This window comes from Electrophorus electricus, chromosome 2 (assembly GCF_041902795.1).
Source record: "Electrophorus electricus isolate QZ-2024a chromosome 2, ASM4190279v1, whole genome shotgun sequence".
In the NCBI taxonomy this organism is placed as follows: domain Eukaryota; kingdom Metazoa; phylum Chordata; class Actinopteri; order Gymnotiformes; family Gymnotidae; genus Electrophorus; species Electrophorus electricus.
The window spans coordinates 31,056,614-31,128,702 of NC_137498.1; the positions used below are offsets into that span (position 1 = coordinate 31,056,614).

At 40.0% G+C, this 72,089-nt stretch overlaps 1 protein-coding gene across 1 annotated transcript; it reads left to right on the forward strand.

Annotated features, from left to right (window-relative positions):
* The first annotated feature begins 9,313 nt into the window (after positions 1-9,313).
* shisa9b (shisa family member 9b) lies at positions 9,314-34,237 on the forward strand. Its single transcript, XM_027009005.3, has 4 exons — positions 9,314-10,186; positions 11,223-11,344; positions 26,743-26,889; positions 29,779-34,237. Exons 1-4 carry the CDS (start codon positions 9,558-9,560, stop codon positions 30,168-30,170), a joined length of 1,290 nt encoding a protein of 429 aa, XP_026864806.1. The 5' UTR covers positions 9,314-9,557; the 3' UTR covers positions 30,171-34,237.
* The last annotated feature ends 37,852 nt before the right edge of the window (positions 34,238-72,089 follow it).

The following is a 72,089-nucleotide window of genomic DNA, read 5'->3' on the forward strand; positions in this document are numbered from 1 at the left end:
GAGAAAGGGGTGCACAGTTCACAGCTCTGTCTAGCCAGTTAGGTGATATGAAACCTATGAAAAAAAAAGGTGCATAATACATGCAGCTGAAAAGAGGGAGATACAAATGCTGTCACCGACTATGGAGAGGATATTTTGTTCCTAAGCTCCATTAACGTAAGTGACGACTATACACCTTCTCTGGTGAGGCTGGAAATAGGAAATGCAGAAACTGAATCTGAAAATGACCCTGGAGCTGATGTAACAGTCCTGCCATCCACCATGTACACTAGAAGTCAGTGGAGCAAACTAGAAAATGTCATACAAATTCTGCAAGGACCAGGACAGACACCGTAGCATGTCAGAGGGGAATTCAAAGCAACTTCTAAGCAAAGATGACAAACACTCAACACATGATGCATGTTGTGATGGGGCAGCAGACAACGCTAAATCATCACTCTGCCACGCAATCCCTGGGCTTAGTTGCTAGGCTAACATAGTGTGTCTGGAGTGTCAAAAAACAATTTTCCCCAACTTCTTATTGGACAGTGAAAACTGGAAAGTGAAACAGATTGTGCTTAAATAGATAAGAAACAAAGCAAATTAACAAAGCAATACCCTGGTAACACCATAATCCCTCCCCCTTGGGGAACAGGATCCCACAAAAGACACTGTAGCACCTCTTAAAAGACAGGATAACCTAAGACTGCGATCCTCACATGGCTGTTCTTTCAAGACATTGCACACATGTCTTGTTGTGTCCATGCCATATGGCACTGTGTGAATTTGTTGAATAACTCTGTGAAAAGAGACAAGCTTACAGACCACAACTGGAGGGTGCTAAGGTGTTTCCTATGATGCAATCACATTCTGGCTTTTGGCAAATCCCTCTCTCCAAGATGTCTGGCCCACATCCCACACTCATACCTCCCTAATCAGAAGCTTTTGCTGCAACTGATTGTGTTTTGTCTTGGATAGAATGTAAGCTCACAGCAGCACTAATCAGACTCCAGGACTCAAGATAGACACTGAAACCTCAAACTGACAAGAGTTCTAGAAAAGCAAAACAAAGTTTTTGAATCTGACAGTGGGAGGCTATGGAGACTGCAGTGACCGAGACAAAGTAAGAGATGTAAGATTTACAAAGTGCATAAGTGAGGTTGCACATTTTTTAGGTGTGTTCAGTCACCTAGGGAAATCCCTGCCTCACTTAGCAGAGCAGACCAGACTCTTCAGAGATTTACCAGGATAGGGAAAATATTCATGTGAGGAAGTGCTTAGAAGAAACATGGCAAGAAGTAAAATAAAAGCTAAGTACCACACCAGGACGTGCACCGTAGAAAGTCCTAGCTGAAGCAGCTGTGTTGGCTCATGCATCTTCATTTAGGTTGGGCACATCTCTTCTATAAACAAAGGAAAACCAGTGGGTGAGACCTGTTGCCTGTGCTTTCAACCATGAGCAGCACAGAACCAAAATGTGCCCCAAGGAATCTCACCACTTGAACATGTGAAGGATGTGTCAGAATACACATAAAAACAATTTGCAAGCCAATGGTTTTGCTCCTAAGAAACCTAGCTGCAAACAGAAACATAGCTGCAATCCCCCGTGAACATAGTGTCTTGGGGGACTGGCACAGGATCTGACACAGGGGTCTGCATTCTGGAAGAGGAATCCAATCTGGACGTGCATGAAGTGATGTCTAGAATACTTGTAGCAGAAAAAAGACCAAAAATACCATTGAAATATTGAAATATAGCGAAAAAGATGAAGTCCTGTTGAAGCTAAAGAAATTCCTTACTGAAGAATGGCCAGATACACTCAGAATTAATGTTCCTGTGTTTTTCTGTTGAGTTCATAGAATAAAATGGGTAACTGATAAAACACAAGAGATTACCAATGCTAATGCTTCTGAATTTTAAATTTACACACTGCAGCAGAGGACATTTGATATTTACCATTACAGGATATGCAACGTATCTCCTATAAAGCACAACAAACTTATACACACGCACGCATGCACACACACACAAATTATAGCTAAAATATTTAACAAACAGAAAGGATATTTTCACTCATGCTGCATTTGGAGCAGAAAAATTACAAAAAGCTTGCAGTTGTCTGTCTATATGGAGCTTATCAGATTTTGTTCTTAACAAGTCATTAACTGCTAATCAACTGAAAGGTTGTTTTTGAAGAGAAAAAATGGCAACCCAACACTTCTTTACTGAATTCTGTCTACTGTTATCTTTCAGAGCTTCTTAGTGGGAAAAAGATTATGATTGGCCAGTGGTTTGTGGGGGAGCTGATAATTGATTCTCATTGATGCAGCAATGTTATAGATGCTACAAAACTGATAGGGTTCCAATCACTGAAGTGTCTATCCACACTATTGGAGAGTACTGCCTCAGTGTATGCCTCGGAGTATGAGGGACAACTTCTACATTGACTGTAGGAATTGAACAAAGCAGTCAATATGTGTGTCCAGGTCAATTAAACAGTTTAAAGCAAGGATGAACATTGCATAGACCAATCCCTTACTGTACTGAGCAATCCCTAGCTGAACTGTTCAAGGTCAATATAGGTAATACCACTGTTCCAGTCACTCTCATTGCTGAACCCAGGTTGGACAAACAGAAACTCTGAAAAGAGCAATAGACTGGTTGTGAAAAAAAAAAAAAATTTAACAGGAGACACAGAGCTCATGATCTAACATGTCTGAATCTAGGATAATATGGCCAGGTGAAATAAAAAGGAACTTTCATCTCAGGAACAGATCAGCCCAGGACATATATCACACCCCACAAGACTGTCCTGAGGAGAAACAGTTCATCTTGTGACAATGTCAGTTGTACTTGAAGAACAAACCGGCTTTTGTGATGGTTTGCCTGACAGCAGTGCATATCAATGATGATGCCATCTCACACCAGGCCCCATCTTGTCTGCCAGCGGCTGAAGCAGAGAGAAGACATTCGGAAACAGAACTGCATCCTCAAAAATATAAGCAAAAAAATGTTTCTTTTTTTTTATCTCAGAAAAGGAGATGTGGCATTATGTGATTACACCATTATATGCAAACACAGTGGCATTTGCAGCCTAGGGAATTATGGGAGCTCCATGCTTACAGAAGTTGAATGTTATAGCTGCTATTCAACAAAGCCAGAGGCATTTGTATGCAAGCCTGTCACACTCGTCTTTGTGTCTGGAGCTCATCTAACACAACACATTCAACACCTGAGGGGCAGCCTGTTAGGACACTATTAAACTCCTGTCAATCAAATTCTGTGATAATCATTTCCACACAATGATATTCACCATATGATTACTACAATTGTTTGTACCTCTGAATTCAGGAATATGATCATCAATCTCCTATACTGCCCCACAGACTCTTCATCATCCAAGACAGGAATGCTATAAATATAACTAATTTCTTGCTTCTAAGAAACACCTATTTGGGAAGCCTGAACTTGTCATTTGACAAGGCTTTTTGTGATGTTTGCTCATGGCTACAGCAGCCTAGGCATATAGAGGAAAATATCACATTAAATACAAACCTTTACACAGAATAACAATGCAAGAGGATATTTGGAGAAAGGTTTTCACTGAAGCTCAGGCAGAATACATGAGGGCCATGAGACTGCACCTACACAATGGGGTTGATTGAATAATTTCAAAAGAGCATGTGGAGACTGGGTTGAAGGACATACTGCTAACTATCTAACAAAAGCTATACATATTTCGATACAAAGATTTCACCTGGACATTCCTTGTCTCAATGTCTGTGGACTTGCTGTATCTAAGTTAAATAAACACTTAATGTAGGCCTATCTTATAATTGCCATGTTGCTGGAGAGCAATAGGGTTTACCTAGACTCAATTTCCATGTGACAATACCTAAAAGAAAAAGACCCATGGCTCTGCATACAGCCCTCACATATGAGGAGGTTTTGCATGTGCAGAATAAGCCAGCTATTTTCTACTCACAAATTGAACAACAAAAAGACACGATAAGGCGGGGTTTGTTGCCTTCCTCCATCACCCATGGTGCAACCAGCCAATCAGCTTCTGCCACTCCTGAATTCCATAGTGAAACTGCAGCTAGGGATCACCGTGCTTATAGAGTGCAAATACATCTTCCATTCAAACTAACAGCAGTAAGCTCCAAGATGTCAGTGAATTTTGGGTCACATGCTAGCCAAGCATTTTCTGTGGCTTAACGGGCCTTCCAAGTGCCTGGAATATTGTTTGTTTTATCTTCAACAGGCAGATGGTAAAGAAATGCTGGATATGGTAATTGAGGAACAAATACAACTTACTGCACTTTCTCCGTCCCCTTCCTCATACTGGCCCTCAGTGTCAGGGTTGTTTTGTGGAACTCAGTGCAAGCCTGCTAGGTCAACGCTCCAGCCTAAAGAGTGGTAAAAAAAACTTTTCACTTTGCCTATGCAGGACATTGTACAACAACTGAAAAATGGATAGACATTTGTAAGACAATCATCCTGCTAAACTCATTTGGTTTGACAGCTCTGTGAATAATAGTGGTGCTCTACAGTATATCATTCTTTACTCTTCATCACAGTAATGGCCTTTGCAACTTATATTGCACAAGGCTGCAACATGCAAATTAACCCTATAACAAATTGCTTTTTTGTTATTGTGTGCAGTAAGCATCTTGACTACTCACATGAGATAAGGTTTTGTATGTCTTTTGATGAATTACACATAATCAAACACACATACAAAAAGTGCAAAAATAATGCATTCAACTTTTTAACAGGTTATATCTTAACAGTTCAGCAGTACGATATAATATATTGTAAAGCACATCACAATGTCAGCATGTGGCAATATATTAAAAGTTTATTTTAATTTAAAAATTTTGTATTTTAATTCACATCATGAAACATTAAATAGCAACCTTAAACATTTGTTATATTACCTAATATATATCATATCTATTATGTGTTTTGTATGATTAAACAATGATGGTATGTTAAATTTAATAAACAAAACAGACCCCAGAAGTTAATTTTAACTGAATTATCCTTAGTAACCTGTTATTGTAATCCAGACCTTTTGTAGCTGTCACTGCTCCAACACACCCAGGTTAAAACCAGGAAGGACTTGACCACCATCTGCGCTGAATCAGCCTATAACATGCAGGATGAGGCCTGTATTAGTAGCTATCTCTTTCTTCACACCACCCCTTTCAACTGAAAATACTCTGCCGTGGGAGGCAGTGAGATATCCTGACATTATCTTATCACTGTGAATCACGGTCGGAGTTCCTCGTCATGGCAGACACAGAGAGAGAGAGACAGAGAGAGAGAGAGAGAGAGAGAGAGAGAGAGCGCATCACCCAGCCAGTGTGAGAGGGCCTGCATCACACTCCACACAGCCAGAGAAGCAGGGAGGTCAGCCCTGGGCATAACAGACCACACACGGTGCTTCACCAAGGACTTGAGGAGCTCCTGCTGCCAGACCACCAACAACCACACTGACATAAATGTTTACATTATGTTACGGGCTTTGTATCTGCTGGCGCATTTTGACTTTGCATCAGTTGCGAGCTGAAAATATTCAACTTGATGGCTGCAGTCAAAATAGACTATGATCACTACAAAAAATGAAACTTAACATTTGTCTTTGGCAATGGCAGAGAAAGAAGCTGGCAAGCTGAGAAATGTTACGGTGACCTCAAAGAAAAATTCAGTAACCTTTGACTAATCACAGAACATGTACAATTTCAGTCACAGTCAGACCCAATCTAACTGCATTCCCCATGTTGTTCAGTAATGGGCCCCAACTCGTTCCCTCTTGTCTCTCTTTTTTCTCCCTCCCTCTTTTGTTTTTTTTTCTCTCTCCGGTATGAAGGAGCTGAGTGTGGTGGAGTGGCTCCCTGAATCACTCTTCCTCGCAATGCTCAATGAGGAGGTTGATTTACACTCTCCCCTGGGATGCACTCCTCATCTGCCTCTTGAATTCTAAGCAGAAACTGAGTTTTTCTGTCTCTTTTCCCTGAACTAATACACTTATATTCTGCTTTTTTCACTGGCATTGTGTTGATGGATGTAAGGGGCAAGACAGGATCAAAAGGTAAAAGTACATTTGGCTTCAGCCTGATTTAGCTGTGACATGCAGCCAATTTCCTTCAGTCACAATGGCTCCATGGACTCACATAGCCACAATTCAAATCTATGAAACCATTCAGATCATGAAACAGCAGAGAGTAATCTCTGCCTTACTTCAGGGCAGTTTTAATGTATCCTCCACCCATACTAAAATACTCTTATCCGCTACTGACAAAACCGGACAGGTAAAAAGCCAGTCACTACCTGCAGACCAGCTTTTCAAGTTCAAGTTCAAGTTCAAGAGGTTTTATTGTCATTTCAGCTATATACAAGTACACAACAAAAACGAGACAATGTTCCTCCAGGACCATGGAACAACAGTGCAACAGACAACATGCTACACAAGTGCGAACAGTCCAATATAGTGCAAAATGTCATTAAATAAACATTAAATAAACACAGGACAGGACAAATACAAAATACAAAATGAGTAGACAGTGCAATTTAGTACAGTACACAGTACTGGGCATATGTAAAGTGAGTTGTGCATAGCAATCAGTGATATGCTACCCTGAACATAGCAGTCACCAGTAGCAGCCAGAACAGTTCAGAGTACAGTGCTGGTTTAGTACAGTACTCTAGCACCAAGTAGGATAATGTTCAAGACTGCAACAGGAGTGCATAGTTTATTTGTGTGACGTTTGACTTCAGCACTAGTCCGATGCAAAACAATGTGTGAGTGTGTGCATAGATATGTATGTATGTATGTATGTACGCATGTATGTGTGTGTGTGTGTGTGTGTGTGTGTGTATGTGTGTGTGTGTGTGTGTGTGTGAGACTGTCTATAAGCATGTATAAAAAAGGGAGGTGTTCAAGCCCAGTAAGCTCAACTTTCCAATCAGATGCTGAGGAACAATGGTGTTGAATGCTGAACTGAAGTCTATGAACAGCATTCTTACGTAGGTGCCCTTTTTATCCAGATGTGTGAGTGCCAGATGAAGTGTGGTAGAGATGGCATCATCTGTAGAGCGGTTGGGACGGTACGCGAACTGCAGGGGGTCCAGAGAAGGGGGAAGCTGGGTCTTGATGTGTCTCATGACACGTCTCTCAAAGCACTTCATGATGATGGATGTAAGTGCGATGGGACAGTAGTCGTTCATATTGCAGCAACAGAGATCTTCAAAAACAGGAAAGCCATCAACTCTTCAAGTTCTGGCAATAACAAGTTCTGCAAATTTGCTGTGGAACTATGGAGATCCAGTCTGATCAGATCCTTTCTGAATGCAGGAAGGAATGCTTTGTGAGATTCACAAAGAAATATGTTCCCTCTTCCTGTAAGTAAGGAATCCTTCTGTTGCAGTCACAGCATCAAAGTGATACTGTTCCTTGAAAATCTTTCGTCTGACAGTAAAACTCTGGAAATCAAGTTCAGTTTACACCATGAAGGTAGAGTCAAGCTGGATTTAAACAGAATCTGAGCTTTCTATGCAGCAACTTCAGAAGTTATTCCGCAGACAGGTGCAGTGATGTTTCTACTGCAGTAGACATCAGAGTTTCACCATTTCGACAAACTGGACCTTGGAGAAAACATGGCAACATCACATTATAACAAAGGTTGAACGTGATGTATTGTTATCATCGTCTGTTGGTTGTGTGTAGTCTGAACAGCACAGTCAGTGCTCTCTTGGCTGGTGTGATGAAGAAGTGGTTGCCAGCTGTGCTTTCTGAGGCTCACACACACACACACACAAACACACACACGCACACACACACAAAGTTTCGGTCCTACAAACAAACTTAACAGGCAGAGGCCCCATGGTTGGAGGCCCCTATTTAGAGCCACATTTAAGGATGAAAAGAGAAAACAGACACGATTCCTGTGACAGCCAACCGTAAAAGAAAAAGTGTACTGCCACGTGGCTCGGACAATCCTCACATGCAAATGAGCAAAATGTCTCAGGTGGCAGAAGTGCCTTCACATGCCTTGCTTGAAATGTGAGTTTTAGAGTCGCTTCTCTAAAAAAAAAGATCTGTGTTTCGGCCCGTCAATGGCTTTTTGCTTGCCTGAGTGCTTTCATCACACTGATAATAAAGCAATAAAGAAAGAAGTCATTACTTCTTCTAGTTGTTACTAGGAGCAGACTCTAGTGAAAGGTGCTGTGGCAATAATGCTACAACCAGTCTGTCTAATGCTCAAGGAGAAATGCTTTCAATGCAGAAAATCTGTCACTTAATCTATGTTTCAGGTTGGTTGAGACCATACTGGTCAATGTTTTGATACACAATTGCCAAAATTACTAAGCATAAATGATTAAAGCATAAGCAACAGGAACTCACAGGTGCACTACATTGAGGTACCTTGGACAAAGATTATACAGAAAGAACTGTTGTTCAATCAACAAATGCAGCATCTTATTTGCCTGAGCTCTGAAGGTTATTAGGTCTCAAGCAGTCTTTCTTTAGATGAAATCATCAAGCAAAATTGAGGTCACTAATTTATGATAGTTAAACAAAGTTTCAAATGCTTTCATAGAAGCCTTCAGAGACAATGCTTATGCTCTGATGTTCTAAAGTGACAAACACAATAGTTTGATGCCATCATTCTTTTATTTCTGCCTGTGCCTGTGTTTTGCGTGTGAGCAGGCCTATATCTTGTCAGCTGCACCAAAATAAGGTTTTTGATGGTGAACAAAGATCACCTAAGACAGGACTATTGTGAAATCAACAACTTATCCAGTGATCAGTTTTTTAAATAAAACTATTCTACAAACGATGAAATTTACTATTCAAGGACACAAGATTACACGATTTAGTACTTTGTTTTACTCTCGTTAAAGCTAACAGAAAACACGATTTAGCTTGGTGCAAAACAACGGTTAATTTGTCTCCAGCAGGGTTTATGACAACGTTATTCTAATTCAGTGGCTAATTTTTACAGTCTGTTCTTACAGTCAGTTTGGCCACCTTTCAGATAAACTGACATTCTTTGCAAAATGGAAAAAAAAAAGATCCCCTAGGCAGTAAGCAACTGTCCAAAACATACTCGTACACAGACTGAAGTAAGAAAAAACGAGATTTTAAATTCCATAACTATTAAAATAATTACATCAAGGCGCAACATGTTCTTTAAAAATAAACACATCAGTTACGCGCTCATACGAACACCCTCTGCCTGTTTCTCGCTTTCTTCTACTTGCACCTACCCACACTTCGGTCTCTCTCCTCCTCTCTCATAATTACGCATTTGGTCCTATTCAGCGTTATATTCGTGAGCTGCGTCTGCTCTGGAACGAACTGCCAGACAGCGCTACGACGCACAACGGAATGGTGAAGAGCAGCGTAGGCTACTGGGAGTATAGGATACCTTTAACAACAACGAGATTTTATTTCTGTTTTGGTTCTTTGGGGCAACGATATCAATCGTCTGAGAACTAAAAATTCGTATGTGAAGACAACAGTCGACTGTTGCGCTCAGATGCGTCTACCAAAATGACAGTAATCGCGGATGGCGGCAGTCTTCTTGTTCGAAATAAGCATCCTAACACTTTATGAGACAAGACCCTCAAGTCTGATTTTCAGTGTCAAATCCACCGTAAAACAGAAGTTGAAAAAAGAGCACAGGATGAAAAGCGCGGGGTTACTACTTGGTTACTTTCTGATGAAAGTTCTTGTGTGTGATGCCGGTGGAGAGCTTGGGAAAAACCTTGACGGTTTAGTTATGGTGTCGGGATCCAACGAGTCCAGAGACGGAGAGAGTGATCTCTCGGAGACTCCTCACACGGAAGACAGATGCCGGGGGTATTACGACGTGATGGGCCAGTGGGATCCACCGTTTGTTTGCCGGACGGGTAGTTATTTGTATTGCTGCGGAACCTGTGGCTTCCGATTCTGCTGCGAGTTTAAAACCTCGCGGCTTGACCAGACCACCTGCAAAAACTACGATACACCACCCTGGTCAATGACAGGTAGACCGCCGCCGAAGAAAAACGACCCCACTCACGATCCAACCAAGGACAAAACGAATTTGATCGTGTATATAATATGTGGAGTAGTTGCTATTATGGCCCTGGTTGGGATATTCACAAAACTTGGGCTTGAAAAGGCACATCGACCTCACAGAGAAAATATGTCCAGGTATGTGACCAGAGAACAACCCACGCTCTTATGTTACGTTATGGCCTTACCTAACGACTGTGAACGCGATACTTATGACAAATAATACGTACAAGCTAATGTGTCCAAGAAAGGACTTTGTTGGGGGCTATATAATATTATAACTGCATATTTAGTTGTTGTACGTGAATGTAAGTCATTTCTTCTATGATATTTTCAAACAAATGTTATAATAAAGTAACATTGCTCTTAATTTCTCTTACTAGTCTCATTATGTGGGTCAGCATCTGACCCTCTAAAGAGGTCATCGCAGGAGATGTAAACAGATAGTGAAGACACAGACATTCTAGTTTATACCACAGAGCCACTTTCCTACACTCTTAGATCACACCTGCCATTTATATCTAAATTAAACAATTATTTGTTATGAAATGAAGACAATGCGTTACTGAGTTCAAGAAACATTTGGAAAGTACTGGGGTAAAAACAATGAATATGAGTTTGTTTAAAAAGCTTTTTGAAACTTTCATCATAAAGTTCATTCCAAAAAGCAGAAATAAGTGCAAAATACTTTATGGTAAGAGTTCTGCAGTGGTAACAACTGGTGTTCAGTAACGGTGAAAACGATCTCAAGGACATGGCAAAAGTGCTCTAACCTCTGCTTCTAGTTCAGCGAGTGTTGATAAGAATGTGTAATAAACTAGTCATTATTCAACTAAAATATACACATGCACATACAAGACGTGTTGCTCTAAGTCAGTGTGATTCTTTAAAAAAAAAAATCACATTATTTAATGCTCCATCTTTTCTAGATTTTATCATTTTATTTGCAGACACTTAGAAGTTTATCACGTCCCCTTGTGAGCATGTGCTATGAGTAACAACCGCTATGTCATGTTTTTATTCTGCAACCCTTGTGTGCTTAGGGGAAAACTTCAACTTCCTGCTCAGTATACATCCATCTCACTCATGAAATAAAACCTCAGAATAGGCTTGAAGGACTTGAAATCAAAGTCATCTGCAGTACAGTGTATCAGAGATGTGTGTGTCTGTGCAGGGCCCTGGCACAGGTGATGCGGCAGACTGCTCCAGCCGAGGCCCTGCAGCGAGAGGAGAGCCTGGTTGTGCCCGGGCAACCCTACGACACAGTGCCCACCAGGACAGCAGCAAACAGCCTGCGTAAGTACCCGCCTCTCACTTTACACTCAGTTGCTCCGGCAGGATGCTCCAGCACTGTGCTCCGATACTGCACTCCAGTACTGTGCTCTAGCATGGGGAGCAGCAAGCGTGGCAGGGCACTGGCCACACTCATCACTTTCAGAAACCAATAGTAGCAGCTGGTGGTTATTGACTGCGGAAAGGCAGCTGCGAGCTCCCGAGGCTGTTGACGAGGGCACAGCTCCTTGGTTGCGTAGCTCGGCCCCTCTATGGTGAGGTGGGGGTGTTACAGAGGGCCATTTTTGGCATGTCCGGTGGGCTGCAGTGGCACTTCTATCCTCAGTGTTCGATTAACACACTGGGGTAGTAATTACCACAGGCTCAGTGGCTGACTAAGACACACAACAATGCTCTCTCACCTGTACTCGCTCTCGATCTTGCATGCATGCTCTCACAGACACACTCAGAAGCACGCTGGCAGACGCATGTGTAAGCTGGACTTTAATCACCATGAAATCATGCAGCCTGTGGTGCTGCTGCATGCACTGGGCACAGCTCCCAGCCTTCCCCATCCACTCTGCCAGCAAAGATCAAACTCTGCCTTTGACTGGGAAGTCACATGTGTAAATATTAAACCTGTGTTCATGACTAAAAGTTTTATTCTGGAAACTTCAGACATGTGTACAAACACACATAACATATGTGTCCCCGTTGCTATGGCACTAGTGGATTTTCCTCAGCTGAGTTTCCCTGTTGCTTATGGGATGTTCAAATCAATCTGCTTGACTAATATGCCTGAACGTAATATGTTAATAATCACCCGCTGTTACCACCACTGCTGCCATCCCTGAGAATCTTGTGAAAAGCTGTATTGGTTGATGTTAGTAGGGAGGTGGAGTGGGTGTAGCAGATGGTGTAAGCTCTTAGTAGTGAATGCCTTAGTAGTGAATGCCTTAGTAGTGAATGCCTTAGTAGTGAATGCCTGTTCATGTGACGCTCTGACTTAATGTGACCTGACTGGAGGTGACTGAATGATGACAGGCAAATGTATGTGGCCTGGCTGATAACATGGAAGTTTCAGTGTGACAGTCTTTGAAACAGATAGCGACGTTTCACTGGATTTTAGGATAGTGGTGACATCTTAATCAGTGTCTGAAATGGGTGTCTAATGCCAGGTCAGCAGATAGGTTTAGGGCATATCATATGTCCTGGATGTCTTAAAGCCTTGAGCTCTTTTGCTCGTGTTTGCTGTTTGACACTGCTGTTCATAAGCTATGACAGTACAGGAGCACTTCTCCCTATGTCCCTCCCTCTCATACTGAACAAAAGGCTTCCTCTCCAAAAGAAAAACAAACTGCACACTAGCAGATAGCTGTTGTGGGCATGTTTAGAGAAAAAGACCTGGGTAATGCACTCCCTTGGCTCTTGGTATGTGTGTGTGCGCTTGATGGCTCTTGTTGTGTGTGTGTGTGTGTGTGTGTGTGTGTGTGTGTGTGTGTGTGTGCGCTTGCTCACTCCTGGTTTATGTGTGTGCATGCTTGAAGGCTTTTGGTGCATGTGTGCCTGCTGGTGTGGTGCGTGCTTGCTGAGATGGAGTGGATGAGTGTAAACGGGTGGGGTGTGTGAGAGCGCTTTCTCTACGGGACGTGTGTATAGGCACAGCGGTGTGCTGGAGGCACGTGGGCTAACGCTCCTTTGCTGAGCTAAACCCACATGGACAGGTGCGGCTGCGACGTGACAAACACCGGCTACTGTCAGCTCCACTTCTCATTGCAAGAGGGAGATGGAGATGGAGATTAGGTGGGGGTGCTGTGCTTCACTGTTTCCCCTCCTTTGAATGAATTTAGGTGTTTACTGTAGAACCACTGACTGGGAGGACTGTGGTAAAATAGGTTACACAAAGGCAACCGGCCAGACAGGCCAAAGAAGTGGGTTATGTGTACTTCTGTAAAACAATGCAGGACCACAAAGTTTAAAAAAGCAAAGCTCTTATATAATGACGCTACAAAGCACCAAAAAAGTTAAAGTGACTTGTTTGGATACCGTCTCTACTCTTTTATGGTGTAACAAGACACTGATTCAGCCACAGTATGGACAATACATTGACCGAAACATAACCTTGGGAAAGCTGATTGTGGGAGTCACAGAAGTGTCTGCTGGGTGCTGTCAGCTGGTCCTGCCCCCTGTCAATCCCATTACCACACACAGGCAGCATGTGCTGGCATGTTGCACTTATTCTGCAGTTTAGACAGGATGCCACACTGCATGCAGGTGTAGCTCTGCAGAGAGGTTGTAATGAATCCACCTGAGAGCCTTCGCTTGTGTGGCTCTGTTCCTTGCCTGCATCAGCTGCTGCCTGACTGCTTCCAATCCACCGGGCACGGACAGCCACTACAGATTGATCAACGCAGAGCAAACTTTCAATCAACTCAATCATCTGATCAGTCAACAGAACAGCTGAGAGAATTGCGGATTCATATTCGGAAAGAATTAGTACTGGGTCAATGGGCCGTGCCATGCCTCATCCTGAATGGTGCTTCTAAGTATTGTGGTTATAATGAACAGTCATGGTCAGTGTTTACAATAAATCTAGACTGTGACATTTTTACTCATCTCATGCAAGGTTTTCCCAACCCTTTAAAAGTCTAGTTCTAGAGTGTGACAGTTTTTCTTTTCTAGTAATGTACTTTCATGTCGCTAGGGTTTATAGTAATAAATGTGTATATTTCCTTTATAGCTCCATGGAAACAATGCTGTACTGACAAAAAAATGCTGTACTGACAAAAAAAAATCATCTGAAAGAGCTCCAAGAAGTTATATCCTTTAAGGCTGGAATCACCGTTAGCACAATGCATTATACTACAAATCCATTTTCCTCTGTGACAAAGTTCTTGAGTTCAATGTCACTGCGGGTACTAGTTTACTGGGCTGCTGTTTCCATGGCAATACTACATTGGTTTGTCTGCCCACCACTTCTGCTTAAAAAGAAGACTGATATGACAAAAACATAGAAATAAGATCAAAAGTGATTTCCAAGTTGAATGAAATGTGCACTTTCATTTTGACATATTTATTTTTTATTTATTTAGTTTTGACAGTTTACCTTTAGTGTTTGTTGTACTTGCTGGAGAAAAGACTAAAAGCGAAGACAACCCCCCCCCCCAAAAAAAAACAAAAAACAAAAACAAAACAAAAAAACAGCAGGAACAGAAAATGGCTTAATTTTTTTTTTTTTATTATTATTTTCCTCAAATTCCCCTCAGTATCAGTAACTTAGATCAAATATTCTCAGTTAGTAGCATAAGGCCCAGAGGCCAGATACAGCCTACCAGTAAATGTCATTCAGCCTTTGAGTTCAGTTGCTTGTTATAACGGAAATTGGCCAGATCAAGAACTGCATAAAAATGTTCGGTGCAGTGGGGATGTAAACACTGTGAGATGAAGTTTCATGAATTCTGGGCCACTCACAAACCATGACATAAGCCCAGTTGCACAGCTTTATCACATATTTTCATAAAAAGGTTATATCACAGTTAATCCAATTTTTAAAAATAGATTCTTAGTAAATCTGTGTTTGGGGGGGGGCCAGCCAGGCATCATTGGGCTTAGCTTATTGATAATTAAAGACATGATGGTTAGTGTTTTGGCCTGTTCCTACCCTCACACTGAACTCCACAGGCTTCAAATAATGGAAAGATACAGCAAAGACTACACTACATGCTATAGTATCCATATGTTTTTAAGAAATCTTAATCATCTCTGTATTAAAAATCTTACTTATCTCCATATGTTACTAATATTGTGTACATGGCCCAGGAATGCATGGAATAAAGAGATGGGGACACTGGCTTCCCTCTTTGACTACAGTTACTGTTCTAAATGTTAATGAGTTTATGTGCAGGAGGAGAGAGGCTTGGCAAGAGGACCAATCCGTTCTCTCTAAACAGAGACCTTTCTTTTCCCTTCTTCTTCCTAGAATAATTATCAGTTAATTTCCTGCCAGCAGATTTGCTGACAGGTAGTTGGCTGTGGGGAAAACAGCTCAGGTGGACGGCAGTGGCGGCAGGCAATGCACTCAGTTAGCGCTGTTTCACAGACACCATGCTGCTACTGCATTAGACACACAGGATAGCACCTTATAATTGGGAAAAGAAGTGAACAAAGCTCTCAAACAACCACAACATATAAATAAGTATTAATTAGCATGATGTCATAAATTGCGAGACTCGTTTCAGACAAGGAGTGCAGAGTGTGGATCTTCGCACTTCTAAATTTGCTGTTCAGATGGCAGCAGAAAAAGCATTCCTGTGTTGTAGTGTGTGACAGTGCTATGGAGTGCCGCAGTCCAGAGGTGGGTGGGGGTGGGTGTTTAACTCTGTCCTTTTCAGACTGTGCCATTGACCAACCACTCCCACTGGTTGACTTTCAAAAGACTATGTTTATAATAAAGGCATGCACATCACCAGTGCAATATTAATATTCTTTGGGCATATCAAAGAGCTGGAGGTAGCTGATTTGAAAGCACCTGGTTGTGTTTTAATTCAAATGAGAAGTTGTTGTTCTTAACACAGCTAGTCATGGTTACACTGGAACTGTAGGTAGTCAGAGGAATCAACAATGTGTTCTGGCCTTGACTAGACTATTTGACTATTCAGGTCCGGTCATCACTGCAGATTCTGGACCAGACCTGGGTCTTGAAGAGTGCAAGATCTATGAGGGTTCCTTTTTTCTAGATTGTATTGTGCTTATTTCTGCAAGAAATGCAGGTAATTTCTGAAAACTAGGTAGGCATATATGTTTTATATTATATTCAAAATTTATAAATATATATATATATATATATATATATATATATATATATATATATAAAAACATAAATAATATAAATTTATAATATAAATTATAAATTTATAAGTTATTTATAAATCATATTGGCCTTTAGGGTTGTTTTCCACACATATATATATGTGTGTGTGTGTGTGTGTGTGTGTGTGTGTGTGTGTGTGTGTGTGTGTGTGTGGAAAACAACCCTAAAGGTCAATATGATTTATAAATATTGTATACATTTAAAGACGTGTGTGTGTGTGTGTGTGTGTGTGTGTGTGTTGAGTGAAGTCAACAGCACGAGTCACCATCAAGTGCCCAGTGCCTGCTGTTGTTCTGCATCTGCCTGAAACCCCTCAGAGGGGATCACACTACCAGAAGGTAATATAACAGATATTGCGGGCAGCTACAAGTCCCACAAACAAATGGGAATCATGAATAGGCCATGAAAGAAAAGCAGCTACAGCCAAATACCTACAAAGAGTGGGGCATATCCTGAGAAGCTGAATGGGAAGAACAAGATCTGGGCTATCAACACGTATGCTCTGCCAGTCATCAGATATCCCGCTGGCATAATAAGATGGTCTAAGGAGGAGACAGAAGAAACAGTCATCAAGACAAGTAAACTCCTCACAATGCATGGAGGGTTTCATCCCAAATACAGCACTCTGAGACTGTACAGTATGCAGAAGGAGCAGGGGCCGAGGACTAATGAGCGTCAGAGCCACTATCCAGGATGAAACAACCAAGATCCAGGAGTACATCAGGAAGTTGGCCTCAAGTGACAAAGTGCTTAGTGAGTACCTCAGACAGCAGAAAGCCGAAGAGGATGGAAATGAAGAGCAGGAAGTAGCAGGAAAAAACCCTGCACGGTATGGACCACCAGCAAATAGTGAAAATGGCTGATATGGAAAAATCCTACCAATGGATGGAAAAGGCTGGATTGGCATGGCAGCACAGGAACAAGCTCTGAATACAAGATCAGTAGAGGCTGGGATCTGTTACATCAGGCAGGACCCCAGATGCAGGCTGTGCAAAGATGCTCCTGAGACAATCCAGCACACAACAGTGGGATGCAAGATGCTAGCACGCAGGGCGTACAACAGGAATGCCATAAACAAGTGGCTGGCATAGTGTACAGAAACATGTCCTGTGTATGGGCTGGAAGTTCCAACGTCTAAGTGGGATATACCCCCAAAAGTGGTATAAAATGACCATGTTAAGATCCTGTAGATCTTCCAGAAACAGACAGACAAGATGGTAATGGCTAACAAACCGGACATAGTACTGGTGGACAAACAGCAGAAGAGGGACATAGTGATAGATGTGGTAATCCCGAGTGATAGCAGTATTAGGAAAAAGGAACATAAGAAGCTTGTGAAATACAAAGGGCTGAAGGAAGAACTAGAAAAGATCAGGAAGGTGAAGGCAACTGTGGTTCCGGGGGTAATCGAAGCACTTGGGGCTGTGTTTCAAACTTGGAGAATAGATCCAACAGATACCAGGAACAACACCCAAGATCTCGGTCCAGAAGAGTGCAGTCCTTAGAACAGCTAAGATACTACACAGGACTCTTAAGCTTCCAGGCCTTTTTTTACATTTTACATTTAAAAACAGTTAGAAGTAGGCTCACTCAATATGGACTAAAATACTATGCTATGATTATGCTGCTGCATATTACGATGATGATGTTGATGTATCATCATATCATATTAAAGCAAACTGGTAAAACCTTTGATATGACAGTTAAAGATTTGCTTTTATTATTCTGATCAAAATGATTCACAGTTTTTGGATCATGTGAATGCTATGAGTTATCATCTCACCCACGGAACACTCTTCTGGGTGCATAAGAATGTTGTGGATATTCACAGTACAATAAACAAAAAAAATTGTGATTTGCTAGTGACCATATTTGCATATTGTAGTCTTCTGAGATTTTAGAATTGGACAGGCCAATATGTTGAAAATGATTAATGATTTAATGATTAATGATCAAATTACAAGATCTCAGAATACTAACTGCAGTAATAGCTTTGTCTTAACACCAAAGAACCCCATTAAAGCAACCAGATTATTTCAAACCAGTGGCAATTTGTAACATTTGACATTATTATTTATTATAACATGGGTATGTTACAGTACCAATGTGTCATTTATGCAGTTTATTTTGGATCTTTAGGGTGTAAGAATACTCTGTCTGCTGACCATGCCAGTGGAACTCCTGTGTGACATTTGACCCTGTCTAGTTGTCACCCTCTGCACAGGTGATGCCTAGACTCCCAGGAACCCTCCCACTCAGCTACAGTGCTTGTGTTGCCATGCTGTCCTTTTCACCTTAGGGGGTGTGAGGGTTGGGGGGTTAACTTGCCCTCCCTCACACAGAGAATGTGTACCCCTCTCGTTCCCCAACACACAGGGGGTGCCAGAACCTGGTGAGCTACGGAACATTGTTGTGTTTTAGGCCTTTCACAGATCTCCTGTTTGTCAACACAAAAAGATTTCAAGGACACCTGCCTTCTCCTCTTCCATGCACAGCATTTTGAGCCATGTATGGGCTGTTCTGCAACACAGCACAACAGAGCTGAGCATGAATTTAACAGGCCTTTGATGCTTGCAGACTGAGGCAGGAAACTCTTACAAGCCTGCAGCAGACATACTGTATAGGTCAGAGTGGATTTTGGAGTATCTTCCACTCAAGAACTGTTATTTAGGTCATAAACATCAGCATAAAAAAAGGATTGTGTGACTAGACACTTCACCATTACTTTACATGACTTTCAGTCAACTGGAATTAGAGATTTTTTACAAGCACTTTTTAGACACAATCAAAGTTCTATCAACTGCAGATCTTTTGGTGGCCATCAAGTCTTAAGATTTAGGCCCCTACTTTCACTATTGAACTAAAACTGTAATTCATTTTTCATATATGACATTTATATTTTCTTGACAGTGCACAGAGCATTTTTTGGTGTTTTGACACATTGCAAAGTGTACAACAGTGGAAGGAATTTGTAAGACCTGGCACAGTATTACTTTTGGGGGTGCGGGTGATGGTTCAGGGTGTATTTGATATATTAGCATGTTGGTCATGCAGCCACAGTTTCTGCAACTGCTTACAATATAAAATGTTACTAATCCAAGTATTTGTTTTTCTTGTCAAATGCAGCCTGTTTGTATGATATGGAGTTGGACATTGTTTTAAATGTTGAAAAAGCTTTAATATAGACTGTATGAAGCTGCCACTCCAGAATAAATAATCCCTCATTTGGTGATGCCACTACTAATTCCATGATACCAACCTGTACTAGTCCTGACAAAGGCTCCCCAACACCATTTTTACATTTTTCCTCCAAATAAACCATATTTAATAAATTTGCCGGTCTAATGCTCAAAAATATTGTTTTATAATTTGAATTTGTAATAAAACTTGTTTATGTATTATTGTTACTGACACAGAATTTTGATTTTTGAATTTAAGGTGTCTCTAATTGTTTCAGTAATATATAGAATATTAAACTGTGATAAGCAGGAAGAGCAGGTTTGCTCCTGTACATATAGACCTTCTTTCCTTTGTTTAAAGAAGAGGCAGTGATTTATTTATCGATCATATTAAAATGTTCTGAGATTTTCTCCTCACCTGGCAGACTTAACAAATAAATTCTAAACTGGTTACCTTCTCGGTGCCTTTAATGAAAAACCTCTATCTGGAGGCAGACATAACTTGAGCCCAAATAAACAAATGGTACTCCCAGCTCCCTGGAACAGGCATTCTTTAAGGTTGTCCCAAAACAGATGAATGCGTAGCCTATGTAAAAACTCAAAACATGCTCCATCCTTGGCTCACATAGCTAAGGTTTAATGGCAATTCAGTGGTTAAGGTACATGACTAGTGATCAGAATGTTGCCAGTTCAAGCCCCACTGTGGTCACGTTGCCACTGGTGGGCCCCTGAGCAAGGCCCTTACACCTCAATTGCTCCTAATTGTAAGTTGCATTGGATAAATGCATCAGCTAAATTCTGTAGATCTAAATATGTAGGCTGTGTGAAGGAGGGCTGATGTAAACCTTGGAATCCGCTTTGTTTCAAGGGTGGCAAGAAACAATGAAAGACACAGGTTTGATGTTTCTATCATGTTGCAAATATTCCATTTTAATAGGATACTTGTTACTAGTTTGATTTTAATTTCTGTCTAAAGCTAATGTGTGTTTTTAGCTGAACAATGCTCAACTGCTGTTCCAAATATTTGCCTATGTCATTCTTAATGCTGCCTTGACTGCTCCATTTCCATATTTAGGCACTGTCCTAAGTACAGCCATTTAAAATAAGAAAAGGAATATGATTGGCTGACAGTATGCTAATTAAACACTACATCCTCATTATATTCCATTCCACCCAACCTGTTTTGTGGATAATGTTTATTAGTACACTGGCATAAAGATGTTGGACATGCCCTCATGACCTTATGGCAAGTAGTTGTGCCAGATGCAAGACATGTCACTCACTGCCTGACTGTAATATTACTTTTTTACTGTAATAAAGGACAAACACTAACAGTGGCAGGCAAATCTTGGCTGTAAATCAACACTGCACAGAATTAGACAGTGTAGCATCTAAGTATTTCTTACAGCCTGGTATCCCATGCTTGCAGCACAGTGTAATCTTTCCTGTCAGTCTTAGTATTTTCCAGAATGTTATTGGGCTGACAGGATATGAATGTCTAATATCAAACTCTTCCTACCCTGCAAAAAGCAGACTGCTTTAATGCATTTTTAGCCTGTTCAGGTCCAGCACAAAGCACAAAACACACAGCCTGATAGAGGCATTGAGTAATAGCTTTGGGTATATTTGAAGGTGGGCTATGGGTATTGCTGTGATTATCTTTGTCTATTAATATTTATAGCATTTCAGACTGAGGCAGTGTATTGAATATTTATAATAACCACATGAGGCTCTATCGTGCTGATGATGTCCTCTTTGGAAGTATTCCATAAGAAAGCATAGGGGAACAGACATCTTAAAGCAACAGTAAGGCATCAGAACATCCAGTTCTGTTTATAGCAAGAGTATGGCAGATTTCCATCACTTCCTTTCACTCTTTAGATGTACTATTTGCTAAATATAGCCTTTCTCTCACTACCAGCCAAATAGCAGAGTTTTTGATGTCGCTGTTTACAAATGCTGGAAATATAAACTCATTTAGAGCTTTTATATCTGGCTTCTGTTGCCAATGACTGCTACTTTTTAAAATGAAGGCACATAAATTCTCAGCATGCGAATGTAGTGTGACCCTAAGACAAGAACATGTGAGAAACACCCTGAGAACTATTGGCGACAAATAACATATTTAAATAATTGAGAATATTGTTTCTGACAAAATGTATCAAATGCCAATGTTCAATTTCCTTCCATAACCTCTGAATGTGCCTATATCTTTGTTAGACCAAACTTCAAAAGATGTTTTTGTGCATTTATGCAGCAGTCCCTCCTTCCAGCTCTCAGGTAGTGGCTACACATAAAGAGTGCAGGGTCAACTCTCTGTGATCACTGCATGTTGGGATTGGCAGTGCCTTGCGGAGATTAGCCAAACTGCCTGTGTCAGTTCCTGTTAATACTAGGATTCTGTGCCTGTCTACATTGAAAACTACTTTTTTGTGTGTTAAGGTTACTAAAATCCCTGGGTGTGGCCATAAGGTGTAAATATTGGATCTATCTCTATATATTATATGCTGATCTTTGACAACTCAGTTATTAAGAGGGTGAATTCGGATACATGTTATTTTTAGTTTTGACTAGACTACTGTTCATGTATGGCAATGGTCCTTCTAATAGGTACTGATCTCCCAAAAATACTGCTTTGCATTTTTCATGAGATCTTGGAGGGCATCTTTATCTTTGGTTTCAGCTCACTTTGACCTGGTATCTGTCGCTTCAGACAACCTTTGTGCCCTTAGATGCAATTGAAGATGAAAAAAAAAAAATGATTCCTTTTTTGAGCCATTCTTGCTGTGACATGTTTTGCTGGTGAAAGTGAAACCTGTTCATTTTGATTGTGCCAGAACAGCTTTTATACCTCTTCAGTTTTTGCTCTCAATACTACTCTAGTGAGAAGTTAAATATGGTGACAGTGAGAATTGCAACAATCCTGATTAGACCTACGTGGTGCTATTTTATTTTTTGTCTATTGTCTAGACGTCTAGTGCCTGGGTCACAAACTAAGAGATGAGCATGACCTCAGTAGGCATGCTCTGTCCTTACATAGAAACCTGTGCTAGGAAAAGAGCCCAGATGTCAGACTTGCAAGAATTAGGCTACACAATGGAGCCATTAAAAATAGCAAAGCTACCAATGAGACATTTCCAATGCATTGTTCCTAGTTAATCAAAACAGATCAGTTCAAGCCTCTCTTGAAAAGTAATTAGTTCAGAACTTATATCTCTTTTGACCAATGGGAAATAGGGGCCTAATTAGCCTAGTTTGTCTATTAATTTCTGTTTTATCGTTGAGATGCTGCATTAAAGGACTGTGAACTCCTATAAACCTAAACTAGCTTTTGCAGTGTACATTCAAAAAGTTGTCCAAGTTTTACTCTCTGCTGTTTTGCTCCTCCTGTGTCTGATCTCAAAGTCTTCTTTATGTGTTTGATGCATGTTTTTTTTTGTTTGTTTTTTTGCTTTCATTAACTACATGCTCAAGGAAGAACAAACAGTAATTTAACACCTCCCCATCAGAAGCCCTGTCCCACTCTTTTGCCAGGTTAAACCTGCTGTAGGTGGCTCTTGGCTATCTGCCCCTCTGCTGTCGCTCAGAAGTTTCAGTGGGTATTATTAATTCATTGACCTTCTGTTGGTCTTCCTCCTTCCCTGTGGAGAGCTCCTGCTCCCCTGCCATTCCCCTGAGCCTCCCTTCAGGTAACACTCCTCTCACTTATGGAAAACTGTGCCTAGTCTCACAGGTATTCTACATCTTCCATCAAAACCAGCCCTAACAGCAAATGTGCCGAAGGGCTAGGAATGTGAAGAAACTGAGGAAACTGCATTAAACAAGAAGCTACAGACATATACAGGTTATGTGTACCAAATTTGAGAACTTAGACCTTGGTCAATTTAGACAATTTAGGAGAAAAATCAGTGCTGACTGAAAGTTATGCTATTAAAACCGAATGCCTTTTGTTAAACAGCACTACAGTAATTATATTATTCAGTGGCATATAATCTCATTCCTTTATATACTGCATGAGGGGCCTAAATGTCTTCTTGCAAGCTAACTCTGTTAACGCATAGGTTCATCTTTGTAAAACCTTTTGTTAATACCTCTATGTTGAAAAATGTTCAGGAAGATGTGTGTTTTAGTATTTTATGTGGACAATCACATAGACTCTCTCTCTCTCTCTCTCTCTCTCTCTTTCTTTCTCACTATCTCATTTAGCTTGATATATTAGCCTTCTTAGTTTTAAAATCTCAACCTTTCTGCTCCCCACGCTACTCTAAGGGTATTGTTTGAGTAGCTGTGCCATAAACTTGCTATGCCATAAACTTGCTATTACATTTCATATTAATACATAGGTTCTAATGGTAGAGTCACAAACTACTCCCTTCCAATACAGGGAATTCCTGAGGGAATAATGTTCAGGATTAAACTTTAGCATGACATCTTAGACACCACCTCAGATGTATTTCCAGAGCTACAACTGAACATGAACTGCTAAATAGCACGTTATGGCTAACTACTTATGGCATCTGCCAGATAACTTGTCTGTTACATATGTTGTAATAGAACTTGACACGCTTTGCTTACTCCATCTTTCAAGGGTCAGCAGTACGCGTTTACACCCTGGGTAATTACACTGTGTCTCATATGGGCCACTGAGTGGGAGGCCTGACATCTAGCTTTGACAGCTGACTGTATTTGTGTTACATGGCCTGTCTACAGACCCATAGAGCCACAGGCCTTAGAGCATGTGTAACTAAAGGTGGCATATTCATTAAGTTGCTGTCTGCAAAAATGGCCTAAAACCCAATCAAAGGGTGTGTCAGGGGAGAATGATGAGAACCAAAGCCTGGGTGACATTTTGACAGTAGCTGACACCCAGCCCCCCATCTCCAACCCTCAGCCGCCACCCCCAGCCCTGACAAATGGCTATTCTGTTCTAGAGCCGATCACAAATTAGAGCAATTTCTGTCAGTATGCCACTTGGTTTTGGAGAAATTATTTTGACCCACATCTGCACAGCTTTGTCAGCCATTTGCCCATGTGACTAACTATGTGTTCATCTGCATATAGATGGCACATCAACAGTCATCACCGAAGTGATGATTTGCAAACAGAACCAGTTTGACCTCAGCCCAAATCCAAATGTGTGCAATCCAGGGAATTCAAGGCATGTACAATAAAACAATGTTATTCTTGCTGTAAAATGAACATTCCGTGCTTGAATGATGGTTGCATGGCAACAGTGTATTGGAGGGCATCCCAAGCACAACTAAAAAACCCCAAAGAAATAGACAGAGAGACAGAGTCTAGTTATGTGAAGTCCAGAGAGTACATTATCCTATCCTTTCTAGAATATAGATCTAGAATTACATCAATAATCTCTTAATCAGAATTTGGCTATATAAAAGGACTTGAACAAACAAATAAGAACCTAACAAAGACGGGACGACATCTGAGAATACATCTCATGGTTAATGTTAGTAACACACAGATCAATGTGAAATCAGAGGACTGTCTTGCTATGCATCAGTTCTAATAACCCAAGGGGTCATAGCATTCATTTATTTGAGTAATGATCATGCCAAAGAGATGATATGTCACTGTCCGCAGATATGAGAAACCATCATCTGGCACTGTGCCTGTGCCTTAAGCAGTTATAGCTGCTCCAACAGATGTATTTTACAGCTGGATTAGAGAACTTCAAAGGACATTTTCCCATAAAATCAGAGTGCCAAAAATAAGGAAGGATTTTCTGCTACCCGCTTTTCATCGCTAGCCTCTTTGCATTCCTTTATGAAAGAACACTGAGCTTCAGAGCAATTGGTGTCTCAGTGATTTCTTTTCCTCAGTTTTGTTTTGCATTCTCTATTCAAGGTCAGTATTTGAAGTAGCTTGTTTCAACATTATGCAGTAGGTCTTTGTGTTTCTCTCTTTCCCTCCTGCCTCTGCTTCAGCAGCAAAGGCCAGTGTTTATTACAGCTTCATTAGCTCAGGAGTAGCATCTTTTGTCATTGCTTCTGATTAAATGATGGCTAATGTTTTGAAGACAACACCCTGAGTTAAATAAGTACAAGTATTTTTGAAGAGAATAATGCAATGGGCACGCAATAATGTGTGTGCTTTATATTAAGAAAAACTGAGTTTAACTGTTCCTAATTCACAATGCTTACTAAATATATCTGCTGGTTTCCCAAATCTTTTACCAAAGTACAGGGGATCAATCCCAGACTCCTGTGGATCATCAGAGATAGTAGACATATTGGGCAGAACATTTGGCTGATCTCCAGTGGCAGTAGGCAGAAGACCAGTCACTTTGCCAAGCCCTAGCCATGCAAACTTAGTGAGTAACAATGCTGCCTCTTCTGTGGGAGACTGGGGTTCAATTCCCATCTTGACAAGTGCTCTGTGCTATAACAAAACGAGTCCTTTTGCAAGACTTAAACACTATACTCGCCTGCCTCTGCAATGTGATTGAAAATTGATAGCTGTTCTGGATAAGAGACTGCCTAATGTCTAAAATGTCAATCCTGAAGAGATTTCAGACTTATGCCAACTGTGACCCTTGAGGACCATGTGCCATGGCAGCTTTGAGTCAAAATACAGTGGCATCAAGAGGAAAAGAAAATCCAATTCTGAATCCTTATCAGTTGAACAATATCTCAGCAAAAGCTTGCAGTTGCATTGGGCATTAATGTGTTTTGACGTTAACGGTTCAAAAGCGTTCGATCGGACGGGAATTAACACAGGAGAACCTGTCTGGAACTCTGGAAACCCATGACTAATGATTGGCTTCCATGGGGTGTTATACAGAGAAGGCACCGAATAGAGATTTCCACAGTTGTGTTGATGGGGCAGTGAAGCAGATCACATACATATTGTGTTAAGCTTAACAGCTCTGCTGAGACACATCCTCACTCAGAGTCTGGACCCTTAGAGAAATGAGAGACCATGACTGAAAATGCTGCTGGAGGACTGGAGGGAGGCATTGAGAATTTATAAAACTTAAGTCACCCAAAATCACTAATGTAGCTTACAATGAGCGAGAATTTGTTGAGGCCTGATGTAACATGATGATAACAAGGTTATGAACAACTACCTACTAGCTATTATGCATTATTAACCACTTATTAACTGTTTGTGTGAACTATTCCTAATTCTTTAATGTCTTGAGGAAATGCACTTTTAGGCTTCATTGCCTCATATTTTCTAAGCGGTCTTCATTTCATACCTTCTGAGCAGTCTTTTTATACCTTGCAAAAGTAAATGGAATATATAACATAGCCTGTGCATGCACAAAGTTTGGCTTTCAGATGGAGGAGTCTGAGTGAGCTGTGTGAAGGCTTTTTACTAATCCCTTTGGCTTTTCTCTCTCTTATCTCCAGAGAGCACCCAGATGACCAGCGTGGGTCCAAGTGCCACACTGATGCAGGCTATGACACAATATCCTGCACTGGGACAGGTCTCCCATGCTTATGAGCAGCCACAACTTGGCAAGGAGAGCAACAAATATGCCTCGTTGAAAGCAGTGGGTAAGGCCTGCCTAAATACCTAGATTAGCCTTGCAATAATTAAGTTTTGTGCATGACTCAAATGTCCATGAAGGGAATTACAATTTTGCTGGAAGGAACACCTTTAACCTTAAAGGAGTACCTTGCTTGTGCATGTAAGGGGAACTAAATGCACAAGATCCCTTACCAGTGGAGAGTCAACAATATTCAACCCTGTCTAGTACGTCTCTTTAGCAGTTATGGGTATGTCTATGCTTGGTTTAAGGCAACAACCTCAAAAGCAACCTATAATGACTCTGGAGTAGTTTTTTGGGGGGGAGTGAGCACAATTTTGTTTCCATGGGCAACCTGTAAGCACTGGAATTTGTTCAGACATTTATAAGCCCAATAGAACAAAACAATATTATTTCACTGTGAATATGTTTTTTTTTTGTTTTTTTTTTGCGTCTGCTGTCTTTTATTGGGTGAGGGCTTGGGATCTTTATTACATGAGTTCTCTGCTAACTGAGTGGCAGAGCCTGAAAATGTGTGGCACTTTCATTATTAATCAAAATCAACATATCTCAATTATAATTCACTTATTTAAGAACAGTCAGACAATTGTGTTGGCTGCCACACTAATGTATGTGCTTTTTTCCTGGACTTAATAAAGTGGTCTGCCAGAGTCACAGTCAAAACAAGCACAAAGTTAACTCTTTTAATATGTTATTTTTCTTGTAGGATTTAAAGTGATGGCAATTTAAATTTTATTCAAGCCTTGTTTTGGCTACTTTTTCCATTACCTCACATGTTCATTTGTTCATTTATTTGTACTATTAGAGATGGGGTGTCCACTTTAATAATTCCTAAAAGGAAGACATTTGGGGGGATGGGGATATGACGCTACAGCACACAACATTAAAGCCATAACCTATCTAGCTACCTAACAGAGCTTACCAATGTGCCTTGCAGGCACTGGTAGTTCAGTAGTTAAGGTACTTGACTTGCAATCTTAAGGTTGCTGGTTCAAGCCCTACCACTCCCAAGTTATCACTGTTGGTCCCCTGAACAAGACACCTAACCCTCAAGTTGTACTCAGTCATAATTATAAGTTGCTTTGGGTAAAAGCATCACCTAAGTGTAAACCTAGAAGTTTGTAATATAAATAAATGCTTTTCTCAAACACCTGGTACCTAGTTCCAGTATTTAAGTCTGGTATAGTGTACAGGAGGTATGAAATTCATCTTTCCTACTCTTTAAAGAGAAAGGACTGAGACCTGAAGTCATTTTAGGTTTTGGTATTTTCTCATCGCTGCAAAGGTCTTACCTGATGAGCAGTTTGAGCGCAGGCTTTCTATAGTTAGCTGGTAGGTGAGGTACAAGGCAATCTGTTAAACCAATGAAATATAAGGTGTTTGCTTTGACATGTGTGTAACCCACTGATACGCTAAAATAATATTGTTCCGTGGAAAGCAACTACCAGTTTACTCCTGAAGGATGATAAATAACCATCCTTCCAGGCATCCTTTGTGACGTCCTTCCAGGCATTCTGTGAAACAGGACAGGGTGCTGAAAAACAGGACTGTCCAGCCTAAAACCAGGATGTCTAACCACCGTAATTATAGAGCTAATCACAGGGACTCCTTGTTTTTAAACCAAATCACTAATGGTAATTTTCTAGTATCTATTATGGATTAAAACAGACCCCTTCCAATGAGCTCAGCCAAAACAAATGAAGACATATCATATTTGATCCCACCAGAACACTTTGGCATGATAACAGCTTTCTAAGTATGAGGAACGGAAGCCAGCAGAAGAAATAACATGTAATGGTGGCCTTCTCGCTGTGCAGTCATCTACAGCTGAAAGGTTTCTGCTGGTAATCCACTGAAGTACCGATCACACAGCCGGCTCTTTGGAGAAACAAAGGCAGGTTTTTCTAAAGCAAGCAGGCTCGGCAGATGAGCTGGAAAGGCTGCACCAGCCGGGAAGCTGAATCGTGTGGGTTGCTACTGCCTGAGATGGGGTGGTCGCCCTCTCTGATGTATGTTAATCTCAAAGTATTGATGTGCATGAAAGGGCCTTGTTCTCCCAGACAAGTCTAGACTCCCTGTTGCCTCACATGCTTTACAGAGCTGCTCTCTCTGTGGCAGCGGTTCATACTAGCAGGGACTCAAGACAGTGTCAATGCTGATAGAAAGGTCACACAAAGGATATTTAATTAAGAAGTCTGAAATGTCATGGAGAACCAGTGAAGACTTCAAGCACATGGAAGGCAGTTCCAATTATGGCTTTACACAGTTTCAAGGTGATGTTCTTTGGTGTGTGAACTGCAAGGAAATGACTTCTCAGACTGAATGGCTGGGGATAAGGTTTAGAAAACTCTGAGAACAAGATAAACTAGAGAATCGGGGAAATGTACAAATGGCTGACACAACTTCACCAATAAATGTCAATGTGAATCCTCCGTCAGAAAAAGACTGCATGCTTCCCAACAATAACAACAACATTCCTGATGTTCATTTTTATAAACTGCACAATAATAATATAAAAAGTGAAATAAACAATAATAGGGTAAACTGAATTATTTAGCATATATTTCATACCTTCAGTCTCAAGGTACCTTGATGTATGGCCTATTACAACCACTTACCATATCAATAACTTCTTTCCTCCTGACCATCCTTTCGTTCTTGTAGCTATGCAAACGAAGTACTTTTTTATCCTCTCTGATAAGAATACCTGTCTTTGGCGGATTGAGTTTGATGTGTGTAGTATTGGCTCCAAGCAAGATCCCACAGGAGGAAAAAAAATGCAGTACCAAAAATCTGCTTTGATTCTGCACTGATTTCTTAATGATGATCACAAAGGGAAAAAACACAAATGGCTTTTATCAAGCACCTGCATTTTTTGTTATGTTTATCTCTCCAGCTGAAAAAGCCAATGAGAACTTCTACACAAACCGGAGGCACGTGGTGGACCTGGCGGCGAAAGGCACGCTCCCTCTGCAGCCGGTGCATCTGGAACCGGAGCCTGCCAACCCCTACAGTCCTGAGAGACCCAAGATGAATGGACACAGGGCCAAGAGCACCAAGGTGCCCTGCTCACTCACACTGCCCTATGGCTCTAGCACCATTGCCAGCCCTGGCATGCTGAAGGCATGGGATGCCACAGAGACACTGGCACGCCGGCACACGTACGGCCCCAAGAGGCACAATGCACTGCTGGAACAGGTCAATGAACTGGCCTCGGTTCGCAGCCAGCCCTACCTGCCCCCACAACCCTATTTCATCACCAACAGCAAGACGGAGGTGACTGTGTGACGGGCCCCGAGCGCAGCCACCTGACCACCCACCCAGTGGGAGCCAGGGAAAGGGATGGGAGAGCGAGAGGGAGCGAAAGGGAGAGGTGCATTGCCAGGGCCCTGTGTTGACAGAGGTGCGTCCAGCCATCTGCAAGGCCCCATGTGCTTAGGGTGTCTGTGTTTTTTCCTTTCATCCAGGAAGAGTTAACATGAAAGAGGATGGAACAGTGTCTCTTGTCACATCATGGTGGAGGGACAACCATAATTGTTTAATCGGTACTCTCTCTGTGTCCATTACTGCAGTCTCTGCATTATAATGCAACAGTGTGACCTATAGTAATGAGCTTATGACACAAGTGAAAATAGAAGACAAGAGTGAGCCTCATAATTCAAGGAGACTCATCAGCAAAGTGAGATGGGATGAGCAGAACTCAGTGATGCTGTATTTTGGGCTACTCTGCTTTGGGCACATGGCCCTAAACTCAAATATGGAAACAGGCTTGAAAACAAAACATGGACATTTCTGGACATCTATGAAGCTGGTTCTTTTACTGCGGAGTCAGTTTTGATATAGGCAGCATGTGGACACCCAAACCTCTCTGTAGCGATAAAACACGATCTAATCTGCCTCTAAAACTGGCATCTAAAAGCTTTGTGCTTTTTAAGGAACACATGATGTTTTCTCAAGAACAAAGATGAATCATATATTTGCTCATCTACTGTTTACTGATGTCACATTTCAGTAGAAAAGGTTGATATGTATGTAGTGCTCTAAAACACACTGGTTATTTTTTCGCTCTTCGTTACTGTAACTCACTAGCTTCCAGTGTGTTTGTTGTCTATTTTTGTATGTGTCAGTGTAAAGAAAATAGATGATAGAAAGCCCAGAATATAAATGGCACATGGTGTATGTTTTTATAATTATTTTTAAATATTAGGAGAATTTGAGTTAGAATTTTAATGAGTAAATCACTGGTGACATTAGAGTCCTAACTCAGTGAAGCCCTAACCTGATTGGTTCTGATGAACACGAGAGTAACTTCATTACTTCTTACAGCTTAGTGTTTCTTCAGTAGATTGCTTTAAGAGCTCCAAAACATCAAACCATATTTCATGAAAACCCATGGCAATAGTTTAGCATTATATACTGTAATGGAAATATGATGTACTGTATTTAAAGTAACTAAATGTCTGAAACATGGGCAATGCACTAAATCCATCCAGGGTTCCATCCAGGTTTCCATCCAGGTTCCATTCAGGGTTCCATCCAGGGTTCCAGGGTTTCTTTGGGTAATTGTTCCAACCCATGCATCATGATGCCTGACTTCATTACTTGAGCCTTTGCAATGAAAAACCATGTCAATTTATAGTTTTTCCACATTTTACAAAATAGAAACAATAATATAAAGCATTATTGCAAATGCCCAATTTTTTACACTTCCATGATAGAAGTAATGTAAGTCTATATAAAGCATATTTTCCATTTTAATGTCATTTTAATGTAAAAGTTAAAAAACTAAAATATCAAAAACTAAAATAACTGAAATGGCTGATATGTTTTTTCATTGCAAGGGCTCAATTGTGCATCTTAATGTTTTATGAAGATGGGCTCAGTGAAACCAGTTGGACTTTGTGTAGGCTTAGAACAATGACCCGTTGAGCCTTGATCTTAGCTGAATCAAGATTCTCTCACCCACATCAGAAAATTGGTCTGTCTATTTTGATTTGTTAACCTCTGAACATCTGAATTTACATTTACATCAGATTTAGGCCATACCAGTATGTTTAGGCCTGAAATAAATGGCTTTTTATCCTCTTTAAGTTTTAGAACCTGCATTCTATATTGTTAAAGTTCTGCATACCTCATACACAGCAAACCTTCCTGATATCACTGTTTTTTGGCTGCTGTGTATGACTCATAATAATATTTAAGCAATTTGGGGCTTACATATTCTTTATGCACTTCCCAGAGATTTATTGTAAAATCTCATCTGATCATAAATAAGGACATTTATTTGGTGTGGAAGTGGAATAATGTTGGAACTAAATATAATGATGTATAATGACATTGTCTGGAGTCATCATATGCATGTTTGCAGTCAAATAGTAAGACTGTCCAAAATGTTATCATAACACTACATGGAATTATCAATGATGAGAACGGTTGTATTTTATCCCCCAGGGAGGTATGCATTATATGGTGCATTAGAGCTGTTTGATGATAAATGCCACATGGCAAAATATTCCATCTCACATTATATAAAGACACAACTGATGCAGTTTGCCATGTGTTGCTGTGTCCCCCTGCCAAATGATGCAAGTCTGCCTGACACTATAAGAACAAGTCGTCATGGCAGCCAGACACAGACTCTGTGCGTCACTGCCACACATCCTGCGACAAAGTAGTATTTAAATCTGAAGTAGTGGTTACTGCTTTGACATTCACTTAGTCCACTTAATGTCTATTAAGACGTCTTACTGCCAGTGCTATAATGACTCAGGCACACCTCATAGTCATCGATGTGTGGAGAGCATTATTTTGAATGAAGCCGTACTGCATCATTTTAGTTTTTTCCCTTTGTAAATCAGACACATCTCACCTATGGATTATTGGATTACAGTTCCATGATTTAAAGGAACATGTAGAAAATTAGACTAAATATCACTTGAATCCTGTAGAGAGTAGAGTGCAGATAAAACCTGTTCACAGTATGAAACAAACCAGGCTGTTACCATTTTCCAGCTGTTAAAAACCATTGTAATCATACCAATTAGCTGAAGGGTATGAGCCTCCTGTTACAGTCCCATGGAGTGAGGTTGCACCTGGGGTTGTCTGTTGTCTGCTGATTGATTATTGTTTAGTTTTGTTGTGCTTGGTGTTTTTGTCATTCATTACCATTCAGTGGCTGTTCTCTGTGCTTGGTGACACCCAAGAGAAGCCAGTGCAAGTAAAACAGTAAAAAGTTTTTAAAAAAGTTTAACTATTAAACATGATACTAATATCATCTTTTTGCAGAGAATGGTACCATGTTTACTTTGCAGTTGAAAAGGAACATGGACTACAACATTATCAATGCAATCATCTCTGACATTATGCACAAGGGCTGATATTTACAGAGAAAACCAGAACTGTGATCTATTTCCAGGGGAACCTGGTGCAGTTCCAGTATCTAAGATGTCTCTAAGATGATGAACTCACACAAAAAAATGGTTATCTGTCTCATGGTAATGATCTTGACAAATTCAATAGGCACGGAGGGGTACAGAAGTCACCATATCCTCCTTAAAATGCTCTAATCATATTGTTCTTTAGCTTATTCAAAAAAAAAAAAGATTGCTCCACAGCCTGTGGTAGTGATATTGGTTTTGTCCAATTATGTTCTGTTTATTTCAGATCTATTGTGTTGTGTTAACAAATTCACATTACAAAATGTAATACCTCAAAAATGAAACGTAGTAAATCCAATGTTTTTTTCATTCTGGATATTTAACCCATGACATTCAGTACTGATAACATATTTCTGTATGGTCTTATAATGTCATACTCTGAAAGCAAAGATGGAATAGCAATAGAATAACTAGATATTCCTAAGTAGCTTAATAGTTGCTGAACAGAGTAAGTTGTTAAGGTTAGTTGTCTGTTTTGTAATTCACATATTCAAAGTGATGCTATCTGAAGGGTACTTCAATAATGCATTGAAAACAAACATATTAGGCAACACAATAAACAGATATACAAAAACCAAGCAGTGGAACTGACTAATATAATTTGATATTGATCTAATGAAGAATTATTTTGTGGTCAACCTCTATTGCAAAATGTATGTCCATTCATTATCCAATAAATCATACTCCTCTGTGGACCTGAAAGTGTCCTTGATTAGATATAATGAAAATGATTAGCAAAACAGGGAACGATGGGGACCCTCATTTCATCCTGCTGTCCATAGATATATATGTTCTATCCTGGATGAGTGCCCTTTGTTAAAATAATACATGGAACATTTCTGTGTGCAAGTTGCAAAATGAGACACTGTTGTATTGTTCATTTCACAACACCTCTTTACAATAAATGTCTCTTCTCAATCTTTTCTGAATTCATTTTTCTATAACTCTTAAAAGAGTTCTGGTTGGGACTTGGTAGCTATGTGATAAATTTTTTAAAGATTCAAATACATAACTTCTGAAAGTTTCTGAAACTATGCTACATCAAATGTCTGTCTTTATCTTATTCAAATTTGCACAAAATTAACATAATGAAACTTTGTCTTTATGTCCAAAGGTTCAAAAAGTAGTATGTACTAGAACTATTGGGATCACAGTTAGATCTGTTAATCAGCTAATAAAACATGTAGTCTTGCTCTCCTTAATGCGAGTTACCTTCTGTGATCATTTTATACTGATGATGATTCATTCATCAAAGTAAAAGGTGCTCTCTAAACAGTTCCTGCCAGTTTAGGATGAAGAGAGCCTGGTGACCTTTAAAACCTTTAAAAAAATGTCCTGGTCTCATTTATCTAGATATATCATTGAAGTTTTGTGAGTTATTGTGAGTAAATGTTTGCCTGAATGAAATGGAACAATGAGCTAGCTACTGAACTTGAATAAAACAAATAGCTATGCACCAACAGATGCACTATTATTTTTCTACTTGACTTCTGTTTACACCAGTATATACACTGTTGAACAAAAAGTGAGGTCTGTTATTAACGATTAAAGGTTCAATTGGGAAATGGAATGCATGCCAAATACATTCCTATTTTTAAAAGAAGAAAAAAGAAATAAGAGCTTTGTCCTGAAGGATTGCTATTTTTTTCACCAGACACTAAAGAATTAACCTAGATACTGAAGTAAAATTGTATATCAACAGCAAGGCTGCCTGTTGCAATTTTTAAAGTTCCATTATTCTGTGACAAGGACACTGCTGCTTCTCCCATGATGCATTATTTCAGCTGCTGAAAGTCTCACCTGCTAGGGCACAGCCTCATTATGGCAGCCGATTAAAGTCCTCCAGTAATTAAGGCCAGAGTGAAGCTGTTTAGAAATATGATAATGTATCAGAGAGCCATTTGCTACATGGCTGTAGACCTTATAGTTAGCAAATATAATCACTTCACTTCTTTCTGACCTTTCAGAGGACAAAATAATACCTTATAAAACACTGCATCAGAATACCATACCAGTGCTAAATGATTTGACTATATACCACAAGAAGAATGACCAATCAGAACAAAATAAAAAGGAATAGAGTAGAAACAAAATCTGTTTGGAGAGGAACACTCCAGTCTTTAACAGTAAGTTTGAACTATGCTGGGGTTTTTCTTAAGCTTCTCATGGCAGCTGGACAAACAAAGGCACTGCTTTAAATTGAGAATTTACATTATGCACACCTGCCAGTTGCAGTAACAATCCCCTAGCCCATGGTTACAGAGAATTTATAGTTTCATGTCAGGAGAACAAGTGTCATCTTTTGTGTTGTACCAGTCTCTGGAGTCTAGTGTATTTAGAACAAACAGAGACAAAGCCTCAGATGAAAGGAAAGCAGAAACAGTGTAACTGCAACTGTGAGTGAATTTTTTTTTGCAGAGCTAAATTACACTTAACCTTTCAAAAGGTATTATAGAGAAATGAAAGATCAGAGGCTAACAAGAAAGAAATTGATAAACAAAGTGATCCATGGTTAGATAATGAGTTGAGTTTCAGAAAGACAAAGTTAATGTCTTAAATAATTTCAGCAATGTCTTAAATAACTACAGCTAAGGTGCCCTACATGGTAATTAGGATATATAGACATAAATGCATTAGAATCTCTGGATGCCACTGGAAACAGGTCACACTCTATTTTAGAAAGACTAGCACAAATACAAAGACAAGCCTGCCCGAGATTTAAGAAGAGTTTATTTAAATGGGACACTGATAACTGATACTCTCTTTTCTAGGTGTACCTATTCAAGAGATTGGATCTAGGAAGTTGCACAGCCATCTATTACTACTATAAATCCTCTTTAAACGCAGACATATATTCACTGTTTTGTGTAAAAAAACAAACAAATAATGATGATTACAAATGTACTTCTTGTATTACCCTTTGCTTTGATTAACTGGCTAGTTTACACATTAGATTATATTAGGTGTCAGTTGTTGAAACACCATGTAGTGCAACTTGAACACATTATCAGTACTGCACCTGGGCTGTAGCATGTTTTACTTCTGAGATCAACATGCCTCCTCATCTGGGTGACACAGGCAAGGTTGATCAGACTCTGGCTTGTGTTAAAGTAGTGTGCTGCTCCTCTTGATCCACAGTGACCTGAAAGCTTTTTTGCAATGTTAATGATGTTTTTAGTGGCTCTTACTTGTTGCAATCCTGCAATTCCAAGGAACGCGAGAGTCCAAAATTGGGACAGGTCTGCAAAGACTCTGCAGCCCACCTTAGTAGACTCACAGTGGGCTTTTCATCCCTCTCCTCTGCAATTAGATACCAGTTAGAGGTATTTTGCCTTCTTACGCTTACTCACCTCCTCTATCCAATCTTCCATGGAAACAGTGAGTTCCAACAGAAGCACCTGTTTAGCCAACTTGGATTTTAAGACCAAGTCTGGCCTGAGTGTTGTTGTTACTGTGTGTTCCGGAAACTTCAGCTGCTTCCCTAGGTCAACCTTCAGTTGCCAGTCAGGAACTGTGGCTAACAGCCAGTTGGGAGCCCACTGCTCCAGCTGGGGGCTGTCTCCTGCACTGACAAAGGCGATGCTGTGTCTTACTGGGAGCTGAAATTTGCACTCTTGGATTCCTATTCATATGCTGTCAGCTACTGCCTTCAGCACCTGATCATGATGCCACCAGTGCCGCCTCTCTTCCAAGGCTTTCCGGTAGTAGCATAGCCCAAGATGACCGTCTTCTCAGGCATAATTGAGCATGTGAGAATGTTGGCTAGATCCAAGCTATGTTGAAGGCCATCCTATACTGTCTACATCAGGAACTCAAGTCTGGCTGTTTCTGACTTTCCAGAGGTCTAACTAGCTGTGTATTGCAGTAACGCCCCCTAGCGGGCCCACCAGCAGACCCAAACTTGCATACTCAAATAAATCACTTGATAGCATCAAATATTCTTAAAGTACAGTACATTTATCAACATAACATTTCTTAGGACTAATACAAGAACCTGCTTACATATTTTAAGATGTCTACATGCATCCATTTGCCAGAAATCCCATGCTGAATACACCGTTTTTCTGGTAAATTTCAGCAACAATCATGCCTGGCCTTTTAAAACATGCTTCCGGTATAAGATAACTTCAGATTTTGTCATAGAAAATTCAATTACCATCAAAGCAACTGTGTGACATGTTTAAATATGCAGAGTGTTGGAAAAGTTCTTTAATTGCGTGCTCACTTCTTTGTGTAAAAACACGTTTGGTTCCTTCATAAGAAAACACAAAATACTTCAATTACCTCAAAATGCACATTACTCATGTAAAACTGTTCCTGAATAGAGCATTAGATCCCCCTTTTCTATTTTATATTGATGTCTATTGGCCATTGCAGCGCAACTGTCTTGGAGTGACAGCAATTCTCACCAATGTGTGAAGGGGGAAGGGGAGGGGATGCCTAGCATTTACTTCCTAATTATTTCCAGGGCAAGCGTCATGATTGGCCGCTGTTTCATCAAATAGATGAGGCTTAGATGAAAATGTAGACCTCTCACATGCTTTATTTAGCCATCCCTTTAATGTTTAATGGTCTGTATACTGTCAACCAGTGCTTCAGTGTTGTTAGAAGATAAAGTGTAGTGCATGGGTTTGACGCTGTTTGGAGAAACTTGTACAGCCATAAGAATGATTTGATCACCAATACTTTTGGACATTATGGAAAGGAAGAGGCTTATTTTTTCTGAAGTTTATGTGGAGTTGTTTGGGTGCTGCTAACATGGACTAGCCTTGATGTTTGCATAGCAAATCACTAGATGTTTCCATTCACTGCTGGAAAAATTCATAATCCTGCTACAAAATGTAAGTATAAATGAGAAAGTATACTATTTCTTTACAGTATTACAGCATTTACAGTATTTTCCCCAACATTTATAGTATTAGCTATAGCTATTAGCTATTTTCCCCTAATAACAATTATGCTATGAAGCTAATATTGTTGTGAAACTTACTAAAGTAACTTACTGTAATGTTTTAGCAAAAAGAAACATGCATACTTGATGTATAGTGACTGATGACTTTGTGTGCATTTGGAGAGGCTTTTGGACACTTTGGAGCTGTCTAGGACACCTACTGGAAAATGCTGTGTAGCTACTTAGACATTTCATGTGTATGCTCAAATCTGTTCAATTTATTAGACAAGACCCTGGTGAATTAGAAAATTTAGAGCATGAGTGAAACTGAATCTCCAGCATCAACAGACACATTATACACCCCAAAAATCAAAGGCATTTAAATTTTTTTTGGACATTTTCTTCTGTATTAGATGAGCTCAAATGGAACCTAAATGATGGACAAATAAGCCTGGATGTGAATGGATGTCTTGTCCCAAGTGTCTACTACTACAATTTGAATCCTGAATGATCATTGCGCTATGCGTACAATTTCAGATACCTAGTGTTAAAGTGAACAAGTACAAATTGTTCAAAAATTTGCTTAAAACTGCAGATGTGGTTTTATGGGTTGTATGGTCCCAATTCATCTAATCCCCCCTTTGCCTGACTGTGTGGGCCTCCTGTGCCACCACTTCCTCCCAGTTCTAACTGTGAGGCCAACAGAGGATGCTTTGGGCTGGGTCTCTATTAGGTAACACATCTCTGGCTCGGGTGACTTAAACTCCTCAGGCAGACCAAAGGAAGCTGCAACTTGTTGGTGCACCCATACAGAACAATGCAGCTGAGGTCCTTTGGTAGGTCCAGCCACCTGTGAAAGAACTGGCTGGTGTTTCGCTGAAAGTCCTCCACAATGGTAATCATAACTTCATAGCTCAGCAGTGGCCAAATTCTACAAATGTTTTTAAAAATGTGGGAAAAGGTTAATATTTCCATGGTATAGATTGAATAGTTGGCCCTTCCCTCACATCCTGGTCTCCCTAGAAACCTGTCAAGCTTTTTTGTTTTGTTTTGCTTCCTGGTTTCCCTCAATGTGCTCTGTAAATTCCACCCCTTGTTTAGTTCTCTGTCCTTCATTAATTTAATCTCTGACTGGTTTATTTCTTTGTTAGTCATTAATAGCCAGAGTATTTAAACCTTGTGATTTCCTTGCCACTGGTTAGATGTCTGTCTTGTTGTTATCTTGTTTTGTGCCTGTTTTGTTTGTTCTATGCCTGGTTATTGTTTTATGTTGCTCACCTTGTTCTCTGTTTCATTGTTTCCCGTTTTGTTTTCTTCATCATGTCTGTTATCTATTGTGGATCTGCCCATCTTTGTGCTTCAACTCTGGACTGTTCTACCAGCCATGCTTTTAGATTTGCTCCAAATAAATCTCACTCTTCTCAGTGTTTGCATCAATCATTTAATTGCTCCGCATTACAAAAACATTTCAGTGTATGTTGCTGTCAACAAACAATTGCAGAATGTACAGTACCAGTTAAAAGTTTGAACACGCCTGACTAATTGTTAAGTTTTAGTCATTTATTCAAGACATTATAATCTAATGGTTTATGCCTAAATGTCTTTTTAAAAATAATTTTAATAGTGCAATTTAATAACTTACATATTAATAAAATAAAAATCTATATTTGTATATAAAATAAGATAAAATAATAATACAAAAAAAACCATTTAATTTTAATGCCCCCTCGAAAATTAGTTTTCATTCAGAACTTCAGTGTTTCACCATGCGCTTAGGTAAGACTTTCTGTAATACATCATAGGTGTCTCATGAAGCTAGTTAGGAGATCACCAAGAACATGCAAAGCTGTCATCAGTGTAAAGGATGGTTACTTAGATATTTGTTTAAACAATAAAAATATTTGGTTAACAGAGCAAAATCACATATGTGTTATATAATTGCTTTTAAACCTTTAAAAAATAAAAATTTAGAAAATAGTAAAATAAACAAAGAGTAGGTGTGTCAAAATGTTGTAATTGCTCACTGAAAGCTAGCAGATAATTCTTGCACAGTGGCAATTAATATACTAGAGATCAAGAAACCATCCATCAGGTTTTTTTTTTTAAATTTCAGTATACAGGCCTGTTACCTGCCCACCTGTAGGCTCTGGTCTAGGAGAGAAGGTGGGAACGTGAACAACTAGTACACTAACCGAGAACCTAGTACGCCCACACATATCGGTCCAGTTAAAATGTATTTAATGGGACACCAGGTATAATACAATAAAAACATTAAACTGTAAGACCTACTCCCCCACAATTGTAGCATTTTTACTACTTTTGATAGTTTGCCAATTACAATGGATAAAATGAATTTGGGCACCACCCTGATTAGCAGGAAAAATATATACATTTTAAAATGTATTTATAATGATTAATAGTTCAGTCATAACTCATAGAAGTTACAAATTCAATACGTGATTATTAACCAAGGTATGTTCATGAAATAAGCATAGATAGGAAAAACATGAACAATAATCATTATCTAGAATTCTATTAATGACCAGGACTATTAAATCCACTAGAATAACAATCCTAACAGGCAACCAAATAAAATTGAATGCAGATAATCTGTAGTGGATAAATACAGCTGGCTAATAAAGGGAATAAAGGAATAAAGGGAAAAGGGACAAAACAAAAAGAGAAAAGAGACTGTTGAAGCATAACTAACTGGGTAATGCACTGATCAAATAACAGGACCAACAAAGGAAACTTATTAATCAAACAAAATCCGTGATGCAGGCATAACTGAAATCTCTGAGGAGACTATTTATAATGGAAAGGAGGTTGTATCATTGATGCGAGGGAAGAGTTAACTAATCTAATTTGATTAACAAGCAATAAATTTACTATTGATACCAACTGGTAATGTAAAAGGGAACTCGCTGGTGTTTGGCCCTGTCAGAACATCTGGAGATGCACAGGAGAAGCATATGTTCCATTGGGGTTGTCCAGATAGAAATGAGAGAAAGTTGTGATTCCTTGAAGTCATTCTGGTGGCTCTGAGAGTGATGAAGGCAGATGATGGTGAGGACACCAGAATTCTTAGACCTAGGGATTGGATCTTTAGAACTGGCTCAGACAGGGAGCTAGCCATAGTATTCATGAACAGACCTTTCTGAACCTGTAGTTTGTGTTTGTTACAATGGAACTCCAGTTAATCAAACCATCTAGGCGAGTTTGCCTCATATAAACCAGGATGAGCAAATCTCAAAAACACACTAGTCAACTAATAAAACAAAAGAAAAAAAACCCATTAAAATTAAAATATGATGAACAAACTAAGGTAGCCCAGATTTGAGTCTTTCTAGCCGCTTAGCAAAAGGTTATTAACTTAGTTTAGAAAATGAAAAATCAGTCTTTTTCTAGCCTTGCAGAAGCTCAGTGCCCCCGCATCCCCACCTGTGCCAGACTAACTGAGAGGAGCCGAACCCTTCCAGGTATATGTTGGGGAACAGGGCATGCCCAGTTCATGCATATTCAATCGCTTTGGTTCCTGTGATGAGGGAGAGGAATTTCGCTAGGACATAGGAACACATAGGATCCACCAGGAATTAACAATAAAGAAAATAAAGAAATAAAGAAAAATATATAAAATCATACATTACTATCCATTTCTGCCTCCTGGTCTTAGAATGAAATTTGTAAACAAACCCTGGGAGGGGTAGAGAAATTGGATAATCAATTTAATTACTTTCCTGATTTCTAGAAGTTACAAACTACTAACTTTAATATATTGTCTAATTGGTTCATATATGATTTCTGGTAAACACAACTAGGACTGAGTAACAATTTGTTGACAATATACATGAGGTAAGCAACATACAAACGAAGTAATCTGGGTGAATAATGCAAATTAATAAGGAACAAGTGGTGAACAGAATAATGCAACAACAGATACATATAAAATAGCAGGAGCAGATGTCACCATTTGGACATTATATTAAAAATAACCATCCATTACTGGTTGATTATCATATGACATTGTAGTAGATTAAATGGCAAGTTGTTTCTTTGTGGCTCTGTGGGATGAGAACGTTGGTTGTCCTGGTGAGGATTTGAGTCTGATGTAATTTTAGTTTCTTGATATACAACCAGTTTCTTGATGTATAACTAGGCTGGTAAAGCACCTAAGGAGAGGGGGTTGAGGGTCAGAACACCAGGCCATCTTGATAGCTAGGATGCTTATGGCTTTGTTGTTCAACCTCAAAGTACCAGCACGTCCTGGGTCTGGACTGTGGCCCGGGGGTTGGAGAAAGCCCCCCTTTGACCAGGTTAGAGTTACATCAGGAGAAAAATTTATAGTCTATCTTCACTACAGAGTACACAACAAGACAACCCAGCATGATAAAAGCAAACAAGTGAATCCAAGCACAGGTTCTAGCTAGGAAAGGGAATATGGATGGTGCCAAAGAAAAGAAAAGAACAAATGCACACTAATCTAATCTATTACATAGATCACCTACCTAGTTTTATTATAATGAGAAAAACAACTACCTAACTACACTATCACTAGTCTAAACAAAGTATAGGGGGTGTCTAGACAGAGTGTGCAAACCTACATGATGCACAATGTAAGTGGACACACTTGCTAATCTGTTCTCTGTCCTAGTAAACACCATAGTGAGCAAACAATACAAAAAAAACACACCTGTTTTTACACTCCACTGACACACAAAATTGTTATCCACTAATTTAGTTATTGACTAAAGACATTCCAAAACATGGTCAAACCACATGTCACATGAATATGCACCAGTTTAGCAAGTGAAACCACAGGGGAATCCCTGGGGTGATAACACTGCTTTCGTGTCTCGCAGAGCCACTTATCAATAAAAGGTCTCACCCACTGATCTTCAGTTGGACATCGCTATTGGTAGATCATTGTTGGGTGATGCTGACTCCCAAGACCCAACCTGCAATAAGTGATAGGAAATGGAACCAGAGAAAAACAGAAAAAATACAAACATATAACAAGGCCAAAGGCAGCTGAACTTCACACATATAAGTTTCCATTGCAACCCCAGTTGCTTGTGCTCTTATCAGGTGGAAAGGTTAGTGTAGTTGAGGCCACCTGTTCCATCATGCAGAGGTAGGCAGTTATGGCTCCCTCCTGCTGGATCACCAAGTTGTCCTACGATGTATGGGATTCACAGGAGGCATGTGTTGGATTGGATTCACAGGAGGCATGTGTTGTTCCCTCTGAGCCTGCTAGCTGTTGTGCAGGAAGAGAGCTCTGTGGTTGGGTAGGCAACCATGAATGTGCATGTTTGGTATTCAGTATTTTTATTTCATAAAATCATAAGGAAACAATAACAGTAATAGTGTGTGCTGGCACTGGGTGTTGGACAGTGGGTAATGGTGGACCTGACTGCCTATTTCATTTTTTAGGAATTTCATTCAGCAAGTAATCATTTTTAAATAGTTAACTTAACAGGCAGTGTTTCTGCTGTCATAACCAAAGTTAGCAAGCCTGGCAACTAACTTGTAAAACACATACTGTTAAGGTACGGTCACATGGTCAACCTTAAGGCTATGTTCACATTACCAACCTGAAGTGACACAAATCCAATTTTTTGCCTTAATGTGACACATGATTTTTTCAGGGCTGTGTGGACACACAAATACGATCTTTCCAAATCAGATTTTAGGATGGGGATGGGGGGAGATGGAAAGGAGGGGCCTGGAGCCCAAGTTTTGGTGCTATGCTCCTGGTGCTGGTACAGAGCAAAGTGTATTTACTTAAATAGGCTGCTTCCCCTCTGAGGGATTAGACTACGCTTTGTGTTATTTACCTGTTTTAATCTATTGTCCTCTGTGGTTTTCCAATAGGAAGAAAACCAGACCAGCGAAGTGAATCTGACAGAAAACCTCAAGCTTAATAAACAACTCTGAAAAGTTTCAAGTATGGATGTGTTTTCTGTGGATTGAGTCTCATAGTTTCCACATATTGTAGTTTTTCTTTCATCAACAGTTCCAAAAGATTCTCCACATACTCAACATACTTACCAAAACCAAAATTATTGCTATGGAAGTATATCTAAGAATATCTAAAGTAGATATAACTATTCAAGGGTTGACTCTTAAAATTTTAAAATTAAGATCCAGACCAGATGGAATACCTTATTTTGGTCATATATATATGTTTACTGTACAATGGAATTATGGCATATCCAAGCTACTTTGTGAGCTGGGGTCAGAGCACATGGTCAGCCATTGTACGATGGCCTTGGAGCAAAGAGGTTTAAAGGCCTTGCTCAAGAATTAATGGATTAAAGAAGTTGTCAATTTCATGCTTAATTATTCTCATTAGTCCTTATCCTTAGCAGGTCATACCTGTGTACAGGATATCATGCTGCATTTGTCCTATAAAGAAAATATTCTATGCTCTTCTGTTTGGGTCTGGCACATACACTGAACACCGGCTTTATTACAAACACTGACCTTGGAACCAACATCTCTGGCCACTTTTTAAGGTACTGCTGTTTTAGAGATGCATTTTTTAAACTATAGAATAATAGATTGCCATGTACAAATTGTGACCAACAGTCTCATTCATCACTGATCAGTTTCTGACCGCAGTACCACTGCTGACTCAGTATTATGAGAGTAGCAGACTATTCTCAACAGGGCCGTGACACTTACATTGTAGGGGGTGTTGTGCAGTATAACTGTATCAGGCACTCTTGAATTTTGTATATGTGTCAATGTCACTACTCAGTTGAGGAGACCTGGGGGATGGAGACCTGAAGGATGGCTAACACATTTACCATGTATGCCAACAGATGGACCATAGTCTCTAACTGTACTCTAACCATAGCCTCAAGCTGCAAAATCTGCACCTTTGGTCATGTTTTGCTTGCTCTGTGTTTACTTTGTTGACATTGGTCCCACCTCACCCCTGACAACCAGTGTGATTCTTCAGGTCTAGGAATTTTCACCTGACGTCACTGCTATAACCCATACCAGTTTTGACAATGTTAAAGTAAATAGATTCCCCCCCCCCCCCCCCACCACCACAAAAAACTAAAATAAATCAGTTGGGAGTCCCTCTAAAGAACTTCAGTCTCTCTAAAGGAGGAAGGTGCCCTTTTAGAAATTACAGGGTTCTGCAAAAAATACTAAAATGCAAAGCTGTTATTTGAAGAACTGCACCAGACATTTTTGTATTGTTTGAAACAGTGGAGTTAAAATGTACAATTTTATTCCTCACAATATGGTATTTTGAGATATATACTTATAAAAAAATATATATTTGAAAAAACTACACTATCTAAAGCATATTCAACAAGTAAAATGAACTGATGCATGATGTAATCACCAGTGGCTTTACAAATCCTGTTGCTTTAAGTGATAATGATAATGAAAGATTATTACAATTGTTAGTGATTATCACAGTGTACTATTACCCTTCGTATATGTATAGGGCAAATAAATGTCTACAAAACATGGATGTCAAAAGCTGTAACAAGGTAGAGGTGTGATTATGCAGGACATAATCATTAACTGTGCACAGAGCCCTGCAAACGTGCTAGACGGCTGAGTGGAGGACATGACTCGTAATGCCCTTTGCGAGACCAAGAGTGTGTCTGGACAGTGAAAAATTATTCTCCTTTGAGCTCCTGCCCCTTGTTCCTCCTCCCTTCATCTCATGTTTGCCGGAGCCACTCAGCCAAACTTTATTCCAGCTGGCTGCAGCCCTGGTGAACAGCCCTGTGTGTCTTTAGCCGTGTGTCTCTCAGGAGCAGTGATTAGTGCCAGCACAGCTCGTTTGTCCTGCCCACTGAATCCCCATCCATGCAGAAAGAGCCTTTGCTTAGTGTGGACTGACAAAAGTACACAGCTTTGTGGATAGGAAGGGCCATATACTGGGACAGGCTCACCTCTTTCAGCATCCATCTAAATGTTCTTTGCATCTTTGTGTGTGTGTGTGTGTGTGTGTGTGTGTGTGTGTGTGTGTGTGTGTGTGTGTGTGTGTGTTTGTTGTGTGTGTGATGCTTAGTCATTAGCACAGAAGCATGTCATGGATTTTCAGGGAACGCAGGTCTATTTATGATGCTTCAGGTCTTTTTTAAGGTCTGTAAACACTGTGCCACTATGTTATTGTAGTAGTTATATATTCTAAAACACACTGTGGTGGATGAAAATTCACTGAAGTGGTGAATATTAGCATTATTTTAGCTTTGATAATGAAACATAGTCTTAGTAAAGTTTTAGTGCTCACAGCCAGGATACATGGGTTTATTCAGCATAAACCATCTCCAAAGAAGGCACTTCAGACATCAGCTTTGAAAGGTCTTATCATGGGTGTCACCCTTCATTGGTCATCAGAAACAATGACCAAAGAGACAAATAAACGTATGATACAAAAAGAGACACATAATTCACATTGTGGCCCAGTTACAAACAGGTTTCTCTGCTTTCTTTAGGGGCTAGGGATCCTTGTTTTATCTCTGTTAATGAGGGTCAGGCAGACGGTATCAGGGTGTACTCTCTTGCATAAGCAGGAACAGATAGCCTCTTACACACACAACCAGAGCATGAGATTTCCATAATACTTAACAGAGTTTAATTATGGGAGCTAATAAAATGTAATACATAATTATATATGAATGAAAATATAAAAGTATCACTACCACACTGAGAAAGCAACCTTTACAGCTATGGAGCACTGATTGCTTAATGAAGTCTGGAATTAGATGATATGATTTCTGCTTGTATATAATTGAAGGGGAAACAAAAGCAGCTATCAGCAATTTAGTCTAAAGCATTCAAAAAAGAATAAGCTCGTAGGACAAAATATTAGATAATGGATAATTATGCAATTAAAAAGGAGCTACCCAGAACTGATTAGTTCTTGTTTGACTTTCAGTTGTAACATAATGTTAGCATTTGTTGTTGACATTTTCAAGAGTAAAATATAAAAGCTATTTTTCCAGAAATTTTCTGAAAATTAGAAAATATATGACAACAACAAAGGACAAGAGAGTTAATTAATTATGGTTAAAGAGGGATGGTAGGTAAAACATTTGTTAAGATTCTAGAGACCTTTTGAAGTACCAGATAGTGAAGATGGAACTGGAAGTTTCATATCTTTTTTTTAATCTATGACACATCAATTTTATACATTTATAAACTGGTCTACACATTGTCTTATTGTGTTAGTTAATGCAGCAAAGGGATTTTCACTGTATTCAAGAGCCCAATAGGTCTTTGTTTTTTTTTTTCCTCTTTAAATGATTGCATTCTAACCAGTGGCTGTGGTGCATTTTCTGTTTGAATGCTTCTCACCTCAGAACATCTCAGATTAAATCATGTGCACCCTACAAACTCTTGGTCAAACACCTGTGTTACATGTGTGTGCTTAGATTGGATTTCAGGCATAAATAAGTAATAACATTAGAAATGAAAATCAATATGTGGACATGTTTTGTGTAATAAGAAATTACCAAATTAGAAATGTAGAAAATCTAGATTACTTATTTGGAGTAAGAGCCACCTATTGGTGGAACACACAGTATTGTTTAATAAATAAGAATTTACATGTAATAGATCAAAAGGACATCTAAAAAAAAAATAAAAAATGAAATCTTTTAAAAATCTTCTTTTGCAGCCACAACCACAGTTCTACTTGAATGAAAAACCCTTCAGTGGGTATTAGAGTAAGACCCTGCGTAACCTGTATTGAAAGACACTTAAGAGGCCACAGAGGGAGAGACACTGCTGTGACAGAAGGATACAATAGCCTTAGTGATCTTTTGAGAACTGCTACGAGGGCAGAGTGACCCTCCTCTGAACCAGCAATGTGATGGACCAGCTGATTCAATACCTGACGTGTGAACATGTGCTTCTGCGTGGTGCCCTCCAGCAGTGGGTGTGGACTGTGGGTATACATTACACCAACAGCAGTCCTAATGAAGTATGATGGACAGAGGAGGTGTGGAGGAACCAGGCCTCTCCTCCTTCTCTGTCCATAAGTTGCACAGGAGTCTCAAATAAACAGCTCAATCAGGAGGGCAGACCTAAGCCCATGGATCCTGTCTTTTTCTGCTGAATGATACATGCACTCATGAAATTTAATGTGTTGGTAAGTGTATTCATTTATCTACTCAAATTGGTTTTTTTGCGAGAGGCACACTGTGCCCTGTGGCCCTATTAAGGGACCCAGCTTACTGTAGCCCATTTGCAGACTGTTGTAATGCATTAGTCAATGCAATAAATGCTTTACCATTTTCAGGATGAGTGCAGTCCATCTTTTCATTTCCTCTCTTTAAATGAGCACTAGTGTGTTATCTGCCAATCACTGTGAAAGAAAAGTAATATCCCATTTCATACTCACCTGAGGAGCAAAAATATGAACCAAACATCAGGATGGTCAGTGAGTGAGAAAAACCCAAGATGACCCAAAGGTTATGTGAGTCCATGAGGTTCAAAAGTACTCACCAGAAAGTACACACACACACACACACACACACACACACACACACACACATTACACTACATTACAAATTTCACAGTGACATTAATGCCAGAGTTGAACACAACTGGGACTTGTAGACCAAATGTTCTGTTGAGCAGATGTCACAAACAAAGGAAATACATTAGCTTGTTCACACTGCTAAATCTGAACTTCATTTTCATCTCCAAAAATACAGAACACTTCTATATACTTTAATATTTATATAAAATACTATATATACATTAATTTTAAAGATACATTTTTTTTTGGTAGAGAATCTAAAGGATGACCTGTTATGACAGGATTTGAATACATACTTGCGCACACACACACACACACACACACACACACACACACACACACACACACACACACACACACACACACACACACACAGATAAACACACACACTCATAGTATCGCGCTGGGTCCCCATTGCCTGTCTATGGCTCATCTCCCTTGCTCCTCACTAGACAGTGAAGCGGGCCTGGTGTCTGATACAGCCCAAGATGAATGTTCTGCTCCATTTAACACATATATGCGGAGGAGCCCAACCCATGTAATTGGCATTCCTGAGTGACATCTATCATTCCATTTTAGCTCACCCAGTTCCAGCAGCCAACTTGAAGGAGATGGGATGAAAGTTATGTGTGTGTGTGTGTGTGTGTGTGTGTGGTAAGTGTTTGAGTGAGACCAGTTTGTTATCGGTCTTCTTGTTATCAGTATTTTCTTAATATCTGTGTCTGAAAATTGGTTTAGACAAAAAAGCACAGGGGCAATATTGTGGGCAATTTTAAATGAGCATGTAGTGCTATAAATAAGAGAAGTTCAGTGTGACAGATGGGGTACCTAACACATATAATATGATTAATTTTTGGTACCTCACACATATAAACCCTTCGACCTTTGATTCAGCCACATGAGCGTAGCATTAGAAATCAGGCTTGCACTAGATCACCTGATGGGAGTTTCAGGTACCTGAAACACTAATTGCAGTTATAGCTCAGAAATGTGTAATGGGTATAATTAACCTGACAAGCCACAAGAAAATTCACCCATACTGCAACTCCTGTTGAAAAGCAAGCAGCTCTTTCAGAAGAGGAGAGTAATATTATCAACACTGCTCTGCACACTTAATCACATGCCTTTCCCTTAAATATATCTAAATCCCTTGTTTTTTCATGTCAGTTGAAAACTGCAAGGTTACAGGGGGGAACCTGAGTAAGATGTGTGTAACCCCCGATATATTGAATGGTCTTTCTGGATACACAGGCCATTTTCAAACTGCCTGCCGAATGAGCTCTCTTGGAACTATGTGGTGGCTTTACAGTGTTCATTGCGATGGAGTCCAGGGCAGGGCACAATGTTAGGAAGAGAAATGGGACAGAAGAGGACATGGCAACTAGAGTCAGAAGCCCTGACATTCATTAAATAACATGTCCTCAACGGGGCAAATGGTTCAACGTGAAAACCCTTTTCCTCTTAAATAGTGTCTTTTACTGTGTGAAAATGAAAACAGAAAAGCGTAGACTAGTGACATTACATGGTGTCAAGTCATGATGAAAGGATTCTGTATTAATGCTAGTACTTTTAGATACCTTGTTAATTCTTCATTATTACAGAATGTCACTGACGGGGTTTCACCTCTTCTCAGCACTGGTTTTGTGGGCACGACCTAGAGAAGCACAGAAATGATTGGACCTTTTTACCTGCAGCTTTATTCTGGGTCTATTCATCCATCTTTGCCGGAATCGCATGGCCTGTGGAATAGAAAAGGGTTCACACTTCTCGTTAGCAAAACAAGTCCTCCAGCAACATCACACAACCTGGAAATGAGGTGAGCTCTGTGGGATCACTCCAGGATCAGATCAGAAGGACAGCCTATTGTGCTGCAACATCACTCACATTAGAAGATTTCTGAATCCAACTGATTAAAAAAACAAAAAACCTGACTCAAAAAATTAGAGCCATGTCTTGTAGTGCAGGAATGCCTATTTAAAGTTTCTGTTTAACAGAATTAGGGTAGTGAGGATTAAAATTAACAGATTAAACTAGGCGATGATAATGTTAAGGACCAAATGCGGTTTTGAAACTTCTATAAGTATAGAAAAATTATAGATTAGCATTTTTTTAACCAAGAGGTGATTCTGATTAAAATTGCATCCTGTGAACTATCAGAACAAGGCATTTTTGTGTTACTACACCATGACATGTTTACTACAGTAACGACATATCAGGCCGGATGGTTGGGTAGCTCCAGATGAGTCAGATAGCACTTCACCTAATATCCAACATCTAAACGCTGTACACCAACTGGAAAGAGGGGGAAAGGGGACTGCAAAGTAATCTCCACTTTGCAGGGTAATACAAGAAACATTCATGAATGCATCAAAGCAATGGATCTGAAGGATGAGCTGATGAGGGATTGCCTCAGGAGGAAGCATGGCAGGATATGCCCTTCTATGTAATGAACCACCAAGAGACAGCAGAGGTAGCTGACCTAAAACAATCTTATGGAGGGCAAGAAAAGGCAGGACTAAAGTATCAGGCACGAAGCACTAGGTTGATCAAAGCTGGGCTGTATCAAACCAGAGAAGATCCAAGATGCAGGCTGTGTAAAGGATCCTCTGAGACAATACAGCACCTTGTACCAGGATGCAAGATGTTAGCAAGGAAAGCACATGAAAAGACACAACCAAGTAGCAGGGATCATATACAGGATCATATGCAAGGCATATTAGCTAGACACTACCAAATCCAAATAGGAGGCACCACAGAGAGTGGTAGAGAACAATAAGGCTAAGATCCTATGAGACCTACATATCCAGACAGATGAACAAATAGTGGTGAACCAACCAGACACTGTGATAGTAGATAAAAATTAAACAAAAACAACAGTGGTAATAGCTGTGTCTCCACTATTCTCCTTGTGCTCCTGAACCCAGCTTAAAGTCATTGAATCAGAGTTAGGGTTGGGGTCGGTTCCTAGTATTTTAGTGCATTCTTCTCGAGAAAACGTAACCCAGCCTGGCTGACAGAAACACTATTGAGGAATTAAACACTTGTTCCAGGGTATGGAGCTCTCCTATTTAGTCCTCAGTGGTCATTGCAACCTAGAATATGTTCACCAAACCTACTGGGCTTTGTTTCTCACTAGGTTTCATTTTATCCTTCCCTATCTTCCTAAGAATACAAAATCAGCACTGTCTGTCTAAACAAGTCAATCACCCAAGTGAAAAACACATAGTCAAAACTATCTTATGCATCATCTATCATCATTCAGCTCATTGTGTGAAACTTGACACAAGCAACCAAGACATAACACTTGGAGAGGAACATCTCACTTCTATGTCAAAATGAAATTTTGAAATCAAAACAAAGTGATTCTTGTGCAAAATGGTATTTTTGCTAAAAAATATACACACATTCACCATTTGAAGTAATCAAAGCAGCAACAACACACTGATCACTAAACAAGACAGTATATACTAAACACTGATGTCTTTAATACTTTGCATACCTTTGCAAATCAGTCCCAAGTGTTGGAAAAATCCTAAAGAAGGAATATGAAAAGTTATAAAAAATTATCAGGAACTAAAGAAGAAATTAAGTAAGGCTATGGTCAGAAGAGTACAATCCTAGGAACAGATACTGATCCGTCTAACTGCCAGAGGTTGCACTCACCTGAGTTCTAATCTGTTCATCAGTGCCACTATAGGGGTTTTTGTTACTGTATTTATGTATCCCTACCAAATACCAGAAGGGTTAATAAGTATAAAATGTAATGAATGTATCTGACTCCAAATTACAATTGCAAATTATACTGTGAAGAGCACACTCTAATGTATATCCCAACATAAGCGATGACAATATGCATAACCATGTTTTAAAAGGATCCTTATGGCTAAAAACAAGCCTGCTTTTCAGAGAGAGACAGAGAGAGAGAGAGAGAGAGAGAGAGAGAGAGAGAGAGAGAGAGAGAGAGAGAGAGAGCAAGACCATGGAAGAGCTAGGATAACTGACCATTTGTGGTGGGGAAAAACTGACTACTCAGATTTTGTCACCAATATCTGTGAGAGGCCACAGACCTTTTATTCCATTTTTGTCTGCATCATTAGCAGAGCATTTATGCCCTCCTTCTCCCCTTGTTTCCTTGAAAATCCTTGCAGAGAAACCTGTACTCAGCCTAATGCTGTCCCCTTTGATCTCCTGTGCATGTATTTTCTACTTTGTCTTTGGATTTTCACCTTTTGGATTTGCTGTTTTCTGGATCACTACTGGCTCTGGTTGGCCTTTTTTTTTTAATTTTGCTTTCTGATCTGTTCTATCTACTGTTCATACTGACATTATTACAGAAGATTTTGCAACTAGTGTGGATCCAGTGAAAATGCAGGAGGTGTGCCTAGTAGTGGCTAATCAGGGGGAGCTAATCGAACAACCACTTCAGATCTGTATGATGGCACTGAGCTTTGCCAGTTCCTTGCTCTGTCAACCCCCTTCATTGTAGGCAGACCTCAGCCAGCCTCTTCCCTTAAACCAAGAAGTGCTAAATCGGAAACCATACCTCTCACTCTGAAAAATATGATGCTGTAAAGGGCAAATGTTTAGATTAACAATGGTTTATTATGTAGTGCTCCATCTAGGTTTCAATGGCACTAGAAACCTTCACCCGTGACATAGCTAAAATCTTAGCCCTCACTCTTCTGTCAGTCTTTGACTGAGCAATTACCTTTTCCATGACCCTATGGCACTTTAGCAATGACATTAGGGCACCTTTTCAAACCCACGCCAAGTCTTAGAGGGGGTTAAAAATGTGTTTGACTATCCTGCTTCAGGAAAAGAGTCCTTGGAGCATGCACTACAGTTCTGATTGAAATAAGCCTGTGTTGAAAATGACATATCATCCCAGACCATATAGTGACTGATCACACAATACAATTGGAGATAGCATGCAAGGACCACAGTCGCACAATGGAGGAATTAATTCAACTCTCCATTAGTATGGATAACCTACTTTGAGTTCCCATCACCACAATCCTGTCATTCAGAAACATAAGACCACACTAAATAAGTCAACTCCCATGCACTATGCTTACTCCTGAGGAGGAACACAAGAGTTTATGCATGTATTGTGGAGCCAAGACTTATCTACAAGCACAAAGCCCCTAACATACCCAGTGGAAAATCTAGTGAGCTCCTCTGTATTAACCAGCCTTTAGAACTGTGCACTGTAATATCCTGGTCATTTTCCCCTGTCATTTTCTAGCCCTTACAGACTCAGAGGCTGCGAGCAGTTTCATTAATGAAGTTGTTGTCCACCAACCTAAAATACCACTGGTTCCCTGCTCACTCCCACTTTCACTGCAAAGTCTAGATAGCAAAATATTAGGCACTGGCCACATAGTCATAGTTCCTGTTACCATGAATATGGGAGCACTCCATATTCTCTCTTCTCTCACTCCATATTTCCCTTCTTTGTGGGCACCTATAACCCCAATAACTATTTATTTATTGGCTAGCCCTGGTTAGCCAAACATAATGCCAAAATCAGCTTGAAAACAGAACTTGTTACCTGCTGGGGGAGATGTTAATACCAAATGTGCCTTGCTATGCCTTGGCATGCTACTGTCACATCAACTGCCAATGTTCCTGTGACCTCAGCATACAGAGACTTAAGTGAAGTTTTAACAAGTCCAAAACCACTGAGCTACCCCCACACATATCTTTGGACTGTGCTGTAGAACTTTTGCCTGGGTCCAAGCCTACCACAAAGAAGGGTTTGCCCAATGTTTTGTAATGAAACCCAGGCCATGGAAGATTATATCAAAGAAGCCCTAGCCCATGGCATTATTTATCCCTCAATCTCTCCCTCTGCTGCAGGCTTATTTTTTTGTGGAATAGAAAGATGGAGGCTGGTAGCCATGTACTAACTACAGGTTTCTCAACTTGGAGGCTATAATATATTGATATCCAGTCACTCTACTCCCCTCACACACCCTTAGGGGTGTGTATAACTTGATTTGGCTTAAAGAAGGGATGTATTAATCACAGCCAGTAGTCACTTTTGCTATGAGTTACAACCAGATGAATGCACCTTCTGTCTTCCTGTCCCAGCTATCAGAACATAAGCTGTATGTCAAACTAGAGAAGAGTCTGATTCACATGTAACCTCATTATCCTTGTTGTGTTACATATTAAGCCCTGAGAGTGGCTAAATGGACGTCATCAAAGTTAAGGAAGTCACTTATTGGGGACAGCCCTGAACAGTCGAGGAACTGCTTCCTGGGGTTCATGAACGTCTATTGGCATTTTGACTGCACTTCTGATAGGAGGCTCAAAAAGGTTACCTGTTACTAAAGCTTTTAGGGTGCTCAGATTTTTATTTACTACAACCACCATTGTCCTCGTGCTCCTGAATCCAGCTCACCCTTTTGTAAACAAAATAGATGCATCAGAGCCAGGGTTGGGGGTCAGTACTTTCCCAGTATTTTAGTGCATTATTCTCGAGAAAACTTATTCCAGCCTGACTGACAGAGACCATGAAAAACACATTTGCAGAACAAAACACTTGTTCCAGGGCATGAAGCATTCCTATTTAGTTCTCAGTGATCACTGCGACCTAGAATATGTTCGCCAAACCTACTGGGCTTTGTTTCTCACTAGGTTTCATTTTAACCTTCCCTATCATCCTAAGAATACAAAATCAGCACTGTCTGTCTAAACATGTCAGTCACCCAAGTGAAAAACCCATAGTCAAAACTTAACTTACTCATCATGTATCGTAACCCCTGTTTCTAGGGAAATTAGTACAGATTTTGCTTATATATATATTGCATAATTCAGATCATTATGTGAAACTCAACACACAAGCAAATTAGACAACACTTGGAGAGGAACATCTCATGTCAAAATGAAATTCTGAAATCAAAACGAAGCAATCCTTTTGCAAAATGGTATTTTTTTCTAAAAATTCACCATTTAAAATATATTCAAATCAGCAACAACACACTGATCACTAAACACTAAATGTATTTAGTACTTTGCATACCTTTGCAAATTTCTTATACAGGTTTCTGTTATAGATTCTTTCAGTTCCTCTACTCACATTTCTTTGAGCACAAAAATAGAAAGGCTTCAGAAAACAGCTTTATTTTTGCCCTTGCAGATTTTTACAAAAAAAAAAAAAAAGCGCACAAAACATTACGGTATATAAATCAGTACAAAATGTTACTGTATACTCAGGGATAATATATTTACATATATTGTAAATATAATTACTGTAAAATTGTAGTGCAAAGAAATAGTACTATGAGATTGTAAGGGATGGGCCGGATGGATTAAGGAGCCCACCTTCTGTAAGTGTCTGGCCAGATCACTTCATCCACATCACTAGCAATGTCAGCCCTGGCTAGGCAGTGGGAAAAATACCAATATTACCTTGCATGCTGTATTGAACCCTGGACTGGCTCCTCCTTATGCCTTTACATTGCGTGCTGAAGAGGCAGGTGGGCATGTGATTGGCAGTCACACACTTTCCAAAGCCAAGCCGAATAGAGTTCCTCAACTGGACTGAGAAATGGGGAGTAAGGGGGCAAATATAAAACTATGTTATTGTGGATGGTGAACCAGACCAGAGCAGTCTGGTGGAAACTAGCATTATCCCAGATGACAACAAACCTGGGCAACAAATGCTGTCTATCCTGTACAACTGCACCATGTAGGGCATCCAGAAATGTGATTGTGCATTACTCTAGGGACATGGCATGTTGTTAAAGGTCTTCTTCCCCTCTCACTGCCATGTTTGTAAAGTTCTCACAAAAAGCTGCATAAATTTACCTGATGCATATTTATAGTACTAGGACAGATTGGTGTTCAATTACTTTGTGAGTATATTCAGATTTGTTGTCAATTTAAGGTATGGTTTGCATTTTGAATAGAAGTGTTTTCCCAATGACTGCAAGACCTTTCAAATCTTAAGCAATCTTGTCATTTTGGTGCCATTGTTAAAGGACTGATTACAAAAGTTGAGCTTTAGGTGCTTTTATCTAAATATTCACTTTCAGTGTGTAAGTATTCACTTTCAGTGTGTAAGCACTCTGCAAAAACCGTAATCAAGCCCATTGTGTTCTACCAAAATATCCCACTAACAAATGGTCGCTATGTAAATCAGACTTCAAGTCATGCAATGGGTTCACAGCATTATAGGTTCTGAACACCCACCTGTTCAGTGCTCTCTTTTGAACATTAAGATATAATTACATTCATGACTGTTTGTGCCAACTCACACCCTCATTCAGGCGCTGGTAAATCTTTTGCAATATTTTCCTATACATTGTCATCCATTATCTCACATCTCTATGGTTTTGTCATGTACCTATCCTCATTCAATAACGAGTTAGTGGTTATTGATCGTTTTGTCCAAGAAATGTTAACTGATCCCCTTTCTCAATCTGGGTATCGCCCTTAAAGCAACAGAATCCATTTTTATAGTTTTGTAATTGCTAAGACATAAAAACCTGTGCTATAAAGGGCACTATAAAGGGGATACAAATGAGCTATCTTGGTTTGGATATCAATGGAGGCTGATTTTAGAGAGAGAGGATGAGGACGAGGAAGACCAACTATCACAGATAAGGTCTGGCCTACTTTGGTTGACCATATGCATAGGGCCTACTTTAGAAAGTATTAGCAAGTGCTATTGTCAGTGTCTGTGGGAAGCATGAGAGCAATATTACAATGTGTACAGATATAACACAGGATGGTTTCATATGTAATCATGCCACTCTTGGTCCCTATAACAATGCCCACATCATCACCTTCCTTCTATCACACACTACACCACATACTTATATCCAATCACCAGATGAATGGATCAGAGCAATCCAGGTTTGTTGTCGTTTGGGACAACATAAGTTTCTACCAGCCTGTTCTGGTATGCAACTGGTTCATTGACCACCCATGATTTTTGGTTCTTCGCCTGCCACCATATTCTCCTTTCCTTAATCTTACTTAAAAGTTATTTTCAGCATGGAGGTGTAAGATCTGTGAGAAACAGAGAGACTGGACTGCATAAAAGAGTTTTTAAAAATTGTTTCCATTTATCACATCAGTGTGTAGCTATTTTGTAGAAATAACTGTTCATTTGATATTTGTATGTAGAGTTTTGATATAAAAACACCATTTTGACAAGCGAAATAGTATTGGTTGAAGCATTTGTTTTATCAAGTGTGTAGCATTTTAAATGTGTGTGGCTTTGGCTTTTGTGTGTTAAGTTTTTACAAAATGAGCCATAGTTTCAGAAATTGTCTAAGCACTGGTAAAAGAAATTGTAATGTCCAGCCAGAGAACATAAACAGAAGAATTCAGTTTGTATCCATGCTGTGTAGGGTGTTTAGTGGGAGGTTCTAAATCAATTTGAGTCTCTCTTCAGACTACCACCCATGGTCATATGGCCAGGTGGAGAAGCTCAACCAAGAAATCAGCAGATTCATACTATTCCTGACAACAGGAGAGATGGAGCTGCTTCCTATCCTTGTATAGCAATCTTTTCTCTGAAGGATAGCTTTAATGTAGCTGACCTGTAAGTGATCTGCACAGACCTTCCTGAAGTTGGATAAGGACAAAATAGGATATACTGGAATGGAAGTCATATAAGAGTAAAAAAAACCTTCTCAAGCCATTGTAGACCACAACAGGAAAGGCAGGAAACATCCAGCAAATGCTAGTGAGAACATACTGAGAGATGGGGTACAGGGGAAAAAATCACACTGCTCTGCTAGGAAACCGTGTAGGGGAGTTTATAGATTTTAGGTTGCCGTGGCAACAGCAGCATCAGAACCATTCTGTGAAATGGCTATAGAAGATGTTGAGTGTCTATTAAAGCAGAGAGAGTGGACTGCATAAAAAAAAGTAAATATGATTTTCCATGTTGGAAGGTCTGTAACATTTTACACTTTAATTTCAGAATAATGCGAGTGCAAATCCCTCTTTGGCCTTTCTTAGTGTCTGTGATCTTGATCTCTATGCTGTTCTCCATCAATGGAACCTTTTAATACTTCATTATCAAGCATCTGATATCATCTTCCAGTAGCACAGCAAGATTTAAACTCCCACTGAGGCCTGCTAATTCCAGCCTCGCTGGTCCTGCTTCGTCAAGATCACCTGTTCCATTCATCAAGCGGTGCCATATCCGTCGCAGTATGCACATATCAACCAGTGCTCTGAAGCCCTGGAGGGCAGCTGGATTGTGTTATGCAGGAGGATATCACCGGGTCCACTATCATTTTGTCAAGAGAGCACCTGTTCAAAGCACGCTGCAGAAGAGAGGGCAGGCGATGCTGTGTTCAGGGACCTTGGCAGGGCTACAAGTGGGACCAAGTCAGGCAACGTGACAAATCTGCCATAGGAGGGCTGAAACAGCCCAGCAGTTGGAGAGCGACAACCAGGACAGCAGATACCTGGGCTGTGTTCTACATAGGATCCCACTGGGGTTACTGCAGTATAGAGGCTGAACAATCAAACAATGGGCACAAAGGCCCCTGTAATCAGAAAGGATACAGGCAGGAACAAATGCACTCTTTTAACACTTGGAGCACCAGTGGTAGTCTTTGTTAATGCCTAAAATATTCGGATTACCACAAATAAGACAACAATTGATACTGAGAATGTTGTAAGAATTATTCAATTATCAGGATATTTCAAACACTACAAAATCATTAAAGACAGAAGTCATACACTTAAGGATTTTCAGCAGCTGTGAATCAGCTACCAGATACACTGACCATGTCTATCCTGGTCCCCTTCAGGCAAATGGCAACAGGGGAGGACATTTGTCACTGAATCAAATTAGTTTCAGCTTTCCAAAAAAGCCTTATGTTACTACCATGGACAGAGCATGGTAAACATTAGGCAAGAATGTCAGGACCACTGGCTAGAGCATTCTCCCTGCTCTCCTTAGGTCCTATCAAAAAATGCCTTGCACAAGCAAAACATCTAATATTTCACCTTTTAAATCCTGCCTCAAATAGGAGTTCAGTTTTCAGCATAGATCTTAATTTCCCTGCCAGTTTTCCAGAGTTACGCCCCATGTGAGGCACACTCAGATGGCCTCTCAGCAGTGATAGAGGAGAGGGGGAAAGAGTGCTGCACGTTGGGAGACTATTTGCGACTTGTCCTCTACGAGCCCTTAGTTAGTTACACTGTGGAGAGATGCAGTGGAACACAGTATCCCAGTTGCACACAAGCTTGTATGCATACACACACACATACACATACACATACACACACACACATACACACACACACACACACACATATACACACACACACACACACACACACACACACACACACACACATACACATACACACACATACACATACACATACACATACACACACACACACACACATACACACACACACATACACATACACACACATACACATACACATACACACACACACACACACACACACACACACACACACACACACACACACACATGTGCATGTACACATACACAGACACACGCACTCACAAACATGTGAGAACGTGTAAGTGTGCCAGGAGAAAAAGCACTCTCTTTTTGGGTCAGTCTGCTGAGTGTGACCGCGTGTGGACGGCTCGCAGCAGCAGGTACAGACTAGCACGCCGAGTCCAGCATGAGGCCTCTAAACGCTGCTAATCTGGATCAAGTTATTTTGGCACTGCCGCTTGGTGAGCGCCCTTGAAAGAAGATGAGCCTCTCCTCTCTTCGCAAAAAAACTTTCACTTGGTCCTCGGCAAAATGAATCCGATTTTCCAATGCCCCCTGGAGGCTCAGCTTTCCAGGAGCTCGAAAAAGCAGGTTACCTACTTCAGAGCACCTGCATGCATAAGCAATGCCTGCCACACATAGACAGCTTTCCAGCAACCTCTCTGCCCTTGCTCGTTAGATAGTGATGGCCCAGTATTGGCTGAATATATCATTTCAGGAGGAATATTAATGAGAACACCCAGAGAACGTGGCTCATCGCACTTTCACAAATACCATCTAGGGCGTCCATCGACTGTGCCGGTTTCATTTTTTGGCTTCTGTTTTCCAGCAGGGCCTGACTTCCCCCCTTCAGCCTGGCTGCCTTTGCCTGATTAAGTTTCCAATTACTGAGTGTCTGGCCATTTCTATTACCTCTACTGAGCGGACCTTAGTCATTCTGCTCTTCAGGGAATCCTGACTAGTGTATGGGGACTCTAAAATCAGAGGCAGTTCTCCCTGCCTCTTTCCATCTTTCCCCATGTGCTCTTGATCACACTCACACACACACACACACACACACACACACACACACACACACACACACACACAGAAGAGAAAGGGTAACAGAGCAAAGAATCTACACAGCTCTGTAATCAGATTAGAAACTTTGGACAGAAGTCAATATTTTTGCTCTGAAGGAAATGAAAGGATCCTGACTTCACATGGGATCATATGTCACAAGGCAAGAAACAGACCCCTTAAATAAATACACATATTAGATACCTTACAATCTACAACTGATGTTGTGTTATAAATGTTTTGGTACTGTACAGAAATCAATTGAAGCATGATTATAATGTATCAATTTTTCTAGATTTCAGCAGAGTAAACTAGTATACTATAATTCATCTGATACCAACACACTATGGCATAAGGAGATTGATAATTTTGTAATACGGCTGTCTATAATTTCTCATGTAAGGCCACTAGTGCGAGATTTCAGGTCAGCTAGCTTCGCTCCAAGCTTAAATCAAACAGATGTTAAAGCTGTACCCTGCAGACTAGGGCAGAGACCAGTAAGATAATCAATATGTAGGAGGTAGTGTGGCACACAGCCAGCTTTGAGCAGAAAGTCAAAGGAAGGCAATGTCAGAGCAACAAAATAACAGAGGACAAGAGGAGCATAGCCAGCTCTGTGGCAACACCTGGCACTAATTACTCCCAAATCAGCTACTTATGACTTTGAGGGTTTTGACAATGAGGGTGATGGCCCCATTCCCTTCTTCTGCTATAGAGGGCGCTGTTTCAGGAAGAAATATCCTTTGTCGGGAATGTCTGCAGTGGGAATAAGTCTGAATACACATGTAGCACCTCTTGTATCCAGTATGTCCAAGCAGGTGCGTGTGTGTGTGTATATATATGCACATGTGTGTGTGTTTGTGGGTGCATGAGTGCCTGTGTGTGTGTGTGTGTGTGTGTGTGTGTGTGTGTGTGTGTGTGTGTGTGTGTGTGTGTGTGCGTGTATGCACATGTGTGTGTTTGTTTGTGTGTGCATGAATGCCTGTGCCTGTGTGTGTGTGTGTGTGTGTGTGTGTATGTGTGTGTGTGTGTGTGTGCGCATGAGTGCCTACATGTGTTTGTGTGTGTGTGAGTGTGTGTGTGTGTGTGTGTTTGTGTGTGCATGAGTGCCTGTGCCTGTGTGTGTGTGTGTGTGTATGAGTGCCTGTAAGTGTGTGTGTGTATGTGTGTGTATGCACATGTGTGTGTGTGTGTGTTTGTGTGTGCATGAGTGCCTACATGTGTGTGTGTGTGTTTGTGTGTGCATGAGTGCCTACGTGTGTGTGTGTGTGTGTGTATGCACATGTGTGTTTGTTTGAGTTTGCATGAGTGCCTACGTGTGTGTGTGTGTGTTTGTGTGTGTGTGTGTGTGTGTGTATGCACATGTGTGTGTGTTTGTGTGTGCATGAGTGCCTGTGTGTGTGTGTGTGTGTGTGTGTGTGTGTGTGTGTATGCCTGTGTGTGTGCGCGCATGTGTGTGTGTGTGAACTGATCAGGCTATAATTACCAGCGTTTGTCTGGTGCGTTCGGCAATTACAGTGACTCATGTACTGGACAACTCCTTTTACTCGTCACTCAATTCAGTTTGAATCTCTTGTTTAAATGACTATTCAAGGACTGTCGACCTGCTCAGACAGATATGTGGAAGTCTGTATAACCATGTCGATTAGGACTCTTAAAGAAATAGACAAGTGGAATAAACGGAGCAATCTGTGGTATTAAAAAATAGGGGCCATTGCTATTCTCTGCCTTGAGAGACCATTTAATTCAATTTTGGCATGAGAGCTATGTAACAGTCAAGTTCAACAGTATTCAGTTTCTTTAAACACCATGGTCATTGTTCTTTAGAAATATTCTGGAAGGAAAATATCCATCCATTTAAAGCTTCATATGTGATCAGGGATTTGGCCAAAACCTCAATGAAAAACTCTTTTGCGATTCATTCTTAATTGGTCTCCCTATGCTACTGGTGAGATTTATTTATTTTTTATTTATTTATATCTGGACAGCATTATCTGCTGTTTCATTTAGACAACACTGCCTTTTATTTTATTTAGAGGCATTATCAGTCACACATTCATCAGCCACACATTCATCTTGGAAGGAAACATTGAAATTTATCACATCACAAGCATAATATAAGCTTTTCCAATAACAGTCTCTGGGGACAGTCAGGCCTATTTTAACTCAAGAACCAATACGAGTGTATCTATCCATCTATATCACTAATGTGAATTAATTAATTACTGACTACTCAAATATGTAAGCAACCTTGTAAAAACAAAACACATTGGTAGAAAAATGTGAGCCGTCATTCATTGAGGAATGTCTACCTGTGTTGTGTCTTGCCATCACGTGTCAGATTCTCTATCACCTTGAGTCCCTGGATGAGTGGTCTGACCTATAAATGCTGCATGCTACTCAACAACTGTCAGGCAAAACTGGGACACACACAAACACACAGCATCAAAGTCACTGCAAACGCTGGCCTATATAGGATGATTCAGCCCTCCTCACACTGGCCCATGAAAAGAGGGCCACACTGTTAGCACCTGCAGCACCTCAGGCCCAATGAAAGAGCATGGCGAAAGTGGCATGCTGGGTTTTGACAGTTATTGAGCTGTGCTGCGAGAGATTAAATGGCAGTAATTGCTGTTTGCTGGAACCATCACAACAATAATGACAACAACAACAACAAATACCATGTCTAGATATTTGCCAACATGTGCATGATGACAAAACACTGATTAAAGTGGGATGATGGCAGGCAATTCTGCACCGACTGAAACCAGAGCTATTCATAAACCTGAGAGTAGGTCTTCTGTCTCAAAGAAAATTGTAGGTCAAATAAGATCATTTGAGCCCACATGAAGATCATAACTCACAGTGGGTAGATGTTTGATGAATTCTAGAAGCCTTTAAGATAGTATTAACTTACATAATTCATAGTATTGTAAATGTACAGTCTATGACTAAATTCCTTTTACCAAAAGTTCACTTTCTGCAGGAGCAGAATTCCAGCTGAGACAGTGTGCTTTCCCATGGCCTCACCTTCCCTCCAAGGAAAGACGATTGATGGGATGAGTGTGTCTGCAGAGAATGACTAATTGGATGATTTGCTACCTAACAGCTGTCAGTAAGACACGTTTGCACTGTGATGTGTCCTGCTTGTCTCCTGAGCATGGGAGTCTCTTGTGTCCTAATTATTTGTAATGTGACCACAGGATAACCTCCAGAAAGGGGGAAGGCACTGTCATGCTTGTCTGACATGAACATTCACTGGGCTCTTCAAAAACTGCTCCCTTTTTGAAGAGCTGCTCCCCTATTGGAAGTGTAGATGGAGTGCTGTATGCAATGAATCAGCTTAAATGCCTTTAACAATGCAACTCTCAGCCAGAAAAAAAACAAACCAAAGAACATGAAAGAGAAAGAAAGAAAGAAAGAAAGAAAGAAAGAAAGAAAGAAAGAAAGAAAGAAAGAAAGAAAGAAAGAAAGAAAGAAAGAAAGAAAAAAAAAGTTTTTGAAACTACCTCTTGAGAGTGGAGTCTCCACACAGTGGTGAACCTGAAAAAGCTGTACCACTTGTAATTCAGGGCATTCACTAGTCATTTCAAAGGTAGGACCAAGCACTTGTAGTTCAGTACTGAAAACTGTACTTTCTGCCTTTGCCTAGTCAGTGACTGAAATACAAGAACAAAGCATTACCAATAAGCTCTAAAATGGAGAACATGCACTCCACTTTTGATTGGGTGCCTGGATTTTCTGTTTGAGAAAATGACAGCACTCCAAGAACAGAAAACTTGTAATCCCTTTCTCTCTAAACATGCATGCACACATGCGCACACACACACACACACACACACACACACACACACACACACACACACACACACACACACACACACACACACACACACACACACACACAGAGTACTCACAGTACATTTTGATATAGCTTTGAGGACCTACAGCGAACAAAAACTTTAGAACTTACTGATTCCCTCATCCTAATACTGACCTCAGAATAAACCTAACCTCAATATCCTGAAAAAAAAAAGATAATACATTTTTAATAAAATGCATAAAGATTAGAGAACATAAGAGACTTCATGGGCCATTCACATCAGAGAACATCAGAGAAATCATGGGCCACTGATAATGAGGTTTGGTAGTTTAATCCCTGCTCTAACAGCCTCCCTCCCCAAATCATGGTACTTTCTGGGCCCTGCTGTATCACTCCACTTCCCCAAGTCTTGGTATTTTCCAACCCTGGCTCCAACACACCCCTCCCAAAACTCTGACCGAGTTTACATTTGACTGCCTTTCAAATAGGTCTTTAGAAACCCGTGAAAGCTCTAAACTCAGAATTGCTTGCTGCTGTCACCACAGTTGGCATACCCTAGCTTGGGTGGAGATCCATTTCACAGTAGCGATCTCTCCAAAGCTCTCATTAGTATCCCAGTGGGGAGGCTCAGACAGGGAGAGTCAGATGCAGTGGAAGTGCCTCTCTCTCTGGTCATGTGGCAAGGCACAGGGTGACTGATTAAAATGCAGAGATTGCCATTGGCTCCAGCTCCTACAGATGGACAACAAGGAGTCTTCCCTGAAGCTCAGACAGCCTGCTTAATAATTCATGTCCCTCCCTCCCTCCCTTCCAATCAGTGTGAGCTTCTATCTGGGAGTGTGCTAAACATGAAAACAGGAATCACACCGCTTTGGTTCTGGAGACTTCACCTTACACACTTGTCACAGTTGGTTGTTTGCATCTGGATAGAGCCCAAGAGACTACCAGAAACTATGTTATCTGTTTGGAAAAGATGGAAAAGAAAAAGCATGCATCTTTGGGCAACCACACACAAAACAAACGAACAAACAAATTTTTATTTACTTCTTAAATCACCACTCTCCCTGTATACTGCAGTTCTTCAGGACCACAGCTGCAAGAAGCCTTCATTCACACCATGGTAAGAATCCTCACTCAGGCCACCAAAATTGCTAAACAAGCTTGTCCATTTTTCTCATATCTGAAAGAACTGACAATGAAACATGAGTTATTCGTTTTTCTCTACAGTGTTTTTAGATTTAGTTTTCTTATTATGAATTTCAAATCCTGTGATATGATGTGATTTAGTTTATCTCCCATGCTGCTCCTTGTGTTAGATATGGGAGGCATTGTGCCTGCACAATGTCAGTGTATTTAGACCCATCCGTTAGATGGGGTCAAAACAGGGACAGACATACAGCCAGGCTGTATGTAAAAAAAAGAAAAGAAAAATGCATACATTTTTTACACACTAACAGTGCATAAATTACTACACTAGTAAAATTATATAGCATACACTTAATTATATAGCATATACCTTCTAGTAACACCATAGTTTACGACATTCTTGAAAGCATCTAGCCACAGGCCTCATATGACACATGGAGGAAGGAGTTCATGAAGGCAATCATTAAGGCACTATGTGGATAAGGCACACTCATGACTATGTTCACTCTGGCACCTGTACTGAAAACTGTGCTGGATATCACTGGGGTCTCAAGAAATTAATATGAATCAGATTTGACCAAGGAGATTAGCGGTTAGTGTGGTATTTAGAGTAATGCAGTATGGAATTCAAACATAATGTCATGAGGAAAACATTGTTGTTCAGGGTCTTTGTGAAGGTCAATTATTTTGAAATATGTAGTGTACATGTCAAGAAATTTAAATTAACTTGTCAAAAAAGCAACATATTCTATTCTGGTGAGAATGGGGCTGAATAATTAAAGTCAAGGTGATGAATATTTGAAAAGGTTCAGTTCCCTCTAATGTTAAAAGGCCATTTAGCTACCAGCGAGTTCTGCAAAATCGATGGTTCCATTCCCTTCCATTCCATGCCTGTCCATATCAATGTTTGGCAGGGTTTAGGATTCGCCTCAGCCTACCCTAGAGCAGCTGTGGCCAACTACAGTCCTGCTCAGCTTTCAACCAGCACAACTTGGCCATTTCTTTGCTCTAACACACTCACTACATCTGGTAGCACTGATGGGTTGGTGAGGAGATGTGCCGGAGCAGTGGAGACACTAAACTCTGCTTAATTCTGGCCCTTCAGGCCTGGAATGGGCACCTCTGTCGAGAACCTCCTTGTTGCCACCACCAAAGTTCTCTGTCTAGATACTGAGTATAATGTTTTTACATGACATTGCAGTGAAATGTTTCTAATCATCCTTATGATAATTAAACAAAATAAAAACAACTAACTTCAGAGCCAAAAGTCATAATTTCCTACCTGCAAACTACCAATAATCATGACCTGGGTGATAAAACTTTGACTAGAATAATTTAAAACTTTGAACAAGGAAACCTTGAATGAAGCATATTAGCACGATCAGTTTAAAGGAAAAGTGAATCTGTCAGTACCTGGCACTGCTCATAATGAAGAATGAAAAATTGCCCATGCAATCCAGTGTATGTATCTTCAGGTAACATTTGCAACAAATCACATTTTGTAGAAAAACAAAACAAAAATGCAAAAAAAAAAAAAAAGTATACATTTTACATTCAAATCCCAGTTTACACTCAAATCCTGACTGCTGTGAATTCCATGTCATATGTGGCTATTAAGTGACACTGCAGACTGTCAGGTAGCCTCAGGCAGGAGTATAGAATGAACTGATTCTGTCACTTAAATACTGAGCTGTTACAGTTTTTGCTGATTGCTTAAACATTGAAAGTGAGTGCTGAGACAAAAGCATCAAAGCCATCACTTTTGTAACTGTGCTTTAAACAGATGGCACCAAAAGTAAAAACACAGTTGGTTTGCACTTTGAATACAATTCTCCAACACACTTATGCAAAACAATACACCCTGTTCCTTACATCAGGCACGTTGATCAAGAACAAAAGTATCACTACAATTCAAAAAGGTAAACATACCTGAAATTGGCAACACCCACACATACATCTGAATACAAAATAACTGAAGACCAATATGTCTTAGACATCAGGTAAACTCACCTCTTTTTTGTGAGAACTTTACAAACATGGAGGCAGTGAGAGTTAGAGGGGAAGGAGTTCTTCAACACCATATCACTCCAGGACCATAGAGTAATGCACAAATAATCACATTTCTGGATGCCCTACATGGTGCAGTTGTACAGGATGGACAACATTTGTTGCCCAGGTTTGTTGTCATCTGGGATAATGCTAGTTTCCACCAGACTGCTCTGGTCTGGTTCACCATCCACAATAACATAGTTTTATATTTGCCCCCTTACTCCCCATTTCTCAGTCCAGTTGAGGAACTCTATTCGGCTTGGCTTTGGAAAGTGTGTGACTGCCAATCACATGCCCACCTGCCTCTTCAGCACGCAATGTAAAGGCATAAGGAGGAGCCAGTCCAGGGTTCAATACAGCATGCAAGGTAATATTGATATTTTTCCCACTGCCTAGCCAGGGCTGACATTGCTAGTGATGTGGATGAAGTGATCTGGCCAGACACTTACAGAAGGTGGGATCCTTAATCCATCCACCCCATCCCTTACAATCCCACAGAATACTGTTTTGCACATACCATTGTTTTTTGGGGGGGTTTTTTGGGGGGTTTTTTATACTTATTTTTATTTCTATGAGTATATAGTAACATTTTGTATTGATTATATAGTATACAGTGATTCTATTTTTCTTTATGTTTTTGTTTTTTTTTGTAAAATCCTGCAAGGGCAATAAATAAAGTTGTTTTCTGTTTCTGCTTTTGTGTTCATAGAAATGTGAGTAGACATACTGAGCTGGAACAGTCTTTCACAGAAGCTTGTATGAGAAATTTATGCAAAGTACAAAAGCCAGCAGTGTCTAGTATAAAGTAGATCAGTATGTTGTTGCTGCTTTGAATGAGTAATTCAGATGGCTGTGTGTATAATTTTAAAATTATAAAAAATTATTAAAATTTCAAAATGGCAAAAATGCCATTTTGAAAAAAAATTAGTTTCAAATGTTTATGTCCAAACGTTGTATCATATTTGGCTTGTGTGGAGAGTTTAGACACAGTGAGCCAAAATATGCATCAAGTGTGTAAGCAGTTGCAAAAAATTGTAATCCCCCTGCCCACAAAATCAGAGTAACAAGAAAGGGGAAAATGCTAGCAGGCCTGAACATCCCAAACGCACAAACAGATGTCTACATTCTTACAGTGAAAGTGTACTAGGAAATTTGTGAGAAGATTGTTCAGAGAATAAAAATGCATTCTCAAAAAGACATCTGTCACAGTTATTGGAATCCCTGCATTTCATAGTCCATGCATTCTCCATTTGCCAAGATAACAGCACTGAGTACTATCTGTGAATGAGTCTGGAGAAGACACATATGGGGATTTAAGACCATTCCACCATGCAAAAACTCTTCAGAGCCTTCATGGTGCTTGGTCCTTACTTGCAGACTCTCCTCCTTAGGTCACCTTAAAGGTTTTCAATGACGTTTAAGGTCAGGAGGCTTGGATGCCCATTATAAAAGCTTGATTCTATGGTCAGTGAATGTTTTTGTGTGTATTTGTATGCTTTGTGGATCACTGGTCTGCTGAAAGATATAGACACTGAAAGATAGAGACACTGAAAAGGCAGCCAGTAATGGAGTCCATTAAGCTATGTGTCCTAAAAGGATTCCCACATCCTTTGAAAAGAAAACAGCCACCTGACCTCACAGATGACTGTGATACTTCAAAATAGGGATTAAGTTCTTATCTGCTTGCCCTTGACCCCTTGACTGCTAAACCTTCTTATGGTGTTTGTCTGTCAAAAGGCTGATTTTTTTTGTCTCCTTTAACCATAAAACCTAGTTCTAATCAATGTCCCAATAATGTTCTAATTCTAATTTATGTTTATGTTTGTATCTTGACATCTGCAGAGGCATTCTTGGCAAGACCTCCAAATAGTTAGTTGGCATGGAAGTGGCATTAAATTGTAGCTTTGGTGACATTGTAGCCTCAAGATGCAACTAACTTGTTCAGTTGTCCAACTGCAATTATCCAACTCCTTAGAGTAAGCGTTGTCTCCTGAGCCTTCAACCATATTGTGCTTAATAGGAAAGTATTGCGTTCTCTTTCAGACAGGTTTGTTGCATCTCCAGCTGTTTGAGGCTTCTCAATTAATTCCATAATAGTGGTGATCGGTGAATAGTGGGTGGATATATATTGGGGATAAATATTAATTATATTTTCTTCGAGATTTTCTAAGGGAGCCAATAAGTGACATGTTTTGAGAGAAATTCTGCAGATGGCAATGTTTAGATTTCCCAACAGCTCCTCTAGTGGGAACAGATATGGGAGGACTCACTTTACCAATGCCTGCAGCCATCCCTGATGTATCTGTTTAAATGATATGAGATTGAATTACCTTCCCATGCTCTTCTCATTGCTACTAACAAGTCCATTTCACAGGCTGCAGTCAAGCTCTGCTGCCGGCAAACGTATTAAGATCACAGGCACAGAGAATAAATCTAATCCCACAGTATTGTGTGTGTGTGTGTGTGTGTGTGTGTGTGTGTGTGTGTGTGTCTAAACACTAAAATAATGAAGATGCACCTAATTTAGTTAATAGATTTGGCCTTGTACCAAATTATTATGCACATTTAATTTGACATTCATTTGCACGTTAATTTCAACATACAAATCTGTCCAACACAGATCACAGCTCTTTTAATCCTTCTTCAGTGCCATATTACAAAAACATATAGATGGTGTTGGTCTATTTTAAGATCAGTATTTATGCTGTGCATTTAAGATATTTTTTCCAAACTACTGTAGCTTTCAATTTTTAACTCCCCCCAAAAGTTTATTTAAATAAATTTTTAATGAGCTTGCTGTATACCTGAAAGCATACTGGGAGTGCATTTGCAACAATGTCTACATTCATATATACCAGCCTCTAGAGACAATAATCCTTATATTCATAGTTTACAAACTGTATGCCTTTATAGAATATTCTAGTCATTCTCCACAACTATTTATCCAGTTTTGCATTTCTTTACTGTGAAACATTCCTTTATTATTTATCCAAAAATGTGTTTATAAAGTTGAAAAGGAAAACAGTCTTTCTCATACATAAAGGCTTGTTTCTTGTATGTAGCCATTTTTGTTTAGTCTGTGTTTGCAATAAAAAGTAAAAACTTGTCACTGTGTATATTCTCCCATTAGCATCAGCATTCTGAGCACATCACTTAGTCCAGACAATAAAACAGACAAAGAATTTTGAGTCAGAAGGAATTGATTATTTCAGAGTAGTTTATGGTGTAGGGATTACACTTTCTGCATTCCAGCCATATGCATTAACAAACCTTCAAAACTGTGTAGAACTTTATACAGGCAAAAATATGGGTCGCTACCTATGTACACTAAACACAACAAAAGTAAATTGTTCATTATGTACAAAATGCTTAACAATGCTGTATTATTTGAAACAAATTGCAAATTCTCTTATTAAGTTACTTCGAAATAAACGCCCTTGTTTACATGTGGTGTTTATTATTTTGTTCATGCCCTGTATTTAAAGCATATACTGAATATACATCTTCATAAGACAGATTTCAAAAGATTGTTACTGCCTTTGGTAAACATTGCAATTGTGATGAGAATATGTGCAGTTTTGGCTTTTTCAAAGCAACTGGAAGGAGCAGTGGTACTAGAATGTGTGCAGTTGTTGTATCCTAAAGTGGTTTGTTGTTTGGTGTTTTACTGAGCAAAATGCATCATTATGTAACACTCCACATTGTTCTGCCAAACTAGCTGTAATGCCACAAACAATATATAATAATTCAGAGTGGATTAAATGATGGGTTTATTGAAAGGGGGCTGATCCAAATACATAGTTAATAATCAGGCGTAAGTCGATAAACAGACGGCAGGCATCCAGAACAAAAGGGACAAGCAAAGGGATAAGCAGGAGAGCAGTCCAAATATCAAAACCAGGGTAGACAATCCAGACAGGCCAAGAAAAACAAGAGGGATTAAGGCAAAGGCAACAGCCACACAACAAAACAGGCAAGCACAGACAAACCCACATAGTAGACATACAGAAAACAAATAGCAATTCTTCACAAAAGTAGAGCGGAAC

Bases quoted from the DNA above. Each gene is read 5' to 3' on its own strand.
- shisa9b (XM_027009005.3), top strand. From the start codon at position 9,558: ATGGCGGCAGTCTTCTTGTTCGAAATAAGCATCCTAACACTTTATGAG. The intron at 10,187-11,222 runs GTATGTGACCAG...GTGTCTGTGCAG, and splicing joins CACAGAGAAAATATGTCCAG to GGCCCTGGCACAGGTGATGC. The intron at 11,345-26,742 runs GTAAGTACCCGC...TCTTATCTCCAG, and splicing joins GACAGCAGCAAACAGCCTGC to AGAGCACCCAGATGACCAGC.